The sequence below is a fragment of the Bos mutus genome, chromosome 4 (assembly GCF_027580195.1).
Source record: "Bos mutus isolate GX-2022 chromosome 4, NWIPB_WYAK_1.1, whole genome shotgun sequence".
NCBI lineage: Eukaryota > Metazoa > Chordata > Mammalia > Artiodactyla > Bovidae > Bos > Bos mutus.
Genome location: NC_091620.1, coordinates 67,300,259 through 67,372,347, shown reverse-complemented (window position 1 = coordinate 67,372,347; position 72,089 = coordinate 67,300,259).

Sequence of the window (72,089 nt, the reverse complement as noted above, 5' to 3'; positions counted from 1 at the left end):
CTACTTTGAAATGACTTCATCTGCTGAAAACCCTGAACATTATACACGTAGTAGACTAAAAAGAAAATATGTAAGCTGAAATTATACTATGCTGCAACATTAGACAGATAAACCATTCTGACTGACCATTGCACTCTATTCTGTTGTTTCATTTTTTGTTTATCAGCTGAGTGGCTTAGTGTCAGTAACCAATCCTCTAAATAGTGAAACACAATAGAGCTAGCTGTACGTTGTTAAAAAAAAATAGGCGATCTTTATTCTAAATTCTTCAGAATTCAGGAAGGTGATACTGTTACATCAAATACTTTTCAGGTATAATTTTCATTTTTATTCCTAAATACTTTTTGTTTTCATGTGAATGAGGAAAATATCTACCCCTCTTAATTTTTAGACCAAATATTTGTGTCAATGGCTCTGTGCATATAGCAAGATAAACTCAAAGTCAAATACTAGTAATAAATACAGTTTGGCTTATTGTACTAAATAAAGATAAGTGGCATGTTCATGATGATATTTATATTCTTCACAATATTTGACTACTAGAAATTCATTTTATATTTACATTTCATTAAGCATCATTAAGGAGCTACCCTGGTAGCTCAGACAATAAAGAATCCACCTGTAGTGCAGGAGACCCATTTCAGTCCCTGGGTGAGGAAGATCCCCTGGGGAAGGGAATGGCTACCAACTCCAGTATTCCTGCCTGGAGAATCTCATGGACAGAGGAGCCTGGTGGGCTATAGTTTATGGGGTTGCAAAGAGTCAGATATGACTGAGCGACTAAGCATGCACATGAGGCATCATTCATTTCTTTCACTGAACATAATTTATTGCTGCGTAACAAACACCCAGGACTTAACAGCTTAAAAGCATAGCAGTTACATTACTCACAAATCTGAAATTTGGGCAGTGTTCAGAAGGAGCAGCTCATTTCTGCTCTATGAAGCATCAGTTAGGACAGCTCAACTGAAGGTAAAGGATCTATTTATAAAATGGCTCACTGTAAAAGCTGGCAAGTTGGTGCCAGTTCTGAGCTGGGAGATTAGCAGTGTTGTGCACTACTGGCCTTGATTTATTTGCCTGTTGGCCTTTCCACAATGTTGTTTGAACTTCCTCCCAACATGGTAACGAATTTCCAAGAGTATGTATTTAAAAAGACAGGAAGAGGAAGATACCAGCCTATTGAGGCTATGACCTGAAAACTGGCCCAGCACTGTTTCTGTCATGTTCTATCCGACAAGCAGTCACAGTGCTCACTCAGATTCAAGAAAAGGGCCATACCTCGTGAATTTTATGAATGTAAAAAAATGGTGAATATCTTTAATTTAGTATTAAACATTTTAAATTAATAATGAAGACATAACAAAGAAAAATAAGATTAATAAGCAGTTGTATTCATTCTTCCTATGATAAAATGACAAAGTACTGTGAAAAGAAGTAATAGAATGGATTGGTGAGTGTTCAGAAATGTTTGGAATCTTGTATTCCAGTGGTTCTAGTCTTTCTGAGCACATGATATCCAGAAAGTAGCAGAAATTTTAGTGACAATACATGGTAGAAAAGGTCAGTTTTCATTCCAATCCCAAAGAAAGGCAATGCCAAAGAATGTTTGATTCTGCACAATTGCACTCATCTCACATGCTAGCAAAGTAATGCTCAAAACTTTCCAAGCCAGGCTTCAACAGTACATGAACTGTGAATTTCCATATTATCAAGCTGGATTTAGAAAAGGCAAAGGAACCAGAGATCAAATTGCCAACATCTGCTGGAACATAGAAAAAGCAAGAGAGTTCCAGAGAAACATCTGCTTTATTGACTATGCCAAAGCCTTTGACTGTGTAGATCACAAAATTGTGGAAAATTCTTCAAGAGATGGGAATACCAGACCACCTGACCTGCCTCCTGAGAAATCCTGATGCAGATCAAGAAGGAACAGTTAGAAATGGACATGGAACAACAGACTGGTTCCAGTCAGGAAAGGAGTACATCAAGGGTGTATATTGTCACCCTGCTTATTTAACTTATATGCAGAGTACATCATCAGAAATGCTGGGCTGGATGAAGCACAAGCTGGAATCAAAATTTCTGGAAGAAATATCAGTAACCTCAGATATACAGATGACACCACCCTTATGGTAGAAAGCAAAGAAGAACTAAAGAGCCTCTTGATGAAAGTGAAAGAGGAGAGTGAAAAAGTTGGCTTAAACTCAACATTCAGAAAACTAAGATCACTGCATCTGGTCCCATCACTTCATGGCAAATAGATGGGGAAAGAGTGGAAACAGTGTCAGACTTTATTTTTGGGGGCTCCAAAATCACTGCAGGTGGTGACGGCAGCCATGAAATTACAAGATGCTTGGTCCTTGAAAGAAAAGCTATGCCCAACCTAGACAGCATATTAAAAAGCAGAGTCATTACTTTGCCAACAGAGGTCTGTCTAGTCAAAGCTACGGTTTTTCCAGTAGTCATGTATAGATGTGAGAGTTGGACTTATAAAAAGGCTGAGTGCCAAAGAATTGATTCTTATGAACTGTGGTGTTTGAGAAGACTCTTGAGAGTCCCTTGGACTGCAAGGAGATCCAACCAGTCCATGCTAAAGAGATCACTCCTGGGTATCCATTGGAAGGACTGATGTTGAAGCTGAAACTCCAATACTTTGGTCACCTGGTATGAAGAACTGACTCACTGGAAAACACCCTGATGCTGGGAATGATTGAAGGCAGGAAGAGAAGGGGATGACAGAGGATGAGATGGTTGGATGGCATCATCAACTTGATGGACTTGAGTTTAAGTAAGCTGCAGGAGTTGGTGATGGACAGGGACGACTGGTGTCCTGCAGTCCATAGTGTTGCAAAGATTTGGGCACTACTGATCTGAACTGATGGTAGAAACAGATGGTTCCTTACTCTTATCTACTCTCCTTCTTCCCTACTAAGAGAAAGTGGACCTTACAGTCTACTCTAGATTTCTTTAAATGTGATATAACTAATCTTACATGTGGTTCAGTTCAGTTCAGTCGCTCAGTCGTGTCCGACTCTTTGCGACCCCATGAACCACAGCACACCAGGCCTCCCTGTCCACCACTAACTCCTGGAGTCTACCCAAACCCATGTCCATTGAGTCAGTGATGCCATCCAACCATCTCATCCTCTGTCATCCCCTTCTCCTCCTGCCCTCAATCTCCCCAGCATCAGCATCTTTTCCAATGAGTCAGCTCTTTGCATCAGGTGGCCAAAGTATTGGAGTTTCAGCTTCAACATCAGTCCTTCCAATGAATACCCAGGACTGATCTCCTTTAGCATGGACTGGCTGGATCTCCTTGCAGTCCAAGGGACTCTCAAGAGTCTTCTCCAACACCACAATTCAAAAGCATCAGTTCTTTGGCACTCAGCTTTCTTTATAGTCCAACTCTCACATCCATACATGACTACTAGAAAAACCATAGCCTTGACTAGATGGACCTTTGTGGACAAAGTAATGTCTCTGCTTTTTAACATGCTGTCTAGGTTGGTCATAAATTTCCTTCCAAGGAGTAAATGGCTTTACATGTGGTTAAACCAAGCAATAGAGTTTCTGTTGCATAAAGTCAAATCCAGTTTCTAAGGGAATTACTGCTCTAAACAATTCAACAATAATTGTAGTATAATCACTGCTAGAAATTAATAGTATACCATAGGATCTGTACAGGCAGATTTGCCTCTGTTCACTGTGTTTTTTTTTTTATGAATGGAGCTGTTACCGCTTTGACTGCTTTCTTGCTTATATTCATGAAGGAAAGTTTTTGCATGTTTAATAAGTTTGGGCTGTTTGTGCCAGCATGACATTATAACATGCTTCTTACTTCTTATTTGCAGCATATTTAACCCTGCTTCATAGTGGGCAAAAAGGTCTTCTTAGCAGAACATTCCATCTAATAGTAATATGCTTGGTTGTGGCAAAAATAAATTCGACAAAATGCTTGCAGTATGTCAGTGATGGAATCATTGTTATAACTGGTGAGATACAATTTTAGCTAAGTTTGGAAGGTATTTTATACTACATAAATTTTAAGAGCTGTACCCAAAGAGTAGAGTAGTATCAAAAGATGAATATATATTTGAAGTAAAGTGTATGGATTTGGCTGCTTTCATTTCAGTTTAGTTGCTCAGTCGTGTCCAACTCTTTGGGACCCCATGGACTGCAGCATGCTAGGCTTCCCTGTCCATCACCAACTCCTGGAGCTTACTCAAACTCATGTCCATCAAGTTGGTGATGCTATCCAACCGTCTCATCCTCTGTCATCCCATTCTCCTCCTGCCCTCAGTCTTTCCCAGCATCAGGGTCTTTTCCAATGAGTCAGTTCTTCGTATCAGGTGGCCAAAGTATTGGAGTTTCAGCTTTAACATCAGTCCTTCCAATGAATATTCAGGGCTGATTTCCTTTAGGATGGACTGGTTGGATCTCCTTGCAGTCTAAGGGACTCTCTAGAGTCTTCTCCAACACCACAGTTCAAAAGCATCAATTCTTTGGCGCTCAGCCTTTTTATAAGTCCAACTCTCACATCCATACATGACTACTGGAAAAACCATAGCTTTGACTAGATGGACCTTTGTTGGCAGAGTAATGTCTCTGCTTTTTAATATACTGTCTAGGTTGGAGGAGGCAGTGGCACCCCACTCCAGTACTCTTGCCTGGAAAATCCCATGGACAGAGGAACCTGGTAGGCTGCAGTCCATGGGGTCGCTAAGAGTCGGACATGTCTGAGTGACTTCACTTTCACTTTTCACTTTCATGCATTGGAGAAGGAAATGGCAGCCCACTCCAGTGTTCTTGCCTGGAGAATCCCAGGGGCGGGGAGCCCTGTGGGCTGCTATCTATGGGGTCGCACAGAGTCGGACACGACTGAAGTGACTTAGTAGTAGTAGTACTAGGTTGGGCATAGCTTTTCTTCCAAGGAGTAAGTGTCTTTTAATTTCATGGTTGCAGTCATCATCTGCAGTGATTTTGGAGCCCCCCAAAATAGTCTCTCACTGTTTCCATTGTTTCTTCATCTATTTGCCATGAAGTGATGGGACTGGATGCCATAATCTTAGTTTTCTGAATGTTGAGCTTTAAGCCTACTTTCACTTTCAAGAGTCTCTTTGGTTCTTCTTCAATTTCTGACATAAGTGTGGTCTCATCTGCGTATTTGAGGTTATTGATAGTTCTCCTGGCAATCTTGATTCCAGCTTGTGCTTCTTCCAGTCCAGCATTTCTGATGATGTACTCTGCAATTAAGTTAAATAAGCAGAGTGACAGTATACAGCCTTGACATACTCCTCTCCTGATTTAGAACCAGTTTGTTGTTCCATGTCCAGTTCTAACTGTTGCTTCTTGACCTGCATACAGATTTCTCAGGAGGCAGGTCAGGTGGCCTGGTATTCCCATCCCTTGAAGAATTTTCCAGTTTGTTGTGATCCACGCAGTCAAAGGCTTTGGTGTAGTCAATAAAGCAGAAGTTGATGTTTTTCTGGAAGTTTCTTGCCTTTTTTATGATCCAATGGATGTTGCTTTAATGCATGGCTGTTTTAACAGAGACTAAACAACAGGGGCTTATAGTTGATAATTTATTTTTCTCTCATGTAAAGTGTAAGAGGTAGGTAGTCAGGGAAGGAGGATAGAGAGTTCTAGTTCACCAGGAAATCCAGGTTCCTTCTGTATCATTACTAGTCCATCTATAGGTTATAAAGGTTGTCATTATCCACATGGTCAAAGCTGGCTTACCACCACTATGTCCATATTGTAGATTTGAGGAATGGGAGAAGTTAGACACAATGGCTAAGTAACCAGATAAGAATCTGGTCCAGAAATTGTCCCCATCCTTTCCATTTAAATCTCATTGGCCATTTTTTTTTTAAAGAAGCTGCAACCAGTTGAATGGTCTGGTAAGAAATGACTCTAGGTGGAACCCCATGTGTCCAGCTAAAAAGAGGAAGTTCTATATCTTAAAAGAAGGGGGATAATTCACGCTGGGTAACAGCTACCTGCCACTTTTATAATGAATATTTTATCTGCTTTCAGGGAAGGGAGGGTCTATCATTCTGGTAATGTTAGACTTCAGGCTTTTATAAGGAGATGTTAAAGTGAACACACTGGTATTCTTTTAAAATATTTATTTATTTATTTGGCTGTGCTGGATCTTAGTTGAGGCACATGGTATCCTCAATCTTCATTGTGGCATATGGAATCTTTAGTTTCAGCATATGGGATATTTAGCTGTGGCATGCAGACTCTTAGCTGCAGCATATGGGATCTAGTTCCCTGACCAGGGATTGAACCTGGGCCCCCTGCATTGGGAGCACAGAGTCTTAACCACTGGATCACCAAGTCCCATACATCTGGCACTGATATCCAGTGGACCTGCCCTCAATCGGCATTGTTTTTGCTCTCCAGTTCTCATTGTAAACCAGTTGGTTTACAATTGCTTGATTTCCTTTGTTTCTTGGCTTGTGGATTCCTTGCCTTTGTCACTGTCTTGCCCCACTGCCATCTTGACTGAAACTTAACACTCTTTGCTTTCAATATGTGTATTGAAATTATGAAGTGTGCAAACTTTACTGAGGACTGGGGGTGGTGGTTGGAGAAGGAAATGACAACCCACTCCAGTATTCTTGCCTGGAAAATCCCATGGGCGGAGGAGCCTGGTAGGCTGCAGTCCATGGGGTCACTAAGAGTCAGACATGACTGAGCGACTTCACTCTCACTTTTCACTTTTCTGCACTTTCATGGCTTTTCACAGTGTTTTCTGGCATTGGACGGGGAGCCTGGTGGGCTGGAAATGGCAAGCCTTAACACAACAGACAGTGTTCTTGCCTGCAGAAAACCCCATGGACGGAGGGGAGGCTGCTCCACGGGGTCTAAGAGTCAGATATAGGCTGACTGAGCGACTTCACTTTCACTTTTCACTTTCTGGCATTTTGAGAAGGAAATGGCAACCCACTCCAGTGTTCTTGCCTGGAGAATCCCAGGGATGGGGAGTGGGCTGACACGACTGAGTCAGACACGACTGAAGCGACTTAGCAGCAGCAGCAGCAGGGGGTGGTGATAAGTGACAAGAGATCACTTGTTCACAGAGCATTGCACCTGTTCTGTAGTTTTTGCTCTTCCTCATTTCCGTTCTCACCTCAGCTCTGAGGTGAGTTCATCTACTCGTTCCAAGTTGTCCCAAAGACCTCCAAATTACTTTTCCTCTATTAAATAGAACTATATTCCTATTCCTCTGAGGCCTTCATAGCCCACACTGGATCCTTCTACCTCAACTGTTATCCCAGCAAGAGTTGTTTTCTCCCTTAAAGGAATTATAATGCCATTTTTTGGAAATAATAAATTTTCATACCTTATTATAAAACAAAGTCAACTCCTGTGTTTCCTGTAAAAATGTTGTTGAGGACATTGTCCATTGCATTACACAATTTCCCTTTATAAAGCTCTACATCAGAAAATTCTTTTAGACTTCAGAAAAGCTTTGCTTCTCCTAAAGCATGCTTCCTCCTTTCTGATAACAAAAGCTATATAACTTATCATGTTTGCTGAACCATACAATTCCAAGCCAAATTTGCAGCTCTATCATTGCAATTATGTTTAGCATACTTTAAGCACATTTATGTTTCTGTCATTGTGTGGGCCATTTTATATGTCTATCACATCTATCATCTTATAAGACATTTCAAATCGTTTTAAAAAAGAGTCAAGATAAAAAATGAGTTGATTATTAATAACTAAACAAGTGACTTAAAGGTCATCTAAGGCAATAGTGTGCACCGTATTTGACACTCCCCTACCCAACTAGTTAGATAAGGGAATAGGCCCTATGGACCACTTACCCTACTCATTTCTACTTTCCAAGGGGAAAATAACCCAGTGTATATGTTCTCTTTAGATTAAGAATGAAAAATTTAAAAATTTAACCTTCGCTAACTCATGTGGTTGTCTGTACCAGACACTTCTGTATCATTTTAGATTCCAGGGTTTTTTTTTTTTTTGCCATCAGTTGTCCCTAAGTCCTTGGTCTCTCATTTTACTCACTCCATCTTAGTAAGAGTTTCAACCATTTTCAAGAGAGTACAGCTCTCCTTACAGTACCTCTCCTTAAGCCTTCCCGTGCACTATTTATCTTCTGCTCTGGGGCTTCCTTGCTGATGGTGAGGAAGAAGACACCATGGGGTCTGTGAGCTGCCCCCGTATTTGTGACCTAGAAATGAGAAGGCGCTTATACCCTGTAGTTAGTTCTGTGTCATGCACAGGCCATTCAAAGCTGGCCAAAAATGAGTGAATCCAGAATGGATGGTGGAAGGGGGAGGATGAGCTGATGAACACCAATTATGGTCTCATGAGACTAGCAATAGATGTAGGAACTGAAGCTGGTTTCACTAATTTTCTTACCATAAGTCTCCTGCTTTGCTGGACTGCACTCTCTAATAAAGTAGTTACACATATGCTTTAACTTCTATCTCTGCTTTCTGAGGAACCTGGCTAAGATAGTGGGTTTTGGAGATTGGCCCTTGATCCTATATACAGATGAAAATCCATAGAGGTGTGTATCATTCCCCATAAGGGACTAAGGAAAGATTTTTGTTCTTTCTTGGCTCATGAGGAGAATCCTTGTCGCTTTCTCACCAGTGGACCATATACCATTCTCTGAGAATCACTGACCCATAGGATTTTATCAAGGATTGCCCCATACTGCTTTTGAAGTTCTAGAGTTAGACAGTTTATATAACTTAGTTTTCTAACAACTTGGGTTGATAAATTGTATTTGAAAAGTGTTACTGAAATATCCAAAATTCTCAGTAGAAATTCCAGGAAAGCAGGCAGCTCTGGGGCAGCATTTTTTTTTAAATTTGTTTCATGTGGACATTTTAAAGTCTTTATTGAATTTGTTACAATATTACTTCTGGGTTTTTTTTTTTTTATGTTTTGGTTTTTTGGTCACAAGACATATGGAATTTCAGTTTCCCGACCAGGTATTGAACCCACACCCCCTGCATTGGAAGGCAAAATCTTAATCACTGGACCACCAGGGAAGTCCCTGGGGCAGCATTTTTATTGTTGTATTTGTTGGGAACAGTTTATCGCATTGGAGCTGGAATGATCATGGATTGGAAAGGCAGAGTTGGGAGTCTGGATTGGGTTAGTTAAGACAACAGTATAAGTGAAGTTTATGTGAATGATCACAAACACTTGGGTGAGACTATGGCAGATGCTCTGACTTGAGATCAGTAACCAAGGTCTGTGAAACAGGCCAGGATTAGAATTCAGGAGGAGACAAGGCCACAGGCTGAGCTGATACACCTGCTCAGAGTCAGGGTAGCAATAAAGGGATACCACTAGAACACTTGGAAATTGAGACAGTATCTTCTTTAGACAGGCCAATCTTTTATATACGCTTTCTGGGTCTCTAGACTTCCATAGAATTAGTGACCCAGTGTCTGAGACTTGAAGACTCATGAAGTGCAGCAATTTATGTTTTTATCTTCTAGAAAAATTTCAGTGACTTAAAATAGACCCTGTCAAAGGGAGGGCAATGCAGATTCAGCACAGACCATGATTTTTCATACTTTCCTTTTATCTTCTCTGGAGCCTTTGGCTTTTTACTTCCAGTTTGTTCTTTCTGGAGTGGACATTTCTTTGAGGATGCAACATGGTAATTGCTCAGCATTTAGTTAACTGATATGAACTAAGTTAAGACTGATAACTATCTGCTTTCTCCTTGGTTTATGTTATAAACTGTCATCCATCTGCTCCTGGTGACTCCTACTAATAGGAAGTAACTTGCCAGAATAAATGGGAAGCATGCAACATTTTTTAGAAGGCAAACTGATTATCTATAGTATGTCAATTATTTCTTGTCAGAAGCAAAAACCATAGACATCCTTAGATTCTAAGGGAGAGAAGAAGTTATCTCTTCTAATCTATTCTTACCTTGTCTCTTTTAATTGTTGTGTTGTTTAGTTGCTAAGTCATATATGACTCTTTTGTGACCCCATGGACTGTAGTCTGCCAGATTTCTCTGTCCATGGGATTTCCCAGGCAAGAATACTGGGAGGGGGACTGCGGGGGACAGGGGGAGTGGGTTGCCACTTCCTTCTCCTGGGGATCTTCCGGACCTAGGGATCCAACCTGAGTTTCCTGCATTGTAGGTGGATTCTTTACCAATGAGCCAGTGGGGAAGCCTGTTTTAATTGTAAACGTTGCTAATTATTGTCACCATGTGACAGATGAGGAAAGTGACGCTCTGAGCGGTGCACCTTGTAGAGTAAGTAAGTACAGATTTGACATCAGGTCTGTCGGGCTCCAAAGCCTGAACGGTGTCACTATATCAAAGACCCTATGATTATTTTTATAGCTGTTTATTAGAAAGCATCACTATGAACAAAGCTAGTGGAGGTGACGGAATTCCAGTTGAGCTATTTCAAATCCTGGAAGATGATGCTGTGAAAGTGCTACACTCAATATGCCAGCAAATTTGGAAAACTCAGCAGTGGCCACAGGACTGGAAGAGGTCAGTTTTCATTCCAATCCCAAAGAAAGGCAATGCCAAAGAATGCTCAAACTACCGCACAATTGTACTCATTTCACACATTAGTAAAGTAATGCTCAAAATTCTCCAAGCCAGGCTTCAGCAATACGTGAACCATGAACTTTCAGATGTTCAAGCTGGTTTTAGAAAAGGCAGAGGAACCAGAGATCAAATTGTCAACATCTGCTGGATCATCGAAAAAGGAAGAGAGTTCCAAAAAACATCTATTTCTGCTTTATTGACTACATCAAAGCCTTTGACTGTGTGGATCACAATAAACTCTGGAAAATTCTGAAAGAGATGGGAATACCAGACCACCTGACCTGCCTCTTGAGAAACCTGTATGCTGGTCAGGGAGCAACAGTTAGAACTGGACATGGAACAACAGACTGATTCTAAATAGGAAAAGGAGTACGTCAAGGCTGTATATTGTCACCGTGCTTATTTAACTTCTATGCAGAGTGCATCATGAGAAACGCTGGGCTGGAAGAAGCACAAGCTGGAATCAAGATTGCCAGGAGAAGTATCAATAATCTCAGATATGCAAATGACACCACCCTTATGGAAGAAAGTGAAGAGGAACTCAAAAGCCTCTTGATGAAAGTGAAAGAGGAGAGTTAAAACGTTGGCTTAAAACTCAACGTTCAGAAAACGAAGATCATGCCATCTGGTCCCATCACTTCATGGGAAATAGATGGGGAAACAGTGGAAACAGTGTCAGACTTTATTTTCTTGGGCTCCAAAATCACTACAGATGGTGACTGCAGCCATGAAATTAAAAGATGCTTACTCCTGGGAAGGAAAGTTATGACCAACCTAGATAGCATATTCAAAAGCAGAGACATTACTTTGCCAACAAAGGTCCGTCTAGTCAAGGCTATGGTTTTTCCAGTGGTCATGTATGAATGTGAGAGTTGGACTGTGAAGAAAGCTGAGCGCCGAAGAATTGATGCTTTTGAACCTTGGTGTTGGAGAAGACTCTTGAGAGTCCCTTGGACTGCAAGGAGATTCAATCAATCCATTCTAAAGGAGATCAGTGCTGGATGTTCTTTGGATGGAATGATGCTAAGGCTGAAACTCCAGTACTTTGGCCACCTCATGCGAAGAGTTGACTCATTGGAAAAGACTGTGATGCTGGGAGGGATTGGGGGCAGGAGGAGAAGGGGACGACAGAGGATGAGATGGCTGGATGGCATTACCAACTCGATGGACGTGAGTCTCAGTGAACTCCGGGAGTTGGAGAGGGACAGGGAGGCCTGGTGTGCTGCAATTCATGGGGTCGCAAAGAGTCAGACACAACTGAGCAACTGGACTGAACTGAACTGAACTGAACTGATGCACAAATGACAAGAAAATCTTTATGGTGTTTTCTTTTTGAAAAACTCACTCTTTTATCACCATTCTAAAATGAATGTGCACTTGATTTGGAAGTTTAGAAAACACTGAGGAACTTAAATTAGGCAGTATCAGTAAAATTGTTTAAAATTATTTAGTACTGACTATTCAAATATTAATCATATTTATACAATAAAAAGGGCAAAGCCCCTTAAAAGCTAATTTGATTTCAACAGAAAGTCATGTTGTAAAGTGTAAGGTCTAGCTAAAGAAATGTCTTTTTATATAGTGGGAACATTCATTAGAATAGGGAAAATAATGAGGATCTACACGCTCAGTTTAAGGGAAGAATCATGAAAGCTTGAAACATCTGAGGGACTCTACCATTGCTGCAACTGTTGAAAATTTGATCACAAGCAAGCCCTGTCTATCATTACTGGAATTTACTACAACAAACTGACCCTAAACAATGAATATCTAGATACCTTTTGTGGCATTCTTTCTGTTCCATAAATATCAGTGGTCTGCAAATATATTGAAGTTTGATCTGAGGTGGCCTGCCGTCTATGGGGTCGCACAGAGTCGGACACGACTGAAGCGACTTAGCAGCAGCAGCAGCAGAGTAAGAATGAATTATATCAGATGCTTTCTAATCCAGAGAGACTGACCATTAAAATAAACTTGTTAGGGGAAGCACGCTGATTGAAACCGCCCACCCTGGCCAGGCACTATAGTAACCATTTGCATGAGTTGTTTTAGGACAGGAGGTTCTGGTAAGGAACAGGGAACTAATAAGCCTCCACCAACCAGATGAGTTTGGGAAAGGTCAAAAGGAGACACCACCTGTCCAACCACCTCCCAGAATCCTTCTCTCCAGCATCCATCTTGGCTGAGCGATGCGTGTGCCACCAGGAAAGACTCTGAATTAGAATGATTGGCCAAAGACCGCCCGGAAACTAATCCCATCACCATAAAACCCAAGACCGAGCTGCGGCAGAGCTGTTCTCCTGCGTTCCCTTACCCTACTGCTCTCCACCCGGGTGCCCTTTCCCAATAAAAGCTCTTGCTTTGTCAGCACATGTGTCTCCTCGGACAATTCATTTCCGAGTGTTAGACAAGAGTCCAGTTTCAGGCCCTGGAAGGGGTCCCCCTTCCTGCAACAAACTTAGGAATATTATAACAGATGCATCATTATTTACCTGTTTTAAAAGAATATTCTTTTTTCCATATCTTTATAAGTAACATAGACCCCTTAACATGGAGTTAATTTCATGATTCAGTTATACCATGCAGCAAACCATATCTTCAGCTACTTTAAACTGTATATAGAAATATTTAATATTACAGAGATGAGCTGTAAGAAATAGAGGGTTTATATTTACTACTGGAAATATTTTAGTTCTAATCATGGAAAATTTCTCCCAGAAAATGTTGCTAAACATTTTGTGGTATGACTTAAAAAAAAAATAATCAAGTAGAAAACATGGCATAGCATACATAAAAGGCTTATTTATTAGAAAGTTGTTAAGAGAGTTTTCTTTAAAAAAATTTTTCCAGCAGAGAGACAGCTGAAATGACCTGAAGAACACATGAATAAGCAAATGTTTTCAAGGAATTCTAGGGGGAAAAGCTAAGGGATAGGTTATTCATGTGTGATAACTATTCTGTAGGTAAAATTACTCTAAAAAGATTAAGATTTACTTGTATCCTTTTTTCTGTTTTATAATTCCTGAAGATTTTTCTATAGTACTTATCCTGATGTAGGTTGCAATATTCTTGAAAAGTCAACTTCAAATGGCGTTATTGATATTTTTAGCCATATCAAAAACCGGTGTTTTCTGTAGGTTTTCACAAGATGAATTACATCTATAGTCTAATTTTAAAACATATATAGGAAACAATTGCAGGAAACTAAAAAATTCCTTTAAATGATACTATATCTTAACAGAAATGTTGCACAGAAATGCCTCAATTGATGGCAATATTTGGGTAATATGCTATTTTGTTTAATTACTTTTTTATTTTTAGTTTAAAATTAAGTATTTCACTTTTAAATCTCAATGAAATTCTTTTTAAAATGTATTCATGATCTTTACTGTCACAGGAAGTACAAAAAGTATATTAATCTCTTTGACCACTGTGAATTTCCAGTGCCTGCTTTCTGAACGTTAGTAATCATTGTCTGGTCAGAGATTAGGATGAATATATATAACTTCAGCACATTACCAGGGAATTTATTATTTGAATAAATGCTTCAAATAGAGTTCTAGTAATGGCTTGGGATTGGCATTGTTTAATCAGGGGCTTAAAATCCTAGACAGATAGATAGATGTTTGTTCCAGTAGGGTATTATGTGTTTTTGATGGGACTTTGTGAATGCAGGGCTAGACTGCAGAGGCCTAGTCCATACACTTGCAGTGACTCACTCAACAGGGTGTATCTCACAGTTGGGGATTGGATAGGAGAAAGTGACCTGGATGTGGAGATGGGCCTTGAGTGAACATAGTCTATTTAACATCCAAGAACTGGGTGAAAGAGGAGAGTAAAGAGCTGGCTTGAAATTAAACATTAAAAAAACTAAAATCATGGCATCTGATCTCATCACTTCCTGGCAAATAGAAGGGGGAAAAGTGGAAACAGTGACAGATCTTTTATTTTCCTGGGCTCCAAAATCACTGTGAATGGTGACTGCAGCTATGAAATTAAAAGACACTTGCTCCTTGGAAGAAAAGCTATGACAAACATAGACAGTGTATTAAAAAGTAGAGCTATCACTTTGCTGACAAAGATCTGTCTAATCAAAGCTATGGTTGTTCCTGGAATCATGTATGGATGTCAGAGTTGGACCATAAAGAAGGCTGAGCATGAAAGAATCAATGCTTTTGAACTGTGGTGCTGGAGAAGACTGTTGAGAGTCCTTTGGACTGCAAGGAAATCAAACCAGTCAATCCTAAAGGAAATCAACCATGAATATTCATTGGAAGAACTGGTGCTGAAGCTGAAGCTCCAGTATTTTGCCGCCTGATGTGAAAAGCTTGACTCATTGGAAAAGACCCTGATACTGGAAAAGATTAAAGGCAAAAGGAGAAGGGGGCAGCACAGAATGAGATGGTTAAGTAGCATCACCAACTCAATGGACATGAATCTGAGCAAACTCTGGGAGACAGTGAGAGACAGGGGACCTTGGCATGCTATAGTCCACAGGGTCACAAAGAGTCAGACATGGCTTAGTGACTGAATAGCAAAAACAATTGTTGTAAACTCTGACTTGACTTTGGAAATAGGAGTCCAGATATGGCTGGATAACTACCACCAGGAAAGCTAACCAGATGGATGGTGGTTAGTTGGTTCTGAAAGACTTTTTTATGTTGGTGCTTGTGAGTGGAAGATTCAACATGGGGAAGGAAGGCTAGGGCACATTAGGGCCCATACATATGATCTGGATTCAGAAGACAGTTCCAGCGCTAAAGGAAGACTGGGAAAGTAAATAGGATCACTAGATGTAACCGAGCCAGGCTTCAACAGTACGTGAACTGTGAACTTCAAGATGTTCAAGCTGGATTTAGAAAAGGCAGAGGAACCAAAGATCAAATTGCCAACATCTGTTGGGTCATTGAAAAAGCAAGAGAGTTCCAAAAAAACATCAACTTCTGCTTTATTGACTACACCAAAGCCTTTGACTGTGTGGATCACAGCAAACTGTGGAAAATTCTTCAAGGGATGGGAATACCAGACCACCTGACCTGCCTTCTGAGAAATCTGTATGCAGGTCAAGAAGCAACAGTTAGAAATAGACATGGAACAACAGACTGGTTCCAAATCAGGAAAAGAGTATGTCAAGGCTATATATTGTCACCCTGATTATTTAACTAATATGCAGAGTACATCATGTGAAATGCCAGGCTGGATGAAGCACAAGCTGAAATCAAAATTGCTGGGAGAAATATCAGTAACCTTAGATATACAGATGACATCACCCTTATGGCAGACAGCAAAGAAGAACAAAAGAGCCTTTTGATGAAAGTGAAATAGGAGAGTGAAAAAGTTGGCTTAACGCTCAACATTCAGAAAACTAAGATTATGGCATCCAGTCCCATCACTTCATGGCAAATAGATGGGGAAACAATGGAAACAGTGGCAGACTTTATTTTTGGGGGGCTCCAAAATCACTGCAGATTGTTACTGCAGCCATGAAATTGAAAGACACTTGCTCCTTGGAAGAAAAGCTACGACCAAACTAGACAGCATATTAAAAAGCAGAGACATTACTTTGTCAACAAAGGTCCGTTTAGTCAAGGAAATCAGCACTGAGTATTCATTGAAAGGACTGATACTGAAGCTGAAACTCCAATACTTTTGCCACCTAATGCAAAGAACTGACTCATTGGAAAAGACACTGATGCTGGGAAAGATTGAAGGCAGGAAGAGAAGGGGATGACAGAGAATGAGATGGTTGGATGGCATCATCAACTCGATGGACTTGAGTTTGAGTAAGCTCCAGGAGTTGGTGATGGACAGGAAAGCCTGGCGTGCTATGGCCCATGGGGTTGCAGAGTCAGACACAACTGAGCAACTTAACTGAACTGAGATGTAACCATCCAGTATAAAATCAGGGATCTCCAAATATAACTAAAAGTAGTTAAAGGAGATAACAATGACCATCTTTTCCTCCTGCTCCTAGTTATGGAAATATGAGGAAAGAATGTACATTTTAAATGTAAACCAAGATTGGACAAAAGAAAATAAAAATCCCTGGTGCCAGAAATAAAGAAGGAACACAAAATCAATTTGCTAGGAGAAGCCATAGATGCTCAGAGGGGTTTCCCAACCAGACAGATTTGAAAGTTTGGGCTAGAGTCCAGTTCAGAGACAGAAGATGGGGGCTCAGTAAGACAGACATTGTGACAGTCCTGTGCTTCTGTGAAAGTCTTAAAGGGCTGCCCCTTGTATGAAATGAGACTGCAGAAACTCCACCCTCTGGGACATGCCTGAGGTGGGTTGGAGAAAGAAATCTGCAAGGAATTGGAAATTTAAGTCAGCACAAACAGGTGTGAGTTTCGAACTTACACAACTCTTAGGACGTAGGAATTCCAAATTGAGAAATTCATTTCAATATTGGCACTAGAACTCATGAACCTCCCAGGTCTCTGGAAGAAACGAGTGGAACAGCTCTTAAAAGATCATCCTACAAAGCAGAGCACATGAGATTTAAAAAAATATTAGAAAATAAAACGCCATGAGGGTGAGAGAACAGCTGCAATAACCAGGAGAATTTGCACTCCAAGAACTAGAGATTATAGAATGATCTGAAACATAATAGGCACATTAAACCAGCTTAAAGATTTAAAAAGAAAGAATTAAAATCTATAATAAAAATAAACAAAGTAGTATGGAAAAATAAAAGGCATAGTTATAAAGCACACATAATAAGTTAAATGAAAATTCAAATGTTAAGTAGCAGATTAAGCCCAACCCAAAAGAAAATAAGTGATTGGAGAGCTAGTCTGAAAAAAATCAGTTAAAATGTAGCACAGGAAGATAAATTTAGATATTTAAAAAATGATGAAGAGAGATGCAGAGTAGATAGGAAGGGCCAGCATAGGGATTTTAGTAGTATAACACTGAGATAATAAGAATGAGTTTCTTTGATTGCAAATTTTCTAGATCTCAAGAAAGATGAAAGTCCTCAGTTTGACAACAAAAAAAAAAAAAAAAAAAAACCTAACAACTAAGTGAAATATATGAAAACAATCCAAATCTAGGCTCCTCAAGAAATAGAAAAAAAAACACACAAACAAACTTAAGTGACATTTAGACTGTAAGCAATTTTCTCATTGAAGAATTATATTCAGGAGACAAAGGGATGCATTTTTAAATGTTGAATTAAATAAAGGGTGGAGTTTATTTCTTTACTGCTTGAATTCTGGGCTCAACTGTGCAACTTGCTCTAGCCAATAGGATGAAGTGAAAATGATGATGTACCCATTTCAAACTGAGGCCTGAACTGTGAGTATTTTCTGTACTGATGCCTTTGCCTTGGGGAAGAACATGCTTATGCTACCTACTCGTCCTAGGAGGAGAATGAGAGACGTGAAAAGCACAGCCACTCTAAACTGAGAATGGTGGAGATAAGCTTACCCACAGATACATGAAAATAAATCACTGCTTTTTAAGTTCTTGAATAGATTGTTGTATTATTTTCCTATTACTGATGTAACAGATTAACTCAAATTTAGTGACCTAAAACAATACAAATTTGTTCTCTTATAATTCTGAAAGTCTGCAGTGTGTCACATAGGCTAAAATCAAAGTGTTATCAGGGCTGTTTATTCTGGAGGCTCTAAGGGAGAATTTGTTTCTTTGCCTTTCCAGCTTCTGGAGGCAGACTGCATTCCTTGGCTCATCCATCCTATGTCACTCCATTTTTTTGTTCTGTTGTCACATCAGCTTCTGTGGTCAAATCTCATTCTACCTTCTTATAGAACACTTGTTATTACATTTAGGGCCCACCTGAATAATCCAGGATAATTTTTCCATCTCAAGAACCTTAACTTATATCTGCAAAGCCCCCTTTTCCATATTAATATTCACACGTTCTGAGAATTTGTATGTGGACACTGGATATGGACATTTTGGGGAGCAGGCATGATTTAGCAGAACACAATTGTTCTATAGGGTTTAATTTTAATTTATTTTTTCAGGGAATCAGAGATCAAGAGATACTGAAAGAACTACTAAAGGCTGTAGTTAATAGATAGCATTAGTATAGTGATGATTAAGCACAGGGAGTTTTTAGACAAACTACTTTGTTTCAAATACAAATTCTGCCACTTGCTATACATGCAAACTTGAAGTTACTTACCTCCATGACCCCTGTGCCTGTTTCTTCAAGAGTAATAATGGAAATATTGATAGCTGTACCTACCTCACAGGCTTCTAATGAGGAGTAAATGAATTAATATTGGTAAAGTGCTTCAAATATAAGAGTCATTGTAAGTGTTATATAAATGTTTATTAAATAACAAAAATGAAATAAACCAGAATAAGAGAGTGGAATAGATGAATCATTTCACTCCCAACCTGGTAGCACAATTTAAAATACCTGACAACAGCAATGTGCTGGAGATACTGTGAGGGAAATGGGAATTTTGAGGTGTAAGAGTAGTTGTATAAATTGATATTATTTTCTAAAGCAATTTGGGGACATCTAATTGAATTGAAGTTAAGCTTATCCTATTAGGCAACAATTTTGGTATATACCCAAACAACCCCCTGACAAATCTTCACGTGGAGACCCATGAGGACTGTCACAGCATTTTATAATAGTGTTTATGATAGGGACCCTGTATGAGATCAGATTCCTCAGGAGCAAAGTCTGAGACAGCCATAAATATGTATGCCATTTATTATAGGTGTGCTAACTCTGAAGGAGTGAGGAAAGCAAGGGCAGGATGGAGAAAATGCCAGCCAGGATGTGGTCTCAGGTAAAAATCTCTAGTTTGGGTAATATCCAAGAAGGGCTCTGGGACACAAATCATATTGAAGAGTACCTTCCTTGAATTAAGGGGAGTGTTTTGTACCCCATATCTGGGATGTGTGTATGGGGTGAGATGCTGTCATCTCTAGGGCAAGGTAGCTCCCATCAACCAAGACAGATCTCTGGATAAATGGGCAACTGTGAGCTGTCAGCAGTCAAACCTTAGAGCAAGCAGCTGGGGGTAAATGTAGTGTCTAGAGGAAAAGGGCAGGACACTGCAATTCCCCTAAAAAAGTGTAATTCAATAAAACCTATTATTTATTGATAGGAGAATGAGTAAAATATTATGTCTTATTCCATTTAACGTGGAATTCTTTATAAAACTTAAAAAAAGAGTGAATGAAATTTACCTGTGTGACATGGTTAAATCCTGAAAGCACAACACTGAATGAAAAAAGTAAGTTGAAAAATGGTACATATAGGTTGTATCATGTATGTATATTAATAACACACAGAAGAATATGTGTTGCTATGGTTGCACTATATGTAGTAAAGATATTAAATTGTGAATTCACACTGACTTTGTTAGGATAATAGTCATCTTTCAGAATGGAAGAATAGGAACAGGGTTAGGAGCAATACAGATAGGCCTTTAGCTGTATCTGTAATGTTTTATTCAATATGACACAATGTTAATGTTTTGTTAAGCCATGAACTAGTACTTTAAAAAATATTACTATCTTTATTTTTTTGTATATTTAAAATATTTTATTAAAAAGTAAGAGAAAAAAATCCTAAGAAGAGGACCACATCTCTGGACTGTGCCATTCTAGAAGGGTATTCAGTTCAGTTCAGTTTAGTCGCTCAGTTGTGTCTGACTCTTTGAGACCCCATGAATCACAGCACTCCAGGCCTCCCTGTCCATCACCAACTTCCGGAGTTCACTCAGACTCACGTCCATCGAGTCAGTGATGCCATCCAGCCATCCCATACTCTGTCGTCCCCTTCTCCTCCTGCCCCCAATCCCTCCCAGAATCAGAGTCTTTTCCAATGAGTCAACTCTTCGCATGAGGTGGCCAAAGTATTGGAGTTTCAGCTTTAGCATCATTCCTTCCAAAGAAATCCCAGGGCTGATCTCCTTCAGAATGGACTGGTTGGATCTCCTTGCAGTCCAAGGGACTCTCAAGAGTCTTCTCCAACACCACAGTTCAAAAGCATCAATTCTTCAGCACTCAGCCTTCTTCACAGTCCAACTCTCACATCCATACGTGACCACAAGAAAAACCATAGCCTTGACTAGACGGAATTTTGTTGGCAAAGTAATGTCTCTGCTTTTGAATATGCTATCTAGGTTGGTTATCTTTCCTTCCAAGGATTAGGAGGGTATAACTGGAGGTCCTTTTACGCATTTAACACTGGCTCCTGGCACTTGGATTGTCCGTCAAGGAGACTGTGGGTGCCCAGAAGCTGTGTTTAGGCTTTTAACCATATCTTGGCTCTAGAAACACTGAATCAGGAACTAGAAAGGCCGAGACTTAAATGGTCATTCAGTGGATCAACTTCAGGGAGCTGATTTGGAGATAAAAAAAGGGGGAGAAGGATAATAAGAAAGCTGTATAGTGACAATATCTTGAATAGAAATGTTTAGCAAATACTGAATCCTTAATATGTATCAAGCAATCTGCTAGGCTAGGGAATCAATGATAGGTGACACTGCTCCGACCTAAAGGGAGCAGAGTCAAGTGGAAATCTTATAAGAAAGGAGATCCCAGACTCAGGAACGTTTTTCCACTAGAGGCTAGCAAATATATTTGTGGTTAGATTCCTTTGTTTCTGAATCAAAAATCCCGGGATGATTTCTCTGTAAACTGAGTCATCTGAGATGTTCTGTGAAAAGGGGGGCTTTATAGTCAAACATTTGAGGAAATTCTGTATATTCCATTCTTGGAGATTCATAAAGCATTTAACATTAGAAAATTGTAAGATGAACTATGGAAAAGAAACCTATAAAGAAACTTTGCATCTCTTCAAATTATCTGATACACAAATGAATTTTTTGGAGGGGGAGAGTAATGCCTATGACACTAAAGGACTCTTTAGTGTTTGACAGAATTCATTTTGGTCATACATATTTACATTATTATTTTCCTAACTTCCTTGAAATATTTCTAAAAGGTTTACTTAAAAAATAAATAATTTTAAATTATTTTAAATAAAACTTCTGTTCTAGTGTTTTTACTTAAGTGTTCAAACTCTAATACTGTTCTTAGGTTTAGTACAGTTATTTTGTTTGATTTTGTAAAGAAAATTAAAGCTATGATATTTTCTGCAAGTTATTTTAGGTCTTAAAATAATAGCAAAGCAGAGCATTTATGATAGGCATATTAACCATTATGCTTTCTGAAATTTGATTTTATTGTACCTCCTTTAAATGTCTAGTATAACAGTTAGTCTTCAGTCTTTTGAACAAACATATCAATAGCCTTAAATCAGATTGCCATGCTGAAATATATTACTGTGTCACAACCATTTTGAGCTATCCACTTAATTGCATCCTATAAAATGAACCAGGAGGTATAAGTTTACAAACATAACATCTGAGGTGGTGGTAAGATTAGAGCTAAATAACACATGTAGTTTAAATTATCAATATAAAGCCATGAAAGACTGTGATTTTAATATACTGCTGACAGGAGACACTTGAGAATTAATGCACATTCCTAATAAATATTTTCAGTGTTAGAGGATATAATACAACTTCAGTTTTATATATAATGCTCACATATACACATCACATTTTGCTTTGCATCTTTTTCTGGAGCATGGGAATATACAACTCATATATTGTCTAAGCTTAAGGAAATAGTAAAAACATTTCATTCCATAGGATAATTTTGGCACAAAATGGTTGTTCCATGACTATTTATTTATTATGTGGTTAAAGTTTTTTTTTTTTGGTATGTGTTCGATTAATCTAACCCCCTCCTCCCCCAAATTGCAATGAATTATTTAAATATGGGATATGAAATCAATTTCCATTTAATGAAATGTACTGTTATTTATCTTTACTAATGTTTATTTGCTAATTTGCAAAATTATCTGTTTTCAGTAAGTCTCTCAAGTTTCTCAAGTCAGTGAAAATTTTTTCTTATATGTGTATGACCTTGGGCTTGCTACTTATAAGCTAGTTTGGACAAGTTATTTAATCTTTCAATGTCTCTGTTTCCTTGTCTGTAAAACAGTGATGGTTGTGTCGATTAAGTTAATTTAATACTTGGAAAATGTTTAGAATACATGAAAGTGTATGGCCCATGGAAGTATACCATAGGTGTCAGCTGTTATTATTACTATTTTTAGTGTACACTGGAGAGACTGTAAATTATAAGCTACACCATTACTTCCACCATAATCTATAGTCACAGTTAGGCATGTCAGATCTATTAGACTAACTCATAAAAAATAGTCTAGGTTAGATGTTATGCATGATTGCTTTTTTGTTTATTCTCTTTTAAAGAAAAATTTATACAAAGAAATTGGGTAGGTGTTTAAGTTTAGAGAGGAAGAGAAAGCTATTGTTGGTTAGGGAACACAGATGCTAAAAATTCTTCTATGCTTTGGTTTGCTTAAAGTGTGTATATTACTTTTTTAGTTAGCACCAGAAGTTCAAGAGTCCAGTAGCTTACAGCCATACTTTTCTCATCTATCTCCTTTTATGTTTTAGCTTCATTTCTATCTCTCCTTAATAGCCCATCCTTGATTTTCTTTTATCCCATACTGGAAGATAGACCAGTAGGAAGAATCAACAAGCTTTGGGAGGCAGGTTGAGGTGGTGATAGATGAGGGCTGTTGTTTGGTGAGAGTAGAGCTGGGAGAAATAGTTTGCCTTCTTTTCATCCTCCCATTTAAATTTCTGAACTTATCAAAATATTTCTTCGTATACTTTATAGTCATCCTAGGTATATATAATTTTTTTGTATTTTCAAAACTATACTTTTAGAGAAAAAGCAGACAAGTTATACAGAAACAGCTCACTGACCTTTAAAAGAAATTAAAGTGATACTATCACTCAAAAGAGTAGAACAGTGAGGAGAAATAGTGATAGCTATTTTAAAAAAGTTTACTGTATTAGGAAATGAGTTGCAATGTACAAAAATATTAGAGGAACCATAAACATATTTCTTGTATATTTTCATATATATATATATATATATATAAACATTTTCATACATATGGGAATAGGGAATGTTTTCCTTAACTAAGTGGGAAAAAAAAAAAACTGTAAGTGGATTCGTACAATAATATGTATTTGGATATACTAAGCATCAAATTTTGTTTTTGAAGTTATAAATACATACTGAAATATACTAGTATAGTAACTTCAGGCCACTGTTCAGAATACCATAAAAGTGTAGGGCAGAGCTTGGAACAAGAGTTAAAAGAGTGAAGAGATAAAATGTTTCAATCCTTATTCTTTCTTTCCAACTTCGAATCTAAACCTGTAGAGATTAGTGTAAGGCTGGAAATATACATATTAGAAGTGAAAAATAAAGCTAGGATTTGGAGGGCTTGGCCTTAACCTATAAAATAAAATATATTAAGATATTTAGATTCTTTTTCATTTTAATCAATAAATTAATTATAGGGATATAAGTTGCAAGTCTTGAGGATAGAAGATGGAGAGGTTCCTGAATGTGTGTGTGTGTGCATGTGCACACACACAATATAAGGACATATTTTACAGCTAAGGGGGAAAATATACATTAGAAAGAATATAAGTCATGGAGAAATTCACACGACAACAATTTAAAAGCTGTAATGCTGTCAGCACAAGCAGTACTGACCTAGATTCTTACTTTATTCTTTATAACCAAGCTGCTGACATGGGTACAAAGTCCTATTCAAGGTCACTGGAAACTTTGAACCTGGATTGGCTCCAAGAGGACATTGGATAACATACTAATTGTTCCCCTGAGTGCCAGAAGTGTAGTAAGACTCAAAGTTGGTAAATATTTTTTTTATAGAAAGTCAACTCACCGTTTCTTACCATTGGGCTATTCCAAAATTTACATGCTGCAAATTAAAACAGTGACTACAAAAAAAGACATGGCACAGAGTGTGCTGTTTAAAACCCTTGAGAAGCTAATTTCCATGTCCAAGATAATGTTTCAAAGAGATTTCAATGTGTTTTTTCAGGAGGGCAAGATTTCAAAGAGGAAAACTAGCTAAGCAAGGTAACTGTGATACTGCCATCTGGAGTTTTCAATTAGCATTTCTGACTAATACTTTGGCAAAATAACTCACAAATATTTCCAGAGTTGAGAAATAATCTTGTTATACTTTCTGTTCTTCTTTTGAGGACATTAAGGCATCTAAAATAATAAAAAGTTTTACTTTGCAAATTTCAGCTTTCTGGAGTGTTCTATTTTTATTATCATGTTTAGTTATTCCCTGTTGCTTGCATGTAAAACAACATACAGTATTTAGAACTGGGAAAGTATTGACCCAAAACTTGTAGTTCAATGACTAAAATTTGATTAACATATACAATTGTGTAAAAATAGACATATTATATTAATAGATTATTTAAAGCATATTGTTATTGGATTTTAATTTTTAAAAATGAATATTAGCAAAATGAAATGAGCTAAATGGGCAAAATGAAAAACCATGAAGCTCAGATTGTGGAACTGAAAAGTGCCTTAGAGATCAGTGTTTCCAGTCACCTCATTTTAAAGGAGGGAAATCTGAGGACCAGGGAAATGAGGTGACTTTCCTGGGGTCACATCAAAAGTCAATAGCAGAGCTGTAGTGGTACTCAGATCTGCTAACCTCCTGGCTATGCTTATTCACTAACAGAGCTGCATAGAGTATTTATAACATTTAGTCACAGTTCATCTTTTGGTTAATTCCACATTTATTCCTTTTTTTTGTGGCTGCAAAAATACCCAGAGTAATATGGTTTGCTCCAGTTCAAACTGGAAAAAAGTAAAGAAAAAGGTAAAAGTAAAAAAGGTAAAGCTTTCAGCGGTCATACTTCTCATCTGTAGTTCTTTAGATATGTACATATATGTATGTGTGTGTGCATATGTGAGTGTGATGCACAATCTCTTATTCACCATCTCCAAATCCAAAAAGCTCTGAATATTCAATTTTTTCCCATAAATCTGTGACAGACTCCATGGGTGGTGGAACCTGGTGTGAATAATGTGAGACTACTTGTAGACTTTATATATACCGGCAAGTGTGACATCTCATGCACTTTCTCTCGGAAAGTCAGAAGTTTGATTATAGGGTACAGCTACAACTCTGGGCATGATATATAATGCAGGTGCCATATAATTTATTACATTTTCAAACCCTGAATTATTCTGAATTCTGGCCCCAATGGTTTTGTATGGGTGATGGCGGATCTTCAATTTGTCTAATGTATTATATTAGTTTAGACAGTTTTGGCTTATAGTCAGGCAACTCAGAAATCCCTTAACATGTGTGATTCCTTTTAGTTCAAAGTATAAGAACCAAAGAGAATTCTATGAGATAATCACAGTGCTATCTATGTGGGAGTAAATATATAAAAATAAAGTGCTTACTTTCATCAATATTATTTTGGTCAGAATGCCCAGGATAAATTTGGTGTTCAAGTGAGGCAACTGCCTCATCCTGGGTTTTTGATAAAATTATCTTTCTCCTTTTCCTCCATCTTTTTGTGACCTATATTTTATAGTCTTCTTTTATATATGTTTCTTTGTTCTAAGGTGTATTGAACATTAGTGTATATGTGGGGAATGAATTGAAGATTTTCTACCCCAAGTCTCACAGTAACTCTGTGTGCTATCATCTACTTGGTAGTGAAATTGAAGACTAATCAGTCAATGTCTACAGATTAGAGTTTAGAATAGTATATGCTGAGTTTAAATGAATTACAGTTTAAATGGATTTGACCATGCCTGCCATGATGCATTCTTCCTTTATATTAAATCCTTATATTTAACCAAAGTCTAGATAAGCTCAGTGTCCTGATGAATCTGTGCTCTGCCTGTACAACATTGATTGCAGAATCCGTGGTACTGGATCTCATCCCAGCTGGAGTTCCAGCTTGACCAATGGCAAATGGAAAGGAAGGGGTAGTCATTAGGACAAACTCACAACAGGGCAAGCCCTTTCCTTGTTTGCAGGAAACTTCATCAATTGAAAATTGTGACCTGTCATACGCTGTCAGGATAAACACACACATACACACACACATCAGGTGGGTAAGAGTTGATATCTTAGATTTTTTTCATGCCCCTATTCAGGATCCTAAAGTAAAATTTATAGATAAAAGTCATGCTTTTTGGTGAGCATTGCTCTGATCATAATTTTGAATGTGTTCATAAAGCTGTAAACTCAATTTCTAGGCAATAACCTTAAATGTAAGGCATTTACTGATTTCAGCATATGCATATCTCAAAGTGGAGGGTATTCCCCCTATTGTGAACTGTCCCTATAATATGGTAGTTCTTAGATTGTATTATTTAAAGAGACTTGTGTGACATAATCCAACACTCTCTCTTTGCCCTAGGATCAAACAGTAAGAGAATAGTCAGATCAAATGGAAAAATCCTGGACCAGGAATCAGGTTCCTCCCAGTTGCATCATGACCTAGCTATGTGACCTTAGACAAGCTACCAGCCTCTCTGGGCCCCAGTTTCCTCTTCAGTAAAATGAGAGGACTGTACCCTGTTCAGCCCTAAAATGTTGCAATTAGAAGTGAACATCAATAGAGTCTTTCTCAAGATCCTTTGGATCTCTACTGAAAGGAGATGCGTGAGGTAGCAAGTTTCTTCCAAGTATGGGACAGCTTTTCTTTGCCTGAGGGGAAATTTTTAAGTTTGGGATTCTTAAATGGCTTGAAGGAAAGGAAGAGGCTTGTTGATGAGCCTGGTTCAAGAGTTCCTAAATGCACGCATTATAGTCTTGTAACTACTGAATGACTTGGGAGGATTCCGTCATAGAAATCAAGCCTGTGACTCTGCTTGGCTGACTGACTTACTGGATGACTGGAATCAGTATCTTGGAAGAGTTCATGGAAGTGTCCATGCTGAACCTGAGGGCTGGAGAGGCGCAGTCAGAGTGGGCACTCTGGGCCACTCCTTTGTGGCAGAGCCAACTCCGGTCTATGAGAGGTGGGAATGGGGAGCAGGTAAGTGAGGAGTCACATGAAAGAGGAATTTATGAGAAAACAGGATAGTAAGCTTTGTATAAAAGATGGGTAGAAAAATCAATGGTAGATAATTTAAAAGAGTAAATCCCTTTAAGTAAAAACTCATTTTGTAGATTTTATCAGATGTGATTGATACCATCAGGTAATGAGTAGAGATGGACTGATTATTTACTAAAATAATAATGCAGTGTTTACCACGAACTGTTGACAGTCACTCTGGAAAATGCTTTTTATCCATTTATACATTGAACCTGGGTCTCCTGCATTGCAGACACTTTACCATCTGAGCCACCAGGGAAGCTTATATCCATTAGGTCTTCTAATCATCATTAAAATGATATGAAGTAAAAGTATTATTTCCATTTTACAGATAAAGACTGCTGCTGCTGCTGCTAAGTCGCTTCAGTTGTGTCCGACTCCGTGCGACCCCATAGACGGCAGCCCATCAGGCTCCACCATCCCCGGGATTCTCCAGGCAAGAACACTGGAGTGGGGTGCCATTGCCCTCTCCGACAGATAAAGACACTGAGTGTCAAATAATGCTCAGTGTCACACAGCTAATAAACTATGGGATCTGAGATTTGAATCTATGTACTTCTGTTATACTGCCTTCCTGTTCCTTGTTTTCAGGGTATTAGAGGTAGGCCATGGGGTCTATTTCTTTCTCCTCTTTTCCTCATTTTAATTCTCTCACTCTCACTTTCTCTCTCCTTCTCCTTGTTCCCTACCAGGATCATCATATAGAGGGTTGACTGTATTGTTGCAGGGTGACAACTTCTCACATTTATTGGAGAAGACTATTATGGGAAGTCTTCTTTCCTGTACATTCTTAATGACTGTTTCCAGTTGTTCCTATGGAAAATGTAAAATTAAGATGCAAAAAAATTGCTGGGCAATTAATACAAAATTCATTTTCTATAAACTAACCTCCACTGCACCCTATTCTTCATCATTATTATCCAAAAGGTTTCAAGAGCTACAGACCAAGGTTAGCTGTTATCACAATAATTAAAATATTGTGAACTCAGCATTCCTCAAAAACAAAACTGAAATTTATGTTGTCATTTATATAAATAAGATATGATGGATTATTTTTTTCTGCTTATCAGAAGAGAAAAAGAATAAAAGCCTTCTTTTCCTCCAGTTGCAGAGGAAGGATAGATAGTTCAAGAAGTTCAAGATAAGGTAGTTCTACTAATACCTTGAGTTCTCATCTTACCTAGAGAGAGAATATCCTCCTGAGATAAACCCTAGAAGCTCCCTACCTTCATAATTGTTTTTATGTTAGTTCCAGGCATCCCCACTAGTGATAAAGGATGCTGCCCCCTCTCTAGAATGAGGCTGGTAAAGCAGGGGTAGCTGAACCACGAGGGTCAGACAGCTGGGAGACAAGATGAGATCCACAGCCACAACCTTGTCCATGGTGGTAACTATATCTCCTGTAGACGTACCTCCCGTAGGCTTCATTGCTATTGGCACTAGTTCTGATCTTTCCTAGGGCATTGTGATTCTCCAAAGTGCGAAGGGAAATTTACCACCTTCCCCTACTTTCTCCCCACTCCTAAGCCCTTAGGTTCATTCACAGACCCACTTCTTTGGTCCAAGCCTGATTGATCCAGGAGGGCAGGGCTGGGCCATCTGCCCTTAGTTCCATCGTAAACCCATAACCATCATTCCATCTAACTCCCATCAGCCAGCATATTGGGCTGAGCTTTACTCTGTTTCCAAAATAATTTTATTTTAGTTATCTGTTGTCTTTCATGTATTTGGGCCTTGATTGAAGCCATGCTGATCTGTCACAGCTTATTTCAATAATTTTGAATCTTAGGGAAAGAGATTGAGCACTAAACATTTCTTCCCAGAGTGCCCTGATCTTAAACCTTTATTCCTCTAATGTCTCTCTCAGTATCCCAACTTATTTAATAGGAATGGAAGAAGTCTCTGGGTCCCAAACCATGCACAGGCAGAAACCAAGACTCATACTTCAGGCAAATCTCCTATATACCTTTTCTCAGTGTTTCTAAGTCAGATTGGATGTGGCTCTAGGTCCATGCCAGGCCTCTTTTCCAGGTTTATAGGTGCCCCCTCCTAGGCTGCACTCAGGTAAGTGGCCTAATTGTCTCAGTGTTCCTATGTTCTCTCATTCCTTCCAAATCCCTTTCTACCAAGATTTTAGGATAGAGAAGTTAAGGTGTAGAGCATGGATTAGCTCATTTGTCCTCCAATTCCAACCTCCTCTTGGAGAGAAAGGAGAAAGTGAATAGGAACAATTAAGCAGACACACTTGTCAACAATTAAGCATTTAGCTACATGTAACAGAAAATCCTATTACAGCGGTTTATTCTTCTTGTAACAAGAAGCCTTGAAGTGGGAAGATGAGGGCTAATGTAGCTGTCTATGTCATCAAGTATCTAGAATCCTTTTATCATTCTGCTTTCACATCCTTTATCTATAGCTTATGGTCTCTTTTCTCTTCTCTCTTCCTCCCTCCCTGCTGTCTGTCTCTCTCTCTCTCTAATAATCTTAAGAAATTTCAGTATGCTCATATTCCAGACGGGGTTAAAGGTGAAGAAGTAAAAACCTCCTCTTGTGACCTTTTTGTTTTTAAGAAAGGAAATCCTTCCAGGTTCTGTTGCATCTTTTGGCCACACTGTGTCCCGTGGCCTCCTATGACCAGATAACTAGGAAAACAGTATTTCAGTCCCAACACTCATAGTGCAAGAAGGAAAGACAAGAGGAGGTTGGAAGTGGAGGAATTACCTACCTGGTAACAGAATTCAGGCTTATAAATAACTCATTTAGGCAAGTATAACTAATACCTTTTCCCCAAGGAAATGGTAAACTCTTAGCATCCCAAATATTTTGACTTGGTGAAAAAGTAATTTTGGTTTTGGACTGTGAATTTTAAATCATTATAACTTGGCTCAAACACATCTTTATTAATTGAAATAGGAACCATTACCATTAACACATTTTTGCCAACAAGAAATAAGTTTTTTTCTTCCTGTAGTGTGAAAATTTGTGCTTTGGGATTCGACAGACTCTTGGAAAGCATTTTCTGCCTCTTGCTGATTGTGGAACCATTTTCCCTGCAAAAAGTTTTTGAGATGCTTGAAGAATTGGTAGTTGGTTGGCGAGAGGTCAGGTGAAAATGGTGGGTGAGGCAAATCTTTGTAGCCCAATTCATTCAACTTTTGAAGTATTGGTTGTTATAATAGGCAGTTGGGCATTGTCAGGGAGCTTTGGGGCCCATTCTGTTGAACAATGCCAGCTGTAGGCATTGCAGTTTTCAGTGCACCTCATCAATATGCTGGGCATACTTCTCAGATGTAATGGTTTTGTCAGGATTTTAAAAGCTACACTGATCAGATGGGCAGCAGACCACCAAACAGTGACCATGACCTTTTTTGGTGCAAGTTTGGCTTTGGGAAATGCCTTGGAGCTTCTTCTCGGCCCAACCACTGAGCTGGCCATTGCAGGTTGTTATATAAAATCCACTTTCATCACACATCACAATCAGATTGAGAAATAATTTATTGTTGTTGAGTAGAATAAGAGAAGATGACACTTCAAAATGATTTTTAAAAATTTTTAGTCAGCTCATGAGGCACCCACTTATCAGGCATTTTCACCTTTCCAATTTGCTTCAAATGCTGAATGACCCTAGAACTGTTGACATTGAATTCTTCAGTGTCATAGTTGTAGGAGGATCAACTTCAATGATTGCTCTCAATTGGTTGTTGTCAACTTGTGATGGCTGACCACTATGTTCCTCATCTGCAAGGCTCTTGTCTGATTTGCAAAACTTCTTGAGCCACCACCGCACTGTATGTTTGTTAGCAGTTCCTGGGCCAAATGCGTCTTTGATTTTGCAAGTTGTCTCCACTGCTTTATGACTCATTTTGAACTAGAATTAAAAAAAAAAATCATTCAAGTTTGCTTTTTATTCAACATCATTTCTATAGTCTAAAATAAATATAAAATAAACAGCAATAATAAATCATTAGCAAAAAAATAAGGCAAGAAATGTGCATTAAAATGATGTATAACATAAACACATTTATTTAAGAATGTATTCCAATATCAAATGGCAAATTTCAACAATGTAAAACCACAATTTCTTTTGCAGTGTGTAACCTAATATAAGTATCCACATATTACGCTTGACTTTGCTTCTTGTCTCACAAAGGCTACCTAGCCTTTTCCAGGAAAAGCTTGCGGACCCCTGTCCTAAGATCTTAGGCTTATAATTGCTATTCTAAGAGATGGCTTTGTTCCACATGTCCCGAAGAAGCAGACTCGAAGGTGAGCAGAGCCTAACTCTCTTCCTCTTTCCAACTTTGACCAAGGACAGTTGTTGTTCCTAGAGAAATTATGGAAAAAAATTAATGCCAGTTTTCATAAATCTCTGTGTGCTTTTTACTATTCTTATAAAAGATTTCTTTTGGAAAATCCTAACAGGGCTCTGTCGGAGAAGGCAATGGCGCCCCACTCCAGTACTCTCGCCTGGAAAATCCCATGGGCGGAGGAGCCTGGAAGGCTGCAGTCCATGGGGTAGCTGAGGGTCGGACACGACTGAGTGACTTCACTTTCACTTTTCACTTTCATGCATTGAAGAAGGAAATGGCAACCCACTCCAGTGTTCTTACCTGGAGAATCCCAGGGACGGGGGAGCCTGGTGGGCTGCCGTCTATGGGGTCGCAGAGAGTCAGACACGACTGAAGCGACTTAGCAGCAGCAGCAACAGGGCTCTGTAGTTATTCGTTGGGCTGATCCTCACACTGTTCTGCTGAATAAGTTAATGTGCACCCAGCTAAATCATGGTTAGAAATTTAAAAAAAGAAAGAAGCTCCAACTGCTGTCAGGTGTGGTTTAGTATAAATAGTTAAAAGAGCACCTGAACTAATTTACAATTGGAATTAAGTTCTTTAGCTTAATATTTCTCATTATCGCAACATATAACTTCAGGTAATCTCTTTTGTGGCTGTGATTTTTTTCCTAATCATTGCTCATATTTTATGACTTCAGTTAGTTGTAGTGATTACTAGGTGTGCTCTACTTTAATTTTTCCTTAATTACTCATATTTCCTTTTAGTACTCCAAACAGTGAAATGTATTTTGTTTTCACTTTTAACCTCATACATCGGCCCTTGTGAATGTACTGGTCTTTATTGTGATGAAAGTAATTTTTTTGTTTATCCTTTTAAAAGTATCATTAGTTATTTCATGGTTAATATTATATAGATTGGTTGTACTGATTTGGTGTGTGCATAATCAGGGAATTTCTTCACATTCAAGATTTAAGTTTTTTACTTAATAAATATTGTTAAAGTTGTTTTTATTTTCTTACTTGGACCTTCAAAAGTCACTTGTGATGTATATTTCATTTTTATTATTTTACTTTGTTAGCATCTGTTTGATAATAATAGTAATACTTTCTATAATAAGATTTCAGTCATTCCAAATTTACTCACTACTCCAAAGTCAGACTGGGAAAGTCTACCAGTCATGCCAAGAAGTCTCTGTTAGAGGAGAGAGTGGCCAGGGAGTGGAGGGTGGAGAGGGAGAGGCGGGTGGAAGGTGAAGTGGTAAGCCTGCCCTGACATTTCCCAAGACCTCCTCAAGGATTCTGAGCTCTCAGTCTACAGAGACTGCAGTTTTCATCCAAAGGGAAAAATTGATTCAACTCTTTTATGTTTTTATGATTGTGTCTTTAAAACCTATTACCTTAATAATATCTCACATATGCCCACTACTTTTCAGAGCCAGCACTCCATGCTTGTATTTTGTAATCAAATTTTCTTTTAGATTCCCGTCATTTTTGTGGACTGATGATGTTTTCAACATTAGGGAAAGCTTATGCATGTAAGAGTGCTGAGCACAGAGTTTGACACCTAACTAGTGCCCAATAAATGGTAACTGTTGTCAAACTTTATTTTATTTGGCTTAAAATCCCTAAGCATTTTTACAAAAATTGATTGAGATTATTTTTCGATTGAAATTCAAAAGTCTTGTTATAAGACTGAAGATCTGTGTTGGTAAAATTCTGTACTTGTCAAACCTTCTGCCTGGGGATGCACTAATATCACTCTAAGCATGAAAGAGAATTGTTCTGATCCATGTTAAAGGTATTCTTGCCTGGATCTGTTCTACAATAAAAATAGATTATTTTCAAAAAGTTGCTTGTTTAGAATACTGACTTCTTGGTCCCAGTGGGTAGCTGAATAGTTTAATGTGTATTCATGTTGTGTGGGTAAGTATTAATTTGGGGGAATCTCTGTGGTATTTTTGAAGGTTGCATAGAAAGGCCCAGAAGGAGGATTATGGATGAGAAAAACATTTTCCAAATATTTGTCTACTTGTGTGAAGTCAATACTGGAATCCCAGGAATCCTGGATCTCAATTTATTCATTAATCACAAGTTCACATCTCCCTTTCATCAATGCCTAGCCTGTAATTACAACTTCAAAATAAAAAACAAACAACTTAAATTGCAATTGAAAAAAAGTATCTTAGTTAATGAAAATATTCTGCTAATGAAGTTACAAGGTCAAATAGTAAATTAATCTCAAGGAGTATAAAGAGTTTGGTGACATTATCTTTTTTTCCCCTTTGTGGTATCAAAACACTTCAGCAGATCAATCCCAAAGAATACTTGCTAAATTCACTATTTTGGTAAACAATTGACTCTACTTATCCTTTTTAATTAAAGTATAATTGATTTATAATATTATATTAGTTTCAGGTGTAAGCATAGTGATTCAGTATTTTTATAGATTACACTCCATTTAAACTTATTACAAAACAATGGTCACATTTCCCTGTTCTGTAAAATATATCTTTGTAGCTTATTTGTTTTATACATAATAGTTTGCACCTGTTAATCCCCTACCCCCATCTTGACTCAATCTCCTTTCCTTCTCTTCACTGGTAACCACTAGTGTATTCTCTGTGTCTGTGAGTCTGTTTCTATTTTGTTATATTCATTTGTTTGTTACATTTTTTAGATTCTACATAAAAGTGATAACAGAGAATTTGTCCTAGAGAGTCTGACTTATTTCACTAAGCACAATACGCTCTAGGTCTACCCATGTTGTTGCAAATGGCAGAATTTTACTCTTTTTAATGGCCAAATAGTAATCCATTGTGCATATGTATGTATGAAAGTGAAAGCAGCTCAGTCGTGTCCAACTCTTTGTGACCCCATGGACTACAGAGTTCATGGAATTCTCCAGGCCAAAATGCTAGAGTGAGTAGCCATTCCCTTCTCCAGGGGATCTTCCAAACCCAGGGATCGAACCCAGGTCTCCCACATTGCAGGTGGATTCTCTACCAGCTGAACCACAAGGGAAGCCCTAGAATACTGGAGGGGGTAGCCTATCCCTTCTCCAGTGGATCTTCATGACCCAGAAATAGAACTGGGGTCTCCTGCATTGCAGGCAGGAAAGACCATATTTTTTTTTGAGGACCCTCCATATAGTTTTTCATAGTGGCTGCACCAATTTCCATTCCTACCAAGTGTTCTATAGTTCTCTTTTCCTTATATCCTAGTCCACATTTCATATTTATAGACTTTTTGATGATAGCCATTTTGACTGTGGCGAGGTGATATCTCATGGTGGCTTTGATTTGAATTTCTCTGATGATTTGTGATGTTGAGCATCTTTTCATGTGCCTATTGGCTATCTTACAAGTGAGATGTGGTTATATTTGAGTTCAGGGGGTACCTAGCATGCAACCCAGTGGTCTTCAGCAAGGTTATTTTCAACAAGATTAACCTTGTCTTAGTCCATAAGAAAGCAATTTATTTAGCAGTCAGAAAAATCTACATGACGATTTTTTTTTAAATGGCCATAAACACCATCAGAAACTCTCTGTGGGATAAAATTCTCAGTTCAGTTCAGTCGCTCAGTCAGGTTTGACTCTTTGTAACCCTATGAATCACAGCACGCCAGGCCTCCCTGTCCATCACCAACTCCCGGAGTTCACCCAAACTCATGTCCATTGAGTCAGTGATGCCATCCAGCCATCTCATCCTCTATCGTCCCCTTTTCTGCCTGCCCCCAATCCCTCCCAGAATCAGAGTCTTTTCCAATGAGTCAACTCTTCACATGAGGTGGCCAAAGTATTGGAGTTTCAGCTTTAGCATCAGTCCTTCCAATGAACACCCAGGACCAATCTCCTTTAGAATGGACTGGTTGGATCTCCTTGCAGTCCAAGGGACTCTCAAGAGTCTTCTCTAACACCACAGTTCAAAAGCATCAATTCTTCAGCACTCAGCCTTCTTCACAGTCCAACTCTCACATCCATATATGACCACTGGAAAAACCATAGCCTTGACTAGATGGACCTTTGTTGGCAAAGTAATGTCTCTGCTTTTTAATAAGTTATCTAGGTTGGTCATAACTTTCCTTCCAAGGAATAAGCATCTTAATTTCATGGCTGCAATCACCATCTGCAGTTATTTTCAATTCAGTTCAGTCACTCAGTCGTGTCTGACTCTTTGCGACCCCATGAATCACAGCACACCAGGCCTCCCTGTCCATCACCAACTCCCAGAGTTCACTCAGACTCATGTCCGTCGAGTCAATGATGCCATCCAGCCATCTCATCCTCTGTCGTCCCCTTCTCCTCCTGCCCCCAATCCCTCCCAGTATCAGAGTCTTTTCCAGTGAGTCAACTCTTCACATGAGGTGGCCAAAGTACTGGAGTTTAGCTTCAGCATCATTCCTTCCAAAGAAATCCCAGGGCTGATCTCCTTCAGAATGGACTGGTTGGATCTCCTCGCAGTCCAAGGGACTCTCAAGAGTCTTCTCCAACACCACAATTCAAAAGCATCAATTCTTCAGCGCTCAGCCTTCTTCACAATCCAACTCTCATATCCATACATGACCACAGGAAAAACCATAGCCATGACTAGATGGACCTTTGTTGGCAAAGTAATGTCTCTGCTTTTGAATATGCTATCTAGGTTGGTCATAACTTTCCTTCCAAGGAGTAAGTGTCTTTTAATTTCATGGCTGCAGTCACCATCTGCAGTGATTTTGGAGCCCAGAAAAATAAAGTCAGCCACTGTTTCCACTATTTCCCCATCTATTTCCCATGAAGTGATGGGACCAGATGCCATGATCTTCGTTTTCTGAATGTTGAGCTTTAAGCCAACTTTTTCACTCTCCTCTTCCACTTTCATCAAGAGGCTTTTTAGTTCCTCTTCACTTTCTGCCATAAGGGTGGTGTCATCTGCGTATCTTAGGTTATTGATGTTTCTCCTGGCAATCTTGATTCCAGCTTGTGCTTCTCCCAGCCCAGCACTTCTCATGATGTACTCTGCATATAAGTTAAATAAGCAGGGTGACAATATACAGCCTTGATGTACTCCTTTTCCTATTTGGAACCAGTCTGTTGTTCCATGTCCAGTTCTAACTGTTGCTTCCTGACCTGCATATAGGTGCCCATAAAATGATCCTCTAGTTATTAACTGTTGCAAGGACAGCTAACATACAGTGACGTGGCAAGTATTTCTGCCATATTACTGAATAAAAAGTAGCTCAAGTCCCATGAATTCTTGAGTTTCTTAAACTGTGTTGCTTGTGAGAAACAATTTTTGTCCACTGGGACAAGCACAGGTTATTGCTTATTCATTTAACAAGTATTTATTTGAAATTTGTTCTGTATCAGACATTGTGATAGAGTTTAGGAAGACAGCAGTAAATAAGTCAGATAAAAATCCCTGCTCTCGTGGAGCTTACAGTCTGATTGGGAAGAGTCAGTAGTGTGGTATATGCTGTGATTGAGGAAGTTCAGGTTATTGTATAACCACACTTGTAATTTAAAAAGATGTATCTTCTCTGGCGAATGACCAGATCCAAGTGTTGGGTGGTTGAAGTGCTGGCCAGCTGGCTTTTATTGGCACTGATTTTTCCAAGAATTTTGATTCTAAGTGTGGGTGGAGACAGTGTTTCCAAGATTTTGGTGAAAAAGGAAAAGTGACTGCAAACTGGTAGCTAATAGATTAGGTAGCAAAATGCCATGAACCTCAAAGAAGCTGGAAAGTTCTCAAGGACACTAACCACAGCTGCCAACTTAGCTTGAGAGGGTGTGGGGAAAACCCTGTTCTCTCTGACAGGCCTGGATGTGGAGGGAATGTTTAGTGAGGAAGCTGTTGGAGTTTGTTAACCATTGAAATGAGTTCTAAGGGTAACCATGGAAGATGTGGGAGGAGAAGAGCAGTGGAAAGTTGGGTTGGTGGAGAGGAAGGAATGAGTATTTGGGGTTATATTCTTGGGCAGACAAGATTGGAGAAGCTTGTATCTTGGAGTTTGACTATGGTTTGCAAGAAAGAGGCACAGGGACCCTCAGATACCTCTGGAATCACTGTGGAGGATGGTGTCAGTTGAATTGCACTTTTGAGAGACATGGGTCTTATTTGGGAGACTTTCTAATTCTTTAAACTGTCAACCATGGTCTAGATGGATTGTGTAGGCATAGTGAGTGGTTAGGCAACTTATATATCTGGTCTCATGTGATAAGAAGCTTGGGGGCAGTGAGAGTCATCCATGATAGTGTGCAGGGTGGGGATGAGAGCACACTATCCCCACACTATTGTAGACAGGATAAAAATCATGCTTAAATCATATTAATATGGTAAAGTTCAATCTGAAAAGACAACCATTGCTCATGCTTTTATTTGTGCCTGTTTTCAAAAAAGGATTTAGAAGAATCTAATAAGTTTCTCCAAAATTATGATCTATTAAATAATTAAGGGTATAGAGGAGAGTCTGTGAAGCAGGCATTGGGAGAGCAGGAAGAGATGGATAAAGGTTGTGAAGGGAAAGACCAAATATTGGCAAAAGGAGAATAAGGCTAAGGTAGGAGAGCAAGCAAATTGCAGGCTACCTGTAACAGTCATACAAAAAGTATTCTATGTGAAGTTCAAATTGGTGCAAAGCTGTGGAGGAAATGGAGGATTAGGGCAGATTAGTTTATTCCCAAAACTTCCACCCCCTCCTGATGCTGCTGTTCAGGTTCATGTACCATAGGTTGCAATTTCTTTAGAATGTCCCAGAAGTTCTGTTGACAAAGGTAGAATCACTCAGGATTGGATCAGTCTTTTTGTCCTGAGTTGAATTTTTGACATTTTCGTCCTTTCTTCCCTAGACTTTTGTGAAGTGGAAAAATACATTCTGTGACACTCACTTGCTAGTGCTAATATTAAGCATCTTGAAGTAGATGATACTCTGCCCACCCCCGTTCTTCCCCTTCCCTCCAACTCAGGACATGGCTTGACTGGGCAGTGTTTTACAACCTTTACACAGCAGCCTCATGTGACAGGCTACAGAGACATGACTTGAGATCATGAGCAATTGCTTAGGGACTGTATATACTTACCAGTGAACACATACTTACTTTCTGGTCACAGTTTTAGTATTAATAATGGTAATAATAATAGTGATAACTTCTTCTATATGCTTCACATGCAAGGCAGTGTTCAAAGTCTTGCTCATTTTAGCTACAAGATAAGCTCTATGAAGCCAGAGATTTTTGCCTGTTTTATTCACAGTGATTGGCATTTGATTCACAGAAGGCAATCAGTAAATATTTTTGAGTGCAATTTATTACTTTATCACCATGATTGTCTGAAATAGATACTATTATTGTCCCCATTTTACAGATGAGAAAACTGAGGCACAGAGTGATTAAGGCTGCACAGCTAGAAAATGATAGAGGCAAGTTTTGAACCAGGCAGAAATGTGAACACAGTTTACTAATTTGCAAAAATGTGAAAACAGTTTACATAATAATCACAAAAGAATGGTTGTGTCATATGCAAAATGAAATGCACTTGGATAACCTCACTTTTGGATAACCAAACAGTCAATAAATTATACTGAATCCTTTACCATATTTTTTGACACGTGCTGAGTCTTTAGTTGTTGTTTTTTGAAGTAACTTACATTTTTAACACTAACATTTTGAATTGTGAGCTATTTTTCAGTTCTTAAGAATATACCTCATTTTGTTAATCCAGATGGCATTTCTTGAGACTGCCAAAATACACAAGCAACATAAAGATATTAACATCTCATTTTTAAGGGAAAAATATCTTCCTCCTTCTGAAAACTCAAAATTCAAATTCTGGAAGCGTAAAAATGCAAATCATCAGCAAGTTCACCTATTGGTCATTAGATCATTTAAAAAGACATGCTCTTTTAAAATATCATATGGCATAAAACACACCTGATTTTCAAGTGTGGAGAATGAGAAATTCCATGCTTTTCCATATTTAGAAGGTTCCAAAGACTACATCATAGCAGATGTTATAAGTAACATTGAAAAGATGAAGTAATTACTTTGCTCTTCTTTATAGCTGAAATTAAAGATGAGTTTAGTGTGTTCTTAGAAAGATAAAAAAAATACTTGACATCTTAGTTTTGGTTCCTCATGGAAGAATGCATCTTTCAGGTCACCCTGATTTCAGGTCATCATCTTTCTTTGTAGCAACCCAAAGCAATTTGTAAAATGATTTAAACAAACATGCTAACATTCAAAAACAATCTTTATTCTTAGCTTTAGGATACAGAGATCAGAAGTACTGTGTCTATCCTTCAAAAGTAATTCATAATCTAGAGGGGAAAGCAAAAAAGAAAAGTGAACAGAATGTAAAAACAAACAAACAAGAAAGCAGATCATAATAAACACAGTGCAGGATGTGGAACGCACAGGGTATGAAGAAGCACACTGAAGGACTGGCTGATTTAGTGGGAAAAATGCCTACAGGTTTTTTGGTGGAGATGTCTTCTGAACTGAGTTTTAAAAGACAAATCCAGGCATTTCTAAGATGCAACATATTAAATAGTGAAAGTACAAGGCAAGATGGGGGAAAGTGCTAGCAGGAAACTGGCATACCTAGGGATTCTGGAGAAGTCATCAGGAGCCACACTGGGAGGGACCTTGCTCAAATGCAGGGAGACTGAATTTCGTCCTGAGGATAACTGAGAAATAGTGAAGGATGATAAACAGGGGAGGACAAATTAGTTAAATTTTTAGAATGATTGCTTATTTAATGTTTGGTGGGATAAAATGAGAAACCAGCTTATGTTTTATTTTCTTTCTGTAGTTTCCCTGTCTCTATTGCTTGTCTGCCTCAACCTGCCAAATTCAGACTGCGGCCTCTGTCCTCATTGCCTTAGGGTTGTAGTGCGAAATAAAGTACCAAAAATCTAAGAAACTTTGCCTCTGAAACCTAAACCTTTTATTGAAAGTTTCAGAGGATTTGTAGAAAAGATAAAAAGAGTTTAAGATGATACAGCATATACTCAGTATGCTTTGGCCAGAAACATAAAGAGCTGAAAATTTTTTCTAATAAGATCATAACCCTCTGTGAGATACTAAGGTAAGTCTTTTTTTCTCCATATATTTCTTTTTCCTCTTCTATTTATTGAAGGTGGCCAGGATTTTGTATTTCTTGGCCTTAGGGAGTTTTGGGTCTTAGTGTCCTAAAGTAGGGCTGTCAGAAGAAATAAACCTTACTGGAATGACACCTCACCTTGTTCAGTGTGGGTGCAGGGGAAGAGGAGCGAGGCAAGAGGTTCTCCAACCTGAGAAGGGATGCAGCTCTTCAGGGTCCATTCATACCTGTGCTCCACTCTTTTATAATGTCCTAGGAAGGCATGCAGGTTAGCAGGGGATAGGGTAGAGTGCCCTTAGAAAGTTGAACTCATGGTAATGAGTCTGGCCAATGGTTAATGGGCCAGCTTTAGCAAAAATCCTATCCTTTGAGAGAACTAGCTATGTCATTCACCATCAAGAGATCATATTTTAATCTACACAAGACTTTTGGAATCCTCATGTAGTCCTGGAGTAAATGTTAGAGTAATTAGGAGAAACTCAGTAAAAACTATAATAAAGATTTTTTTTTTTGATCAGAGTTAGATTTAATAAAGTTTTAGGGAAAATAATTTGGTATAACATCTGTTTTTGAATTGGTGGGTCAAAATTCACACCTATTGCACATTATAACATGATTTCTCTGGTTTGGAAGAAGTACTTGAAAACATCTAAACCAGAAGTAGGCAACTACTTAGGGAGCTTATGCCAAAACTATACTAAGGATGACAGGGGTCTAAACTCAAACAAGGGCTCTGGGACGGAAGAGAAGTCAAGATCTGAGAGATGCTCAGGAGATGGAATTGAGATGGGTAGGGGTTATTAATCAAGCTCTAATCAGGAGACAGAAACCACACAATGATTTGAACAGGGAGAGTTTTATTAACTAAGAGGTAAAGAAAACTCTAAAGAATACAGAATACAGGGAGGAACAAAATTGGAAATGCTTCCATTCCTCCAGGCTGATTTAGGTCTAAGTAGAGAGGGGTTCTGTGGCCCACTGATAATGAAGAAGTCTGCTGAGGTACAGAAGCCTGAGGCTGGCAAGCAGAAAACCGTTTGCTAGGATTTTGATAAAGCTTTCCGTAAAGCTGGACTCTGGTGAAATTTGTTGGGGTGCTCTCTGGAGGATTGTTGCCTAACTTGCTGGGGAGCCACCTCATGGCTGACCTCACTGGGAAGCTGATTGTGGCACCAGTGGAAATTACTAGAAAACTGTCCACATAGAGCTACTGAAACTCTTGGGGGTGTGCACCACTGTGTGTCATTCACACTGGACAGGCAACACAGGAGTAAGAAGAGAGAAAAGAACATTGGAGCCAGGGAAAAAAGCCCCTTCCTTCTGCAGTGTACCTCCACTTCCCTCCAATGATGAAGTTTAACTTTGGGCCACCATTTCTTCAGAAATATTCACTGAATCCAGCTTCAGTATCATAAGCAGCAATGAAGGATGAATTTGGAACTTGAAGGCAAGAGACTGATAGCTGGTGTGGAGGGTGGAGGAACCTCTAGGATGATGTATAAGTTTTCAGTTTGTGTGATCGAGTTTATGTTGAAGATTTTCAATAAGGAAGGAATAGGATTGGTGAGGGATGAATTGGATGGATTCAGGTCAAATTTGTGTATTAGTAAGACTGCATGTAAAATGAAAAGGAAACACAACTGATCATTGAAACGTGAGAATATCAGTGTTTTAGGGGTAGGCATGGAAGTGACTCCTATGAAAGAAACTGGAAGAAGAAAGTTTATAGTGGGTAAGATTGAGAGGGAGTAGGGTTATGGAGGGCTTCCCTGGTATATCAGTGGTAAAGAATCCACCTACCAATGCAGGAGCTGCAGGTTTGATCCCTGGGTCAGGAAGGGCTAATAGAGAAGGAAATGACAACCCACTCCAGTATTCTTACCATGGGATTTCCCATGGACAGAGGAACCTGGCAGAATACAGTCCATGGGATTGCAAGAGAGTCAGACACGACTTAGCAACTAAACAACAACAAGGGTTATGGAAGCCAATGGAAGAGAGATTTAAAGAAAGAAAGGAGGAGTGAATAATGCTAAGTGCTTCAGAGAGGCTAGATTAAAAAAAAAAAAGTAAAAATAAGAACCTATATGTGTCATAGGGTTTAGGAGCTAAGAGAAATTGTGTAGAACCTTATCATTTATAGCATTAGTGCTAAAAGTAGGTAAAGGAGTAAGGATCCTGCAGATTGAACCAGTCATTGCTCTAGGATTTTGTAATACAGAAAAATATATAAGATACTATGACTATTTTCAGACAATTTACTTTATAAATGGAAGAAAGGCATATACAAATAACTCCAATACAAAGTGTACTTCAGTAAATGTTTTATGAAAATACAAATGAAGTAGATCAGGGGAGCTCATTTCATGCTGAGACTAGCATAAGAGGCTTGATTTGGAAGATGTATTATAATTGAACTTTGCAGGACAGGCAGAGTTTCAGGGGGCAGGTGAAGACATGGAGGTGGAAAGATGCAGGACGGGTGAGGGGGTGGAGGTTGTGAAGCTTGACCTACTTGTGATATGTCTAATGGCAAATATTGAGGGTACTACAGGAAATGGAGGCAGGAAAAAGAGGGATATTGATATAGTTGTTGATTATTTACCGTGTACTAAAGTTCCAGAAAAACATCTATTTCTGCTTTATTGACTATGCCAAAGCCTTTCACTGTGCGGATCACAATAAACTGGGAAATTCTGAAAGAGAAGGGAATACCAGACCACCTGACCTGCCTCTTGAGAAATTTGTATGCAGGTCAGGAAGCAACAGTTAGAACTGGACATGGAACAACAGACTGGTTCCAAATAGGAAAAGGAGTACATCAAGGCTGTATATTGTCACCCTGCTTATTTAACTTATATGCAGAGTACATCATGAGAAACGCTGGACTGGAAGAAACACAAGCCGGAATCAAGATTGCCGGGAGAAATATCAATAACCTCAGATATGCAGATGACACCACCCTTATGGAAGAAGGTGAAGAGGAACTAAAAAGCCTCTTGATGAAAGTGGAAAAGGAGAGTGAAAAAGTTGGCTTAAAGCTCAACATTCAGAAAACAAAGATCATGGCATCCGGTCCCATCACTTCATGGGAAATATATGGGGAAACAGTGGAAACAGTGTCAGACTTTATTTTGGGGGGCTCTAAAATCACTGCAGATGGTGATTGCAGCCATGAAATTAAAAGACACTTACTCCTTGGAAGGAAAGTTATGACCAACCTAGATAGCATATTGAAAAGCAGAGACATTACTTTGCCAACAAAGGTCCGTCTAGTCAAGGCTATGGTTTTTCCTGTGGTCATGTATGGATGTGAGAGTTGGACTGTGAAGAAGGCTGAGTGCTGAGAATTGATGCTTTTGAACTGTGGTGTTGGAGAAGACTCTTGAGAGTCCCTTGGACTGCAAGGAGATCCAACCAGTCCATTCTGAAGGAGATCAGCCCTGGGATTTCTTTGGAAGGAATGATGCTGAAGCTGAAACTCCAGTACTTTGGCCACCTCATGTGAAGAGTTGACTCACTGGAAAAGACTCTGATGCTGGGAGGGATTGGGGGCAGAAGGAGAAGGGGACGACAGAGGATGAGATGGCTGGATGGCATCACTGACTCGATGGACATGAGTCTGGGTGAACTCCGGGAGTTGGTGATGGACAGGGAGGCCTGGTGTGCTGTGATTCATGGGGTCGCAAAGAGTCGGACACAACTGAGCGACTGATCTGATCTGATCTGATCTGTAGGCAGTTGAAAGCCAGTGAAAGTTAAATCAGAACTTGACCAACCCTGTGCTTAGAGAGATTGCTGGGAACGGATGCACAGAGGACTGACTGGATGCATGGCAAAATGGAAAGAAATATATTGTTTCAGGAGGCTACTAAAGTAGGCAAGAGACTACCCCTGCCCAGGAATCAAGAGCTTTAATTGAGGAGTAGCTGAAGAGATGGCTCAAAGGAGAATTAAAGGGGTTCTTCAAGAGAACTGACAAGAAGTAATATTGAGATGTTGGAATCTGGTCAAGAGGAATGTAGAAAAAACACAAGAGTTTACAGAGATTGATTCAAGTAATGGTGACACTATTAATTATCATTAGAAATGGAGAAAAAAATATGGGTAGTTTGGATTGGGAGAAGCTTTAGTTCTGGACAAATTGTGTAATTTTATGAGAATAAAATATAGTCATTCTTATCTTTCTAGTCTTTAACATAGTAGCTACAATTCATTGGGTGTTTATATGTCATCAACTGTGTGGAGGGCTTTGAGAATGGGCTCTTATCTAGTGTCAGAACTTCCTGTGATAGTATTCTTTCTGTTTCACATGTAGGGATGTGGACTCTTAGAGAATCTGTTATGTTGTACAGCCAATAAGTGGCATGGCCAGGTTTCAAGGTCAGGTTTCTCTGTCTCCAGGCCTAGGCTCTTAACTATTAATATTGCTTAAGTATTAATAGTACATGAGACTCTACTTGTGCATATATCTCCTTCCCTTAATCTACTAACTTGTAATTCCTGGTGACCAGGAACCACGTCTTGCGCTGCTTGATAGCTCACAGATTGCTGAGGACAAATTGCTCAATTTAAGTATTCAGTTAATATCTGTTGAATGAATAAATGTTGAAGTCCACATAATGGTCCCCAAAGGGCTTGAAGAAGTTTGAACTCCTGTGTGAACCAAATAAATATGTACTTGGACTTAAGAAAACACAGCTGGTTAACTCAGTTGATTTGAGAATGATACTAATGAGGCCAAGGTCATAGGTTTAATTCCCTCGTGGGCTAATTCACTTTGCATTGTTTTCATGCTCTCAATCTTAAACAGACTTTCTAGCAAATGTGAGTATCTACACATGGTCCTAAGGGAACCAGCAAAAAAAAAAAAAAAGAAAGAAAGAAAGAATGAATCAGTGCAAATCCATCACTGCTGTTGGAAAAACACCTTGAATAATATTACCTATTTATGGCTGGTCACCAGTGTCCTTTATGTTTACATATGAAGAATTGCTCATAAATATTTTGTGCCCTGCTAAAATTTGTTATACTGGAGTCCAAATTAGTACATGTGCCTTAAATAAGAGAATTTAATAATATAAATGAAGCATTATTAAAATTATTTGTCAAAGAATTTATAGCAGAAAAAATCACTCTTGGTTATAATCAAAATTAATTTAATTTATATGTAAGAACACCTTTACTAAGTTAAGTGATATATCCATGAATAATTTCCTAGTAATTGTGATACAAGAAATTTGCTTTTGGAATAAAAGAGGAAAGGTAAAAAGACAACTTTGGGGACTGATGTATATGCTGGAAAGTTTATAATGGCTGTTCAGGGCAGATATTCCTTGGTTTAAATCTTGAATGTACAACTTAATGTCTGTGTGATCTTGGACAACTTATTTAGTCTCTCTGAGTCTCAATTTTTGCCTGTCAGGTAATCCTATATAGACCTTACATAGTTGTTCTGTTCGTGTATCCTATGTCTGAAATATGTAAAGCACCTTGCCTACAGGCGATCTTAAAATATACCGTACCTTATTCTCTTTATTTTCAAAACTTGTCAGAGTTTCTCTGAATTATAAGCAGTGTGAGTAATTAGATTGTTGTAAATAAAATGGTAGTATTTTTTAAAACCTGCATTATCATATTAATATGAAGTATAACTTTTAAGAGGTTGATAAGTTTTTCCAAATAACTTTTGTTTTAGTTTTATGTTTTCTGTGTGAAATATTTGTTTTAGAAATAAGGAAGTACAACTTCCTGTAATGGTTTTGCTTTTATTTGGGAAGGTGTATTTTATTTTTTTCTGAAGTAGTGTAAATGGAATTGCAATTAAAATTATTTGGAAAACAATAACTCTTATCAAAAGGGACTGTGAAATACAGAGGTATTCATGCCATTATCTACTGGAAAAAATATCATTGTAAGCCATTATACAGTGCAGAGTTTAGTTTATTCCCTGTAAGTAAAGAACAGACTAATGGATCAGGCATTATGTTTGCTGGGATCAATTATCCTCTTCATAGCATACCAGTATCATTTTCCCAACAGGCAAATGGGCTTCTTTATAAAACTAGATTGATCACAAATGCCAAAAGAAAATGCTGATTAATGTAAGACCCAGTGCTTCCTAAATAAGATATTTGGGAGGATTTGTAGAAAGGAGGAAATCGGCCCACATCTACCTTTGGTCCTAGTCTCTCTAAGGTTTCCAATGTGCTTCCATTTTTAACACAGAAAGTCCATTGTACTGAGCCCATAAGCTCTAAGAGGTATCTATTAATCTCTGTTACTCATATTCTCATTTTTTTCCAACTGACGTTGTACTTGTCTAAGGAAATTTACCAGAAGAAAAATAAAAACGTACTAAGTGGAGAGATTCAGTTCAGTTCAGTTCAGTCGCTGTTGTGTCTGACTCTTTGTGACCCCATGAAGCTCAGCATGCCAGGCCTCCCAGTCCATCACCAACTCCTGGAGTCCACTCAAACCCATGTCCATTGAGTCAGTGATGCCATCCAACCATCTCATACTCTGTCGTCCCCTTCTCCTCCTGCCCTCAATCTTTCCCAGCATCAGGGTCTTTTCCAACGAGTAGCTCTTCACATCAGGTGGCCAAAGTATTGGAGTTTCAACTTCAACATCAGTCCTTCCAATGAACACCCAGGACTGACCTCCTTTAGCATGGACTGGCTGGATCTCCTTGCAGTCTAAGGGACTCTCAAGGGTTTTCTCCAGCGCCACAGTTCAAAAGCATCAATTCCTCTGTGCTCAGATTTCTTTATAGTCCAAATCTCACATCCATACATGACCACTGGAAAAACCATAGCCTTGACTAGACAGACCTTTGTTGGCAAATTAATGTCTCTGCTTTTTAATATGCTGTCTAGATTGGTCATAACTTTCCTTCCAAGGAGTAAGAGTCTTTTAATTTCATGGCTGCAATCACCATCTGCAGTGATTTTGGAGCCCCCAAAATAAAGTCAGCCACTGTTTCCACTGTTTCCCATCTATTTGCCATGAAGTGATGGGACTGGATGCCATGATCTAAGTTTTCTGAATGTTGAGCTTTAAGCCAACTTTTTCACTCTCCTCTTTCACTTTCATCAAGAGGTTCTTTAGTTCTTCTTCACTTTTTGCCATAAGGGTGGTGTCATCTGCATATCTGAGGTAATTGATATTTCTCCTGGCAATCTTGATTCCAGCTTGTGCTTCCTCCAGCCCAGCATTTCTCATGATGTACTCTGCATATAAGTTAAATAAGCAGGGTGACAATATACAGCCTTGACGTACTCCTTTTCCTATTTGGAACCAGTCTGTTGTTCCATGTCCAGTTCTAACTGTTGCTTCCTAACCAGCATACAGGTTTCTCAAGAGGCAGGTCAGGTGGTCTGGTATTCCCATCTCCTTCAGAATTTTCCACAGTTTAATGTGATCCACACAGTCAAAGGCTTTGATGTAGTCAATAAAGCAGAAATAGATGTTTTTTGGAACTCTCTTCCTTTTTCGATGATCCAGCGGATGTTCACAATTTGATCTCTGGTTCCTCTGCCTTTTCTAAAACCAGCTTGAACATCTGGAAGTTCACAGTTCATGTACTGCTGAAGCCTGGCTTGGAGAATTTTAAGCATCACTTTACTAGCATGTGAGATGAGTACAATTGTGTAGTAGTTTGAACATTCTTTGGCATTGCCTTTCTTTGGGATTGGAATGAAAACTGATGTTTTCCAGTCCTGTGGCCACTGTTGAGTTTTCCAAATTTGCTGGCATATTGAGTGCAGCACTTTCACAGCATCATCTTTTAGGATTTGAAATAGCTCAACTGGAATTCCATCACCTCCACTAACTGTGTTCGTAGTGATGCTTCCTAAGGCCCACTTGACTTCACATTCCAGTACATCTGGCTCTAGGTGAGTGTTCACAGCATCGTGATTATCTGGGTTGTGAAGATCTTTCTTATACAGTTCTTCTGTGTATTCTTGCCACCTCTTCTTCATATCTTCTGCTTCTGTTAGGTCCCTACCATTGCTGTCCTTTATTGAGCCCATCTTTCCATGAAATGTCCCCTTGCTATCTCTAATTTTCTTGAAGAGATATCTAGTCTTTCCCATTCTAGTGTTTTCCTGTTTCTTTGCATTGATCACTGAGAAAGGCTTTCTTATCTCTCCTTGTTATTTTTTGGAACTCTGCATTCAAATGGGTATATCTTTCCTTTTCTCCCTTGCTTTTCACCTCCCTTCTTTTCACAGCTATTTGTAAAGCCTTTGCAGACAGCCATTTTGCTTTTTTGCATTTCTTTTTCTTGGGGGTGGTCTTGATTCCTGTCTCCTGTACAATGTCATGAACCTCTGTCCAGAGTTCATCAGGCACTCTCTCTATCAGTTCTAGTCCCTTAAATCTATTTCTCACTTCCACTGTATAGTCATAAGGAATTTGATACAGGTCATACCTGAATGGTCTAGTGGTTTTCTCCACTTTTCTTCAATTTAAATCTGAATTTGACAATAAGGATTTCGTGATCTGAGCCACAATCAGCTCCTGGTCTTGTTTTTGCTGATGGAAGAATCAGAAAAAAAAATCAAAGTGGAAGCATTAAGGTGAAGAATTTATGGAGTATAGTTTGTCATGAGTTGTATTGACCAATAAAGAAAATGAGAAGTTTGTGGATTAATATTTTAAACTCATACCCTGAATTAGAATCTAGCAAATCAATGCCAGGAACCAGCAAATGTACTTAGCAATTAGCAGAAGGGGAAAAAAAAGTGAGCTAGTTAATCATCTTTGGAACCTGCCGTGGTTCAGTTTTGTATTCAGATTAAACAGTTTCAATCTAATTGTCATTTACTTTTAAAGTTCTGGTACAAGGAGTTTGCTGTAAATAGCAGTACTAATTGCACAAACTGAGCCAAGCACAGATACTGCACACTGTGTGTATTTGTCTTTTGTTGTGTAGTTCTGCCAATGGACCTGTTCCTGCTGTTCCTACCCTTTCCTTTCTTGGGCATAGCACACCAATTTCCTAAGTTCTATGTACGTAGGTGTGAATGGATAAGTGAGTGAGTGTGGGTGTGTGTATGGTATGTGTGCACATACTTTTATAAGTGAATAATAGCACAGAAATTGAAAACAATTTCCTTTCATTTATTTCTAGGTCTTAACTCTTTTTTCCTAAATGTGAAAATCCATTGTGCTAGCCTAATCAGCCACTACATCCTGGTATTACTTTCATTCTTTAATAGATGGCTTTCGTTTCTCTTCAGTTTCATTACTTTCCCTAAAAGTATAAAAGGATTAGGCACTGCATTGCTGTGCATTCCCACCTCTCTCAAACTGCTGTTTGTCACTGAATAACTGAGTTGTACCTGAGAGAACACTTTATGCTAACTCGATGGAATTGCTGATAATTGGGGACTGGCATGTCAGTCTCAGGTTGGGACAAGACAGAAACCTGAGCTGAAAGTGAAAATGGCATAATAATCCAAATCTAGCTGCATGTATACTTCTAGGAAATTCTTATAATGTGAATTTGCTAAGTTATGAAAAGAATTATAAAGAAATGGTTTATACACATCACATGCCAACTGGCAAGAGATGATTTAGCATTCTTTTATTTTTTTAAATTGAGCTTACTGAAAGTATTTTCATAATGTGGGCTAATTGCAGCCCATTGAAGATGAACAAACACGTGAGTAAATTATTAATGACACCAAACCTCATTTTGACTATTGACAAGGAAGGTGCCCCTGTTCCCGTTCTCCATCAGGGAAAGGTTAAATTTACAAAGCAAATGCATTCATTACTGTTTATTTCAAAAGTAGTTTATTTTATTATGGTGTGCAGCATTCATCACCTAGACAACCAGCTCCTTGGGAAGGCTGTGCCAATAAAAGAAAGTCAAGATAAAGCTCAGAAGTCAATATTGAGAGTATGGCATCCAAATCAAATTAAAGAAACACTACTGAGGTTGCCAAACATTTGATTTGTCTATGGTGTGGGTTTCAGACACTAGGGAATGACATCACAGAGATTTCTTTTTGATATTCATATGTGTCTGCCTTAAATGAACTATCTGCGTAATATTTGCTAGGCCCAGAATTGAGTTTTCCCCGGTTGTTAATAACCTTTAATCTTGACACTACCATCATCATTTAATTGTGTTGTTTCCCCTTAGTGTATCCTGGGTCATAGAGGAGGCTCCCATCAACTGTGTCTGGGTACGAAGAACACACGGGGCTCACAAAGGACACTCTTGCTATTCTGCTCTGTGGTTCCCCTGCATGAGCAGCCTCTACCCCTGCGACCTCAGCTGGGACAAAGGAACATAACTTTTCTCAGTTCATTTGTTACTAACTGGCAGAGAAGCTGAAACGTGGGCAGTATGATAATCTAAGACACACATTTAGGCAAATGAAATACAGTCTCGCATAGTTTTCTTATCTAATTGAGACTGCTAGGTAATCCTTTTCTATGTTTCTGCCCTCACTCTAAATAAAGGTTATCTGAGAGAATCACAAATACATCAGAAAGTGAAATCAGGGCTGAAGATTTGTTTCCCATCCAAATCTCACGTATGATTTGAATATGAGTCACTGGACACAGAAGAGACAGTGGTATGTGTTCTGTTGGACATATCATCATTTATCAGCAGTCTTCTGGCTTACGTTTTTTTTTAGTTGCATTTGAGATGTTATTATTTTGAAAAATTTGAGCTAAGACAAGGGCAGAGTTTTTTTGAAAAACAGTTATTTAGGGGAAAGCTGTGTTTTGTGACTTGGGACTCAGTAATTTGAAAATAAAAAAAGTACCCCCCGACCATTCCTATTTGTGATCAATGTGTGCAGTTTTAGCAGGAATTTCATGTCTTCACATGAAAGGGCTCCACAAAGATGAACATTCAGGAGAGCACCTTGGTTTCTTTTCATTTTATAGAGCTATTTTCATTATGATGTTCTTAAATGTGCAAGCCCGGCCTGTGTACAATTGAATGAATTAATAACTCTTACTTTTAAAAAGTCAAAGCACTTAATTTTACTCCTTTTAATTCCTTCTTTTAAAGATTATCTATAATATTTTTCTAAATTACCTACTACATTTAAATAATCCTCATTTAAGATCCTCATTCAGAAGCAGGTCTTTCATTGCTATCCATTAGCTTTATATATATATATATATATATACATAAGTCATCAAAATGTATGACATAGAAAAAGTAAAGTCTTTTGTCTGTGCTCAGGTCTGATGGCCTCAGTAGTATTTTACACAGTGGATACCAACCCTCTGCTTATTTAACCATTAATTTCTCTGTCCTGTGGCTCTATCCTTATTCTTCCTTTGTAAAATTATTTTGGCTATATACAGTGGTTCCTTACTTGATGAAGAAGTCCAGGGTGAAAGTAAGCAGTAGGGTGGAGGGCACTGGATGGTCATGGAGCTTTACCAAATCTTTATCATGATGGAATGACCATTGCTCAGAGTCATATGGGATGAGAAATCTGGTATCAGCTTCCAAAATTGACTTACCAAACCTTACACCCAAGGAAAATGTCACCAGAAACCGATGCTTATAACCTTGATTCGGAGAAGGCAATGGCACTCCACTCCAGTACTCTTGCCTGGAAAATCCCATGGATGGAGGAGCCTTGTGGGCTGCAGTCCATGAGGTCACTAAGAGTCGGACACGACAGAGCGACTTCACTTTCACTTCTCACTTTCATGCATTGGAGAAGGAAATGGCAACCCACTCCAATGTTCTTGCCTGGAGAATCCCAGAGATGGGGGAGCCTGGTGGGCTACCGTCAATGGGGTGGCACAGAGTCCGACACAGCTGAAGCGACTTAGCAGCAGTAGCAGCAGCATAACCTTGATTGAGTCAAACTGCAGTGAGATTTGGAAGAACACTGAGTGCTGGATACTCTTGTCTTTTGGTCAATGTGTTCTCTCTTTTAAAACAAAGTGTGAGGAAGCCAAATTATCATCAGCAGGTTGTATAGTTAGCCTGGAGCAGGAAAATGACATACGGACTATGCACTTGATCTTCCCGATGGGGATATATAGTCTTGGTCTGGGTAAAGGATGAGTTCGTGGGTCAGTGTCCTTTCTCCCCATAGGTAGTGCTTAGAGTTGTATGAGCACAGTCACTATTTGTCTCTGTAGCTCTTTTTCACCTCTGCTTCATTAGCTGATTCCCATCATACCATGTCCCATTTTATGTCCCTCGTACACCTTGTACATATCCCCACACTATCATCGTTTCTTATGAATGCTCTTTCAGTACAATCATATCTTAACATATATGGAAATCCTTCTAGCTTCTGAGTTATTAGAAGTAAAGGATAGCCAATTTAACTTTTAGAAATTTCATTTGTGATCTTATTTCTATGATTTCCAAGAGAAATAATCATGGTCATCGGTCCCCTTTTCCCTTCTTTGTGGTGTCCTTAATGTGATGTTGTCATTGTGGTCAGAGGAACATAGATTTTCAGTCACAAGTTCTCAGAGGAAAATAATCTTTCTGTCTCAGGTTAGCTATGAGATCTTGGGTAAATTATTTATACTATCATACTTCAATTTTTTCATTAGTAAAATGGATTATAATAATAACTACCTTTTAATGACATTGACATTGTGGCTAATTTCCATGTTCTTCTCTCTAGCTCTAATCATCCCCCTGAGGTCAAGGACTCTGTTACCAATTGCTTACTAGGAAACCCTACCTGGATATCTCACTAGTAATCCTAGACCTGTCACTGGATGTTTTCAGAACATTCTGAAGGTAAATCTTCTCTCTCTTCAGACTGCTTCTTCTTCTCTGTAATAGGATGGTAAAATGTGCTGAATGGGACTTATTTCAAAATTGTGATTAAAGTTCAAAGCTGGAAACAGAGGATTCTAAGTAGTCCTCATTCTAAATGCAGGGAGCATTCTATTGTAGGAGTCAGGCACTTTTCCTCAGGGCTTGAGAGATGGTTTCAGCTCAATCTGTTGTGTGTCTAGCCCTCTCCAACTCCGTAATCTCTCACCTGCCTCCTTTTCTCTCGAAGATCTTTCTCCATCTTTGTCCTGGAAGCAAAAGAAAAGTGTAAGGTTTGGACTGGAGCCATCAAGTAAGAAAACTTCTGTCTCCTCTGTCCCTCCTCCCCACTGTAAGATCAGAGGAGAAACATGGGAGATGAGGGGTGAGAGACATATGTTAAAGAGACCATGCACCAACCTCCACCCCAAACTTACAGAGTTACAGATCTAAGATGGATAGAAGGGGATATTCAAAAGAGCTCTAAATCCATCTGACATTAAGGTGTCTAAATTACCAGGACTGAATTTAAAGAAGTAGAATGAAAATTGATGGGGAAAAATCAGATACCAAGTGTTAGAATATGAAGCAGCAGTATTTCTAATATCTTGCTAGAGGGAAGTGAACTGATAAACTCATTTAGAATTATCTCATGATGTTGAAGATATGCACACTCCTATGACCCAGTAATTCTGTTTCTGGATATTTAGCCAAGAATCACTTGTGAATATGTGCACCAGGACACAGGTACAAAAGTGATTGCAGCAATACTTCAGTAGTAAAAGCAAACAAAACTCTGGCTAACAAAAATATTTATGGCAAAAAAGGGATAAAGAATGGAAGTTGTTCACACAAAAGAATATTATACAATGAAAATGAATTAATTAAAGCAATATCCCAAAATTATCATGAATACTAATAATATAATGTTGAGTAAAAGCCAGACCTAGAAGACTGTATATAGCTTGATTACTTTGTTCTAAACTATCATTTGCAATGCATTTTTTTTTTTTTAATCAGAGGGATAATAGTTGTATCAGATAAGAGGAGGCAAGAGGTAGAATGGGGAGGTGAACATAAATGTAAGTTTTGTCACTGTTTTAACTCTAACTGGGTGGTTGATTTATGGGTATTGATTATTTTATTATTAATTAGTAACAGATGAAGAAGAAGAGGGCTATAAACAATGATACTATTTAATGAAAGAAATATTATGCTTTTTCCAATGTCGTACTCCTGAAGTCCATTAAAAATATATAAAAAGAAAAGTTATGAAATTAGGTGGAGATGAATTCAGTGAGAATGAAAGGTGAGTGACAGATCATGATAAAGGCATTTATTGGAAAAAATTAAATTGTCATACGTTCATTCCCCAACAAAAGAATTTTTCAATAAAATATTTTCAAATGCATGAAACCAACATTCTTCCAATTGCCCAGGTTTTAATCTGAGTCATCTTTACTACCATTACCCAGTCTGTGTGAAGTTGCTCAGTCATGTCCAACTCTTTGCAACCCCATGGACTGTAACCTACCAGGCTCCTCTGTCCATGGGATTTTCCAGGCAAAAGTACTGGAGTGGGTTGCCATTTCCTTCTGCAAACCAAGGTCATGACCCAACAGATTATGAAATCAGATTCTGGTTTATTCTCAGCTTTTAAATAAAGAAAAGAAAGAGAATAGAAAATAGAAAGTATTAGTGTGCATTAAACATAATAAGGGCTGTGTTTTTGTGAAACTTTTTTTTCTCATTTATGCATATGTATATGTGTTGAGTTATGATATAATTAGAGGGTACATTAAAAATGGTGGCCAAGTTCTATAGGCCTGTTTGTAACAATGTATTCTCTCCTTCTCACTGCCTCCAACTTTGGGCAGGTCATTTACTACCTCACTTGAGTATAACAGCCTTCTGTTAATAATTTATATCTTCAGTTCAATTCAGTTCAGTTGCTCAGTTGTGTCTGACTCTTTGCAATCCATCACACCAGGCTTCCCTGTCCTTCACCAACTCCTGGAGTTTGCTCAAACTCATGTCCATCGAGTTGGTGATGTCATCCAACCATCTCATCTTCTGTCGTCCCCTTCTCCTTCTGCCTTCAATCTTTCCCAGCATCAGGGTCTTTTTCAGTGGGTCAGTTCTTCGCATCAGGTGGTGAAAGTATTGGAGCTTCAGCTTCAGCATCAGTCCTTCTGATAAATATTCAGGACTGATTTCCCTTAGGATGGACTTATTTGATCTCCTTGTAGTCCAAGGGACTCTCAAGAGTCTTCTCCAACACCACGGTTCAAAAGCATCAATTCTTTAGTGCTCAGCTTTCATTATAGTCCAACTCTCACATCCATACATGACTACTGGAAAAACCATAGCTTTGACTAGATGGACCTCTGTTGGCAAAGTAATGTCTCTGCTTTTTAATATGCTGTCTAGGTTGGTATAGCTTTTCTTCCAAGGAACAAGAATCTTTTGATTTCATGGCTGCAGTCACCATCTGCAGTGATTTTGGAGCCCAAGAAAGTAAAGTCTCTCACTGTTTCCATTGTTTCCCCATCTATTTGCCATGAAGTGATGGGACCAGATGCCATGATCTTCATATTTTGAGTGTTGAGTGTTTTTTTTTTTTTTTTACTTTTTTTAAATGTAAGGATATTTGCTTTACAGAGTTTTGTTGTTTTCTGTCAAACCTCAAAGTGAATCAGCCATAGGTACACATATATCTCCTCCCTTTTGAACCTCCCTCCCATCTCCCACCCCATCCCAACCCTCTAGGTTGATACAGAGCCCCTGTTTTAGTTTCCTGAGCCATACAGCAAATTCCCATTGGCTATCTGTTTTACATATGGTAATGTAAGTTTCCATGTCCCTCTCCTCCCCTCTCTCCATGTCCATAAGTCTATTCTCTATGTCTGTTTCTCCATCGCTGACCTGTAAATAAGTCCTTCACTACCATTCTTCTAGATTCTATATATATGTGTTAGAATATGATATTTATCTTTCTCTTTCTGACTCACTTCACTCTGTATAATAGGTTCTAGGTTCATCCACCTTATCTGAACTGACTCAAATATGTTCCTTTTTATGGCTGAATGATATTCCATTGTGTATATGTACCACAACTTCTTTATTCTTCATCTGTTGATGGGCATCTAGGTTGCTTCCATGTTCTAGCTATTGTAAATAATGCTACAATGAACAATGGGATACATGTGTCTCTTTCAATTTTGGTTTCCTCAGGGAATATGCCACGGAAAAGGCAATGGCACCCCACTCCAGTACTCTTGCCTGGAAAATCCCATGGATGGAGGAGCCTGGTGGGCCACAGTCCATGGGGTCGCTAAGAGTCGGACAAGACTCAGCGACTTCACTTTCACTTTTCACTTTCTTGCATTGGAGAAGGAAATGGCAACCCCCTCCAGTGTTCTTGCCTGGAAAATCCCAGGGACGGGGGAGCCTGGTGGGCTGCCGTCTACGGGGTCGCACAGCGTTGGACACGACTGAAGTGACTTAGCAGCAGGGAATATGCCCAGGAATGGGATTGCTGGGTCATATGGTGGCTTTATTCCTAGTTTTTTAACGGAATCTCCATATCATCTTCCATAGTGGCTGTTATCAACTTACATCCCTACCAACAGTGCAAGGGCATACCCCTTTCTCCACACCCTCTCCAGCATTTATTCTTTGTAGACTTTTTGATGATGGCCATTCTGACCGGTGTGAGGTGATATCTCATTGTAGTTTTGATTTGCATTTCTCTAATAATGAGTGATGTTGAGCATCTTTTCATGTGTTCGTTAGCCATCTGTGTGTCTTCTTTGGAGAAATGTCTGTTTAGGTCTTTTTCCCACTTTTTGATTGGGTTGTTTGCTTTTCTGGCATTGAGTTGTATGAGCTGCTTGTATATTTTGGAAATTAATCCTTTGTCAGTTGTTTCATTTGCTATTATTTTCTCCCATTCAGAGTGTTGTCTTTTCACCTTGCTTATCATTTCCTTTGCTGTGCAAAAGCTTTTAAGTTTAATCAGGTCCCACTTACTTTTGTTTTTATTTCCATTACTCTAGGAGGTGGGTCATAGAGGATCTTGCTTTGATTTATGTCATCAAGTGTTCTGCCTATGTTTTCCTCTAAGAGTTTTATAGTTTCTGGTCTTACATTTAGGTCTTTAATGCATTTTGAGTTTATCTTTGTGTATGGTGTTAGGAATTTTTCTAATTTCATTCTTTTACATGTAGCTGTCCAGTTTTCCCAGCACCATTTATTGAGGAGGCTATCTTTGCCCCATTGTATATTCTTGCCTCCTGCTTCCCTGGTGGCTCAAATGGTAAAGCTTCTGCCTGCAATCCGGGAGACCTGGGTTCAATCCCTGGTTTGGGAAGATCCCCTGGAGAAGGAAATGGCTACCCACTCCAGTCCTCTTGCCTGGAAAATTCCATGGACTGAGGAGCCTGGTAGGCTACCGCCCAAGGGGTCGCAAAGAGTCAGAAATGACTTCACTTTCACTTTGTCAAAAATAAAGTACCCATAGGTGCATGGGTTTATTTCTGGGCTTTCTATCTTGTTTCATTGGTCTATATTTCTGTTTTTGTGCCAGTACCATACTGGCTTGATGACTGTAAATAAGCTACAGTATAATCTGGTATAATCTGGAGTCAGGAAGGCTGCAGTATAATCTGGAGTCAGGAAGGTTGATTCCTCCAGCTCCATTCTTCTTTCTCAAGACTGCTTTGGCTATTTGGGGTCTTTTGTGTTTCCATGTGAATTGTGAAATTTTTTGTTCTAGTTCTGTGAAAAATGCCATTGATAATTTGATAGGGATTGTATTGACTCTGTAGATTGCATTTGGTAGTATAGTCATTTTCACAATATTGATTCTTCCTACCCAGGAGCATGGAATATCTCTCCATCTGTTTATGGCATCTTTGATTTCTTTCATTAGTGTCTTATAATTTTCTGTATACAGTTCTTTTGTCCCCTTAGGTAAGTTTATTCCTAGATATTTATTTCTTTTTGTTGCAATGGTGAATGAGATTGATTTCTTAATTTCTGTCTCTGATTTTTCATTGTTAGTATATAGAAATGCAAGTGATTTCTGTGTATTGGTTTTGTATCCTGCAACTTTGCTAAAGTCACTGATGAACTCTAATAATTTTCTGATACTATCTTTAGGGTTTTCTTTGTACAGTATCATGTCATCTGCACACAGTGAGAGCTTTACTTCTTCTTTTCCGAGCTGGATTCCTTTTGTTTCTTTTTTTTATCTGATTGCTGTAGCTGGGACCTCCAGAACTATGATGAATAATAGTGTTGAAAGTGGACACCCTTCTCTTGTTCCTGATCTTAGGGGAAATCCTTTCAGTTTTTCACCATTGAGAATAATGCTTGCTGTAGGCTTAACATATCTAGCCCTTACTATTATGAGGTAGGTTCCTTCTGTGCCCATTTTTTTGAAGAGTTTTAATCATAAATGGCTGTTGAATTTTGTCGAGGGCTTTTTCTGCATCTATCGAGATTATAATATGGTTTTTATCTTTCAGTGTGTTAATATGGGGGCTTCCCTTGTGGCTCAGCTGATAAAGAATCTGCCTGCAATGTGAGAGACCTGGGTTCAATCCCTGGGTTGGAGAGATCCTCTGGAGAAGGGAAAGGCTACCCAGTATTCTGGTATCCCAGTATTCCAGTATTCTTGCCTAGAGAATTCCATGGATTGGTTGTGGAGAGTCAGACATGATGTTAATGTGGTCTATCACATTGATTGATTTGCATATATTGAAGAATCCTTGCATCCCTTAAGTAAACCCAACTTAGTCATGGTGTATAAACTTTTTGATGTGCTGCTGAATTCTGTTTGCTAAAATTTTGTTGAGGATTTTTGCATCTATGTTCACCAGTGATATTGGACTGTAGTTTTCTTTTTTTGTGTTGTCTTTGTCTGGTTTTGGTATCAGGGTGATGGTGGCCTCATAGAATGAGTTTGAAAGTGTTCCTTCCTCAGCAGTTTTTTGAAAGAGTTTTAGAAGGATAGGCATTAGCTCTTCTCTAAATGTTTGATAGAATTCTCCTGTGAAGCAATCTGGTCCAGGGCTTTTGTTTTTTTGGGGAGATTTTTTATCACAGCTTAAATTTCAGTACTTGTGATTGGGTTGTTCATGATTTCTATTTTTTCCTTGTTCAGTTTTGGAAGATTGAACTTTTCTAAGAATCTGTCCATTTCTTCCAGATTATCCATTTTCTTCCAGATATATCCATTATCCATATAGTTGTTTATAATAGTCTCATATAATCCTTTGTATTTCTGCATTGTTCATTGTAACCTCTCTTTTTTCATTTCTAATTTTGTTGATTTGATTCTTCTCTTTTTTTCTTGATGAGTCTGGCTAAAGATTTGTCAATTTTGTTTATCATCTCAAAGAATCAGCTTTTCAGTTCAGTTCAGTTCAGTTTAGTCGCTCAGTTGTGTCCAACTCTTTGCAACCCCATGAACCGCAGCACACCAGGCTTCCCTGTCCATCACCAACTCCCAGAGTTTACCGAAACTCATGTCCATTGAGTCAGTGATGCCATCCAATCATCTCACCTCTGTCGTCCCCTTCTCTTCCTGCCCTCAATCTCCCCAGCATAAGGGTCTTTTCAAATGAGTTAGCTCTTCACATCAGGTGGCCAAAGGACTGGAGTTTCAGCTTCAACATCAGTCCTTCCAATGAACATCCAGGACAGATCTCCTTTAGGATGGACTGGTTGGATCTCCTTGCAGTCCAAGGGACTCTCAAGAGTCTTCTCCAACACCACAGTTCAAAACCATCAATTCTTAAGCACTCAGCTTTCTTTATAGTCCAACTCTCACATGACCACAGGAAAAACCATAGTCTTGACTAGATGGACCTTTGTTGGCAAATTAATGTCTCTGCTTTTGAATATGATGTCTAGGTTGATCATAACTTTCCTTCCAAGGAGTAAGCGTCTTTTAATTTCATGGCTGCAATCACCATCTGCAGTGATTTTGGAGCCCAAAAAAACAAAGTCAGCCACTGTTTCCACTGTTTCCCATCTATTTGCCATGAAGTGTTGGGACCAGATGCCATGATCTTCGTTTTCTGAATGTTGAGCTTTAAGCCAACTTTTTCACTCTCCTCTTTCACTTTCATCAAGAGGCTCTTTAGTTCTTCTTCACTTTCTGCCATAAGGGTGGTGTCATCTGCATATCTGAGTTTATTGATATTTCTCCCGGCAATCTTGATTCCAGCATGTGCTTCTTCCAGCCCAGTGTTTCTCATGATGTACTCTGCATATAAGTTAAATAAGCAGGGTGACAATATACAGCCTTGACGTACTCCTTTTCCTATTTGGAACCAGTCTGTTGTTCCATGTCCAGTTCTAACTGTTGCTTCCTGACCAGCATACAGGTTTCTCAAGAGGCAGATCAGGTGGTCTGGTGTTCCCATCTTTTCAGATTTTCCAGAGTTTATTGTGATCCACACAGTCAAAGTCTTTGACATAGTCAATAAAGCAGAAATAGATGTGTTTCTGGAACTCTCTTCTTGCTTTTTCAATGATTTAATGGATGTTGGCAATTTGATCTCTGGTTCCTCTGCCTTTTCTAAAACCAGCTTGAACATCTGGAGTTCACAGTTCACGTATTGCTGAAGCCTCGCTTGGAGAATTTTGAGCATTACTTTACTAGCGTGTGAGATGAGTGCAATTGTGCAGTAGTTTGAGCATTCTTTGGCATTGCCTTTCTTTGGGATTGGAATGAAAACTGACCTTTTCCAGTCCTGTGGCCACTGCTGAGTTTTACAAATTTGCTGACATATTGAGTGCAGCACTTTCACAGCATCATCTTTTAGGATTTCAAATAGCTCAACTGGAATTCCATCACCTCCACTAGCTTTGTTCGTAGTGATGCTTTCTAAGGCCCACTTCACTTCACATTCCAGGACGTCTGGCTCTAGGTGAGTGATCACCCCATCGTGATTATCTGGGTTGTGAAGATCTTTTTTGTACAGTTCTTCTGTGTATTCTTGCCACCTCTTCTTCATATCTTCTGCTTCTGTTAGGTCCCTACCATTGCTGTCCTTTATTGAGCCCATCTTTGTATGAAATGTTCCCTTGTTATCTCTAATTTTCTTGAAGATATATCTACTCTTTCCCATTCTAGTGTTTTCCTCTATTTCTTTGCATTGATTGCTGAGGAAGTTTTCTTATCTCTCCTTGCTATTCTTGGGAACTCTGCATCGAAATGGGTATGTCTTTCCTTTTTTCCTTTGTTTTTCACTTCTCTTCTTCTCACAGCTATTTGTAAGGCCTCCTAGGACAGACATTTTGCTTTTTTGCATTTCTTTTCTTGGAGATGGTCTTCCTCCCTGTCTCCTGTACAGTGTCACAAACCTCCGTCTACAGTTCATCAGGCAGTCTATCAGATCTTAATCTTTACTATTGTTTCTTTCTTTTTCATATTTTTCTGCTCAGATCTTTATGATTTCTTTCTTTCTACTAATTTTGGGGATTTTGTTTTTTTCCAGTTGTTTTAGGTATAAAGTTAGGTTGTCTAGTCAATGTTTTTCTTGTTTCTTGAGGTAGGATTATATTGCTATAATCTTCCCTCATAGAACTGCTTTTGCTGCATCTCATAGGTTTTGAGTTGTCGAGTTTCATTGTCATTTGTTTCTAGAAATTTTTTGATTTCCCTTTTTATTTCTTCAGTAACCTGCTGGTTATTTAGAAACGTGTTGTTTAATCTCCATGAGTTTGTGTTTCTTACAGTTTTTTTCTAGTAGCTGACATCTAGTTTCATAGTGTTGAGGGGAAGGCAATGGCACCCCACTCCAGTACTCTTGCCTGGAAAATCCCATGGACGGAGGAGCCTGGTAGGCTGCAGTCCATGGGGTCGCTAAGAGTCGGACATGACTGAGCGACTTCACTTTCACTTTTCACTTTCATGCATTGGAGGAGGAAATGGCAACCCACTCCAGTGTTCTTGCCTGGAGAATCCCAGGGACAGCGGGGCCTAGTAGGCTGCCATCTATGGGGTCGCACAGAGTCGGACACGACTGAAGCGACTTAGCAGCAGCAGCAGCTCATAGTGTTGTGGTCAGAAAAGATGCTTGATACGATGTCAATTTTCTTAAATTTACTGAGGTATGACTTATGACTCAAGATGTGGACTATCCTGGAGAATGTTCCACGTGCACTCAAGAAGAAGGTGTATTCTTCTGCATTTGAATGGCATGTCCTGAATAAATTAATGAAATCCATCTCTTCTAATGTGTCATTTAAGACTTGTGTTCCCTTATTAATTTTCTGTTTTGATGATCCGTCCATGGGTGTGAGTGGGATGTTAAAGTCTCCTACTATTTTTGTGTTACTGTCAATTTCTCCTTTTATATCTGTTAGTGTTTGTCTTATGTTTTGAGGTGCTCCTATGTTGGGTTCATAGATATTTACAATTGTTATGTCTTCCTCTTGGGTTTGATCCCTTGATCATTATGTAGTGTCCTTCCTTATCTCTTGTAATATTCTTTATTTTAAGGTCTACTTTGTCTTATATGAGGGTTGATGCTCCAGCTTTATTCTGCTTCCCATTTGTATGGAATATATTTTTGCATTCTCTCACTTTCAGTCTATATGTGTCTTTAGGCCTGAGGTGGGTTTCTTGAGGACAGCATATTTATGGGTCTTGTTTTTGTACCCATTCAGACAGTCTGTGTCTTTTGGTTAGAGCATTTAATCCATTTACATTTAAAGTAATTATTGAAATATATCTTCATTTTCTTAATTGCCATTTTGTTAATTGTTTGGGGTTGATTTTGTAGATCTTTTTTCTTCTCTCATATTTCTTGACTATATAAGTCCGTTTAACATTTGTTGTAAAGCTGGTTTGGTGGTACTGAATTCTCTTAACTTTTGGTAGTCTTAAAAGCTTTTTATTTCTCTGTCAATTTTGAATGAGGTACTTTCTGGGAACAGTAATCTTGGTTGTAGATTTTTCGCTTTCAGTACTTTAAATATATCCTGCCATTCCCTTCTGGCCTGCAGAGTTTCTGCTAAAAGACCAGCTGTTAAGCGTATGGGGTTTCCCTTGTTTGTTACTTGTTGCTTGTCCCTTGCTGCTTTTAATATTCTTTCTGTGTGTTTAGTCTTTGTTAGTTTGATTAGTATGCATCTTGGCGTGTTTCTCCTTGGATTTATCCTGTATGGGACTCTATGCTTCTTGGAGTTGATTGACTATTTCCTTTTCCATGTTGGGACATTTTCAACTGTAATCTCTTCAAAAATTTTCTCATACCCTTTCTTTTTCTCTTCTTCTTCTGGGACCCTGATAATTTGAATGTTGGTACTTTTGATATTGTCCCATAGGTCTCTGAGATTATCCTCAGTTCTTTTCATTCTTTTTACTTTATTCTGCTCTTCAGAAGTTATTTCCACCCTTTTATCTTCCAGCTTATTGATTTGTTCTTCTGCTTCAGATATTCTGCTATTGATTCCTTCTAGAGTATGTTTAATTTCAGTAATTGTGTTGTTTGTCTCTGTATGTTTATTCTTTAATTCTTCCAGGTCTTTGTTAACTGATTCTTGCATTTTCTCCATTTTGTTTCCAAGATTTTTGATCATCTTTACTACTATTAATTCTGAATTCTTTTTCAGTTATTTTGCCTATTTGCTCTTAATTTATTTGGACTTCTATGTTTCTAGTTTGTTCATTTGTGTAGTATTTCTCTGCTTTTTCATTATTTTTTTAAAGTTTGTTGTGTTTGAGGTCTCCTTTTCCCAGGCTTCAAAGTCGAATTCTTTCTTCCTTTTGGTTTCTGCCCTCCTAAAGTTGGCCCAGTGGTTTGTGTAAGCTTCATATAGGGTGAGATTTGTGCTGAGTTTTCGTTTGTTTGTTTGTTCAGTTTTCCTCTGCGGGGCAAGGCTGAGTGAGGTGGTAATGCTGTCTGCTGATGATTGGGTTTTTATTTTTGTTTTGCTTGTTGTTTAGATGTGGTGTCCTGCACAGGGTGCTAGTGGTGGTTGGGTGATGCCAGGTCTTGTATTCAAGTGGTTTCCTTTGTGTGAGTTCTCTCTATCTGATACTCCCGCAGGTTAGTTCTCTGGTAGTCTAGGGTGTTGGAGTCAGTGCTACCACTCCAGAAGCTCAGGGCTTGATCTCTTAGTCTCAGCTTCTTCACATCTCTAGCTACTGATTTGAAGTCTGGTGTGTACACAGCTCAAAGGTCAGGCCCAGGTCACATGTCCAGGTCACAGATGCAAGAGAGCTGTGCTGGAGGCTGAAAGTCTGAGATCAGGGTGCCCAGTATGGTCAGGTGAAGACCCTCTTTCAGGCCGCAGACTTGTCACTGAAACCTCCCCTTTCTGAATCGAGGTCCTGGAGGGACACCCCAGTGTGAGCAGCAGATGGATCTACAGGCAGGAATGTTGAATTTTAAGCCAGCCTTTTCACTCTTCTCTTTCACTTTCATCAAGAGGTTCTTTAGTTCTTTGCTTTCTGCCATAAGGGTGGTATCATCTGCGTATCTGAGGTTATTGATATTTCTCCCAGCAATCCTGATTCCAGCTTGTGCTTCATCCAGCCTGGCATTTCACATGATGTACTCTGCATATAAGGTAAGTAAACAGGGTGACAATATACAGCCTTGTTCTATAGCCTCTTTTCCCAATTTGGAACCAGTCTGTTGTTCCACGTCCAGTTTTAACTGTTGCTTTTTGCCCTGCATACAAATTTCTCAGGAGGCAGGTAAGGTGGTCTGGCATTCCCATCTCTTGAAGAATTTTCCAGTTTGTTGTGATCCACACAGTCAGAAGCTTTGTTGTGGTCATAAAGCAGAAGTAGATGTTTTTCTGGAACTCTCTTGCTCTTTCTATGATCCTATGGATGTTGCAATTAAGAGATGTTGATCTCTTAATTCTAATTAAGATATTTATTGATACCTTATTTGATATAAATTGATATTGATATGTTAATTGATATCAAATTGATATCTTAATTCTAGGCTATCTTCTTTTCAATATGAGATAACCTCTGGAAGAATTTAGCTAAAATGTAATCCTGATCATCACTTCTTTGCTCAAAACCTTTCAGTTATTTCCTTCAATATTTGCTGGAGTCAGTAGAGAGCTTCCTACTCTGTTAAAACCCTCTGAAATGTAGTTCAAACATACTTCTGTAGACTCGTCCACTGATATTCTTTTTACTGAGGCCTCTCGAGATAAATTCAGTTTCAGATCATTCTTATGGCATTTCAACAATAACCTGTTTGCAGGTCAGGAAGCAACAGTTAGAACTGGACATGGAAAAACAGACTGGTTCCAAATAGGAAAAGGAGTACGTCAAGGCTGCATATTGTCACCCTGCTTACTGAACTTCTATGCAGAGTACATCATGAGAAACACTGGGCTGGAAGAAGCACAAGCTGGAATCAAGATTGCCGGGAGAAATATCAATAACCTCAGATATGCAGATGACACCTTTATGGCAGAAAGTGAAGAGGAACTAAAAAGCCTCTTGATGAAAGTGAAAGAGGAGAGTGAAAATTTGGCTTAAAGCTCAACATTCAGAAAACTAAGATCATGGCATCTGGTCCCATCACTTCATAGCAAATAGATGGGAAACAGTGGAAACAGTGGCTGACTTTATTTTTTTGCTATTTTTATTTTTGCTCCAAAATCACTGCAGATGGTGATTGCAGCCAGGAAATTAAAAGATGCTTACTCCTTGGAAGGAAGGTTACGACCAACCTAGACATCATATTAAAAAGCAGAGATATTACTTTGCCAACAAAGGTCTGTCTAGTCAAGGCTATGGTTTTTCCAGTGGTCATATATGGGTGTGAGAGTTGGACTATAAAGAAAGCTGAGTGCTGAAGAATTGATGGTTTTGAACTGTGGTGTTGGAGAAGACTCTTGAAAGTCCCTTGGACTGCAAGGAGATACAACCAGTCCATGCTAAAGAGATCAGTCCTGGGTGTTCACTGGAAGGACTGATGCTAAAGCTGAAACTCCAATACTTTGGCCACCTGATGCGAAGAGCTAACTCATTGGAAAAGACCCTGATGCTGGGGAGATTGAGGGCAGGAGGAGAAGGGGATGACAGAGGAAGAGATGGTTGGATGGCATCACCGACTTGACGGACATGGGTTTGGGTAGACTCCGGCAGTTGGTGATGGACAGGGAAGCCTGGCATGCTTGTGTGTGGTTCATGGGGTTGCAAAGAGTTGGACACGACTGAGTGACTGAACTGAACTGAACTGAACAGTAATAATCTATGTACATAGTTTGTTCTAATGTTGGATTTCAAGTTCCTTGATATCAGTACCTAGAACAGTGCTTTATACATAGCTGTCTAATAAATATTTGTTCATGTGAGAAATGGAACTTGTAATGAAATCTTAGATTTCTATGTATTTATTTATTTAATTTATTTTTAATATGAGAATTTCCATAGCAACTTTATTTGTAATAGCCAGAAACAAACCAGATATTTATCAGCAGGAGAATGTACAAGCATACTGTGGTCTATCCATACAATGAATTGCATCTCAATAGCAACACAGAATAAACAACTAATACATGCAACCACATGGATGAATCTCCAAAACATTACAATGAACAAATGAAGCCAGATACAAAGTTGTGGTACATATACACAGTGGAATATTACTCAACTATTAAAAAGAACACATTTGCATCAGTTCTAATGAGGTGGATGAAACTGGGGCCTATTATACAGAGTGAAGTAAGTCAGAAAGAAAAGCACCAATACAGTATATTAATGCATTTATATGGAATTTAGAAAGATGGTAATGATGACCCTATACATGAGATGGAGAAGGCAACGGCAACCCAGTCCAAGATTCTTGCCTGGAAAATCCCATGGATGGAGGAGCCTGGTGGGCTGCAGTCCATGGGGTCACTAAGAGTCAGACACGACTGAGTGATTTCACTTTCACTTTTCACTTTCCTGCATTGGAGAAGGGAATGGCAACCCACTCCAGTGTTCTTGCCTGGAGAATCCCAGGGACGGGGGAGCCTGGTGGGCTGCCGTCTATGGGGTCGCACAGAGTTGGACATGACTGAAGCGACTTAGCAGCAGCAGCATACATGAGACAGCAAAAGAGACACAGATATAACGAACAGACTTTTGGACTCTGTGGGAGAAGGTGAGGGTGGGATGATTTGAGAGAATAGCATTGAAACATGTATGTTACCATATGTGAAATAGATGACCAGTCCAAGTTTGATGCATGAAACAGGGCACTCAAAGCCAGTGCACTGGGACAACCCATGGGGATTGGTTGGGGAGGGAGGGGGAGGGGTGTTTGGGATGGGGGACACATGTACACCCGTGGCTGATTCATGCCAATATATGTAAAAAACCACCACAATATTGTAAAGTAATTAGCCTCCAATTAAATAAATTAATTAAAAAAATAAAGCCAAACACAAAAGAATACATCTTCTGATGATTCTGTTTTCATGAAATTCTTAAAAAAGTGAAACTAATATCTGGATGAAAAGAAATCATATGAGTAATTGCTTCTAGGGAGGAGAGACGAACTGGGAAAAACAAAGGGGAACTCTAGGGTCATATAAATGATAAACTTTATCAATCTGAACTCATTGATAAAGTTCAGATCACATAGTTGAATACATATGTCAAAACTCATTGAGAGGAAGGCAAAACTAGTAGAAAGATCAGTGGTTGCCAGGGACTGGGGAGGAGGAAGGATGACTAGGTGGGGCACACAGGATTTGTAGGGCAGTGGAAATACTCTGTATGATATTATAATGATGGATACACATGATTATACCTTTGTCTAAACCCACAGAATATACAATGCCAAGAGTAAACCCTAATGGACTTTGGGTAATTTACACAGTAAACTGTGGACTTTGGGTGATTATCATGTGTCAGTGTAGGCTCAATTGTAATGAATGTACCACTCTGGTGGGGAAAATTGATGATGGTGGAGGCTATGCATATGTGGGGGTAGAGGGGATATGAGAAATCTCTACCTTCTTCTCCATTTTGCTATGAACCTAAAACTGCTCTAAAATATAAAATCTTTTAAAATAATAGCAACAACAAATAGTGTCATCAAATGGTACACTTAACATCTGGACATTTGTTTTATATTAAATCTTCCTTTAAAAAGTTATAAATAAATATTCAGTTGTAATTAATGATGTAGATGCTGAAGCACTTAGGGAAAAGAGTGTTTGTCACTTAATTTGAAAGACATCAAAAAATAAAGTGGATTGATAGGTGAGCAGAGGGATACATGGATGAATAGATAATATATGAAGTAATTGTAATAAAATGTTAATATGTGTGTGTGTGCATTCACTTATGTCTGATTCTTTGTGACTCCATGGACTATAGGTCATCTGGGTCCTCTGTCCATGGAATTTTTCAGACAAGAATATGGAGTCGATTGCCATCAAAGCCACATCTGTTGTGTTTCCTGCATTGGCAGATAGGTGGGTTCTTTACCAGTATAATGTTAATAGTAGAATCTAACTTGTACAGGTGTTTACCATAAAATTTTTCAAATATTCTATAGTTTGAAAATTTTTATATTGATATGCAGGTAGAAGAATTAAAAATGGCTTCTGGTCTATTTCTTTATTAGTGGTGTATTTCTCTTTTTCTATGATATGTCTGCCTTTATGGTGCCAGGGACGACCAGAGAATGGGATATAAGGAGTATATTCAGAAAGGAATAGTGGGAGTGGGGATAGGGTAGGGAATTTTGAATGGGGAGGGCTGGGGAGTTGTTAGCAAGAGCATTGCGGCATGTATCAGTCAGGGTTCAAGCAGAGAAACAGAACCAGTAGAAATATTTAAGGAGGCTTATTACAAGGTATTGATCTAATGAAATTGTAGGGACTGACTAGGCAAATCCTAAATCAGTAGGGCTGGCTGTCAGGAAGGGTAGACTGGAAATTATTAGGCAAAAGCTGATGCTGCAGACCATGGGCAGAAATTCTATTTCTGTCTAAGTTCTTAATGGTCTAAATTTTGAGTTATTTAATTAATGAGAACAGTGGCAAATCTTCAAATGAATTTACCTGGTTATATATTCTCAAATATGCTTTTAAATCAATACAGTTTTATTAAATGATTTAAATGCAATTGTCATCTAACTTTCCCAATTACTGATAATTTTCAGTGCACATAGCAAAAGTTACTAAAAATGAGAAAAACTTAAAAAAATTCATAGTATGTATTGTATTTGCTTAAGTAAAATTAAGTACAGAAAACTGGCGAGGCTATTAAGAGGAATTTTGTGGTAATTGGAGTCACAATGAAGAAAGTAGAGAATTCTTCAGTCTTGTGGAGACTAGTTTTCTGAATATGCTTAGCTATTTAGTGATGTAAGTTCCAGTAAAATATTCTGATTAACATACGTGAAAGGCAAATATACACAAGTTTTAATGTAAAAACCACTTTGTATCATGCTTCTTTTGTACTCTATTAGAGATACTCTAGATTTGGATATTCTAGAAATGGAATCAGCATCTCTCCAAGCTAAAGAAATAGAAGTGTGCTCATAAATTTAAAGGATCAAGCAGATGTTCAGTGAATATTCTGTTTTCTAAATATCTCTTTTAAAAGTTTTATTTATATTATTTTGTTGTTCATATTTGGCTAAGAAAAGTCTTTAAGTGATAAATTTCATTAAACATACAGTTCTTGGATGCTCCTAAGTTACCTATTACTTAGACTCTCTAATTTCATTGCTAGAGTTTGTTTTCCCCTTTCCTTAACAAGACAAAAGATGCGTTCTATTTCTGATATGAAGTGGTGTCTGTGGTCTGAGACATAAAAAATAACTTAGAATTTTACTTGCCAAAGCCAAAGATTGTCTGTTTACTAATTTTGCCATCCATTGCAGGATGAGCATTTAAGGTGTTATGTACAGGTCTGAATCTGACCTCTTGCATTTTCTCTAGGGGAGAACTGTAAAAGAATGACATGATCTTATATATAACAGATCTCAGATATTCAGATATTTATGTTCTAACACATATATAACTTTAGCTTGTGGTACATAATGGCTCTGTGCATGCATGCTGAGTTGATTCAGTTGTGTCAAACTCTTTGGGACCCTATGGACCAGAGCCTGCCAGGCTCCTCTGTCCATTGGATTCTCCAGGCAAGAGAACTGGAATGGGTTGCCATGCCTTCCTCCAGGGTGTCTTCCCAACTCAGGGATCGAACCCACATCTCTTACGTCATCTGCATTGGCAGGCGGGTTCTTTACTGCTAGTGCTACCTGGGAAGTGCCCATGGCTCTGTAAGAATGTTTATTTTTTGAATCTATTTCCACTTTGATGAATCAAACTTTATTGTAATATGTCATAAAATCACAGCTTTCTCAAGCTTCAAGGGATAGCTCCTCATCTCATGTGCCAGAATTTGATGAAAGCTAATCATTTCTGTGTTCACCAGGTTCACATAATTATATATTTTCAAAAAATAGTTAACAAAAATAAGATATAGAACGAAGACAAAATTACAGAAAAATTCAAGTATTAGAATATTTTAGGTGAACTAGCATTTGCATTGAGGCACTTGTTTCTTTTTAACTTATCCTGATTGACTATTTGAGTAAGTTATTTGAACATCACTTTTTTTTTTCATTTTGCCTAAGTAGGAAAATAGCTAAGATTTTTCTTTGTAAAGTTATTACCAATAACCCCAACATTCTTTTCTTATCAAACAGTAACAGAAGAAGAGTGAAATAATATGAAATAAAGAAACAGAGAATCTAAAAACCCATGCTAGTCCATGGTTTGGACTTTTCCAATCAAGTTACTAAGTAATTAAATAAATGCTGAGTAGGAAATTTGAACTAGGTCTTGCACTCCTTATTCAAACTCAGTGGTTGTGACTAAAAGCAGTAGAATGCCTCAAAATGCAGCTGAGAAAAGAAGATTCCAGAGAAACAAGGCCTTTAAAAAAAAAAAATCTCTGAATTATCAATTACTAAATCACCAAGAACTTACTGTATTTAAATTCTATGAATTGTGAGCTTAAAAAGAATTAACTATGCAGTTTCCTTGTTTTTTATAAATAATTATCAGTTCTGTTAAGTAAGATTTTGCAGTTTATGTGATAGTATTTCAAAAGTCTTTTATTTTGGTTTATATGAAAAATTTCTGAATAGTTTCTAGGTACCAGGTTTTTCAATTAGATAAATTATTTAGCTAACCCATCTTCCTTTTGTCTTTTGAAGAAAAACATAATTGAAAGGCTTTGTAGGTATTTTTATACAGACATTAAAATTTTTTCCAATTCTGTATTATAGGCCAGCTATAAGTCAAGTTATTTCAGCTAATGAGATTTGCTTTGATCAG